The 71136-nt window shown below is 50.4% G+C and overlaps 3 protein-coding genes across 3 annotated transcripts; all 3 read right to left on the bottom strand.

Annotated features, from left to right (window-relative positions):
* Nucleotides 1-18598: 18598 nt before the first annotated feature.
* Nucleotides 18599-19522, bottom strand: LOC311202436 (olfactory receptor 14C36-like; the record flags this gene model as incomplete). Its single annotated transcript, XM_084277022.1, has 1 exon — nucleotides 18599-19522. One exon carries the CDS (start codon nucleotides 19520-19522, stop codon nucleotides 18599-18601), a length of 924 nt encoding a protein of 307 aa, XP_084133148.1.
* Nucleotides 19523-35329: 15807 nt separating this feature from the next.
* Nucleotides 35330-36256, bottom strand: LOC311202437 (olfactory receptor 14J1-like; the record flags this gene model as incomplete). Its single annotated transcript, XM_084277023.1, has 1 exon — nucleotides 35330-36256. The coding sequence occupies one exon, from the start codon at nucleotides 36254-36256 to the stop codon at nucleotides 35330-35332; it is 927 nt and encodes a 308-aa protein (XP_084133149.1).
* Nucleotides 36257-48912: 12656 nt separating this feature from the next.
* Nucleotides 48913-49836, bottom strand: LOC311202438 (olfactory receptor 14A16-like; the record flags this gene model as incomplete). The annotated part of the gene is made up of 1 exon (XM_084277024.1): nucleotides 48913-49836. The coding sequence occupies one exon, from the start codon at nucleotides 49834-49836 to the stop codon at nucleotides 48913-48915; it is 924 nt and encodes a 307-aa protein (XP_084133150.1).
* Between the last annotated feature and the right edge of the window lie 21300 nt (nucleotides 49837-71136).

Here is a 71136-nt window from a genome sequence, read left to right on the forward strand (position 1 = left end):
AGAGAGAAGGCAAGGAAAGGGAAAGGGCCAAGGGCAGTAAAGGGGAGTAAGAAACAGGCAGAGCGAGGGAGCAGCACCGGGGGCAGTGGGAGGAGAAGGGGTAAGAGAGGTGAGATGGACATGGGCCAGGGAGCAGGCCAGAGTGACAGAGGGGAAGGGGTGAGGGAGGGAGAAGGAAAGGAACAGGGAGCAGGACACGGAGCAGCGCAAGAGCCAGAGGAGGTTACTATGCAGCTCTTTTTATTAAATAACTCTAAGGTTGTATAAAATCCCTTAATTTATTTTTTGTTGGTTTCCTTATCTCAAGTCTCCCTTTTTCTTTTTCAAAAGACCCTTGGTGTTCAGAAGTCCATTGCTCTCCTGGGGGTCTTTTCACTCCATAACAATGAATCCCAGTAGGTCGCTTTTGTACCTCACTGGCTGTGGAAGTTGTTAGCAACACCTGGTATGGTCCATCCCACCTTTCCCTCAAAAATTTTAATAACCCCCCAATTTCCAGGATCAAAAGCATGTAATGGGGCAGTCTGAACCTTCAGCTCTGGTCCCTCATACACGTTTATTAATTGGTTTCCACTGTTTTCCCAGCGATACTATGTAATTCTGCAAGGCAGAATCTCCTAATCAATGTAGGGCCTCTCCTTTATCTTTGGAGTCCTGAAGGTCTCTGGAGATCTGAAAGGCCCTAAAACAGACATGGAAGGTCCCAAAGTGCATGTGGACGTGCCTGAGGTGGACTTGGAATGTCCAGAAGGGAAAATAAAAGGCTCCAAATTTCAGCTGCCGAAGTTGAATCTCAAGGGGCCAAAGTTGTCCATGCCAGACGTCGATTGGAACCTGAAGGGACACAAAGCGAAGGGAGAGGTGGACGTTGCCCTGACGAAGGTAGAAGGTGACTTGAAAGAACCTGATGTTAACATCAAGGGGCTGAAAATAGACATTGAGGTCCCAGACGTCAACCTGGAGTGTCCAGAAGTCAAACTGAAAAACCCCAAAGTGAAGATGCCTCATTTCAATGCGTCCGGCCTGAAGCTTCCTGTGGTCTTCCAGACAGTATCCCAAAAGGGCTTAAATTTCCCTTAGCCCCAGGTTTCACTCGTACCCTGAGTAGTGCAATAGGCCATGCCTGATTCCAATACAGGTTTGCTTATTGATCTCTTTCTGCTTCTGTGAGAAATGCCAAAGGTCCTAAAGAACGGACTTGTGGAAGACGTAGTAGTGAAGCAGTAATTTATTAAACCTTCTTGCCAGAGCAAAGACCTAGCAAAGTGGGCACACCTGTGGGCAGAGTCTGCAGCATTTTTATACCCTATTCCCATCCAAAATCCCTCCCTTGTTTACTAAGGGTTAGGTATTTCCAAGGTTTACAGATGCCTTATTCACAGTATTACATAATATAATACGCATTGCATGTCTGTCAGGTTCCTGCTTCCCATTAATATTTATGGGGATCACTAAGTTCTCTTACATACACCTTAACTGTTGCATATTTGTTTTGTCTGGACCCATTGAAGCCAAATGCTCAAATGCTGCCTTTCATAGAATCATAGAATCATAGAAAGGCGTGGGTTGGAAGGGACCCCAAGGATCATAGAGCTCCAACCTCCCTGCCACAGGCAGGGACACCAACCTCCAGCCTGCATCTACACAAGGTTGCCCAGGGCCCCATCCAAACTGGCCTTGAACACCTCCAAGGATGGGGCATCCATCAATTCTCTGGGCAGCTCGTTCCAGCACCTCACAACTCTCTCTGTAAAAATATTCTCCTTAATATCAAATCTAAACCTTCCTTCCTTTAGTTTTAATCCATTCCCCCTTGTCCTGCCATTATCTACCCTTTTAACAAGCTGATTCCCCTCCTGTTCCTCTGCTCTCTTCAGGTACTGGAAGGCTGCAATGAGGTCCCGCCACAGCCTTCTCTTCTCCAGGCTGAACAAGCCCAGCTCCCTCAGCCTCTCTTCATAGGGGAGGTGCTCCAGCCCTCTAATCACCTTTGAGGCTCCTCTGAACCCTCTCCAACAGTTCTATATCTTTCTTATATTGTCGGCCCCAGACCTGGACACAGGACTCCAGATGGGGCCTCACGAGGGCAGAGTAGAGAGGGACAATCACCTCCCTGTCCCTGCTGCCACCCCTTTGCTGATGGAGCCCAGGATACCATTGGCCTTGCGAGCTACAAGAGCCACTGTTGGCTCGTGTTAAGTTTCTCATCCACCACAATCCCCAAGTCCTTCTCAGCAGGGCTGCTCTCCAGGAGCTCTTCTCCCAGTCTGTATCCATGTCTGGGATTCTCCTGGCCCAAGTGCAAGACCTGACACTTGGCAGTGTTGAAACTCATTAGGTTCCCCCACACCCACCTTTCCAGCCTGTCAAGATCCCTCTGGATGGCTCCTTTCCTTCTGGTGTGTCACCCACACCACTCAGCTTGGTGTCATCCGCAATCTTGCTGAGAGTGCACTCAATTCCATCATCGATGTCATTGATAAAGATGCTAAAGAGCACCGGTCCCAAGACAGACCCCTGGGGGACCCCACTTGTCACCGGCCTCCACCTGGACACAGACCCATTGACCACCACCCTTTGGCTACGGTCTGTTAACCAGTTTCTTATCCACTGGATGCTCCACCCATCAAATCCACATCTCCCCAATTTAGAGATAAGGATGTGGTGGGGGACTGTGTCACAGGCCTTGCACAAGTCCAGATGGATGACATCAGTTGCCTTCGCTTTATCCCCCGATGCTGTCACTCCATCAGAGAAGGTCACCAGATTGGTGAGGCACAACCTTCCCTTGGTGAAGCCGTGCTGGCTGTCTTGGATCAAGTGTTCATCCCTCATGTGCTCCAACATGTCATCCAGGAGGATCTGTTCCATGATTTTCCTTATAGTTTTACTTTCTTTTCTATTACTGTTTTGGTCTTTCATGGGTTGTGTTGTTTATTTTACTTTTTCAAAGAGGAAATTGTTTTCCAGCTCTAGGGTGTCCTGGTTTCAGCAGGGATAGAGTCAATTTGCTTTGTAGTAGTTATGTGGTGCTGTGTTTGTAACTTAGGGTGAGAGCAATGTTGATAACATTGTTGTTGCCAAGCCCTCAAGGGCTTTTCAGCTTTACATGCTCTAGTGAGAAGGCAAGTGGCACCCAGGAAGCTGTAGGGGACACAGTTTGGACAGGTGACCCAAACTAACCAAAGGAGCCTGGAACAGGCTGCCCAGGGAGGGGGCTGGGTCACCTTCCCTGCGTGTGTTTAAAAAAAGGGTTGATGAGGTACTTAGGGATGTGGTTCAGCTTAGGATGGGAATGGTTGGACTTGATGATCTTAAAGGTCTTTTCCAACCTTGTGATTCTGTGATTCTCTGATTCTTTTTAATGTTTTCATAAATGACCAGACAACTGGACTAGAGGGTGTCTTAAGTAAATTTGCATGTGACACCAAATTGTGAGGAGCTGTTGACTCTGTTGAGGGTGGAGAAGCCTTGCAGAGACCCAGACAGGTCAGAGAGCTGGGCAATCACCAACACTATGAAGTTTAACAAGGGCAAGCACCAGCTCCTGCACCTGGGAAGGGGCAGCCCTTTCATACATACTGGGGGGTCAGACGCTGGAGGGATTTGGGGGTCTTGGTAGACAGGAAATTAAACACGAGCCAGCAGTGTGCCCAGGCAGCCAGGAGAGCCAAGCGTATCCTGGGGTGCATCAAGCATGGCATTGCCAGCTGGTCCTGGGAGGGGATTGTCCCCCTCTACACTGTGCTGGTGCAGCCTCACCTTAAGTGCTGGGTGATGTTTTGGGTGCCACAGTACAAGTGGGACATAAAAATATTGGAAAGTGTCCAGAGGAGGACAATGAAGATGGTGAAGAGTCTGGAGGGGAAGTCTTACGAGGAGAGGCTGAAGTCCCTTGGTTTGTTCAGCCTGGACAAAAGGAGACTTTGGGGAGACCTCATTGCAGTCTGTGGCATCCTGAGGAGGGGGAGCAAAGGAGCAGGTGCTGATCTCTCTTTGGTGGCCAGTGATAGAACCCGAGGCAACAGCATGAAGCTGTGACAGGGGAGGTTTAGGCTAGATATTAGGGAAAGGTTCTTTGCTGAAAGGGTGGTCAGGCCCTGGAACAGGCTCCCCAAGGAAGTGGTCACAGCACTGAGCTTGACCAAGATCAAGAAGCATCTGGATGATGCGCTCAGTCCCGTGCTCTGACTTGGCTGGCCCTGTGTGGAGCCAGGAGTTGGACTTGATGATCGTTATGGATCCCAAGGAGATTCTACGACCGTGTCTGAAATCACCACTTAGCAGTGGATCTGCACACCAGCACTTGTGGTTGCTCTCTAGATTTCCCTTCCCCTTGGACCATTCAGACACCTCCCAACCATCCAGCTGCTGCTCTGAGTTTCAGGGAGTTAAACCCTTGCCTTTCTGGCAGTTGTCTGACTCATTCTGTCTTTAGCCAACTCTTCAGTTGCAGTGATTTCACAGTCTCCTTCCTCACTAAAACATCTCTCACATGGTTAAGCTTTGTGGAAGGTGAACCTCACTGGTGGCAGATTGGACTTGGCATAGAGTGAGGAGTGTTTAATTTAATGTTGAATCTTGTCAGGTTTCTTTTGCTGGTTGGACAATAACTGCCTCTCTGCTGCCTGTGTGCAGCCAGTTCTCTAAGGAAAGCAGGGGAGCTGGTACAGAGGGGCTGTAATGCCCCACTGTGGAGTGCAGAGAGAGACCTGATGTAAGGACAAGGGATGCAAGTCCCAGTTGGCTGGTGAGAGTCATGGTGGGCTTGTGGAGATGTGCAGCAAGGTTGTCCCCACTGCCTCAAGGGACCCTTTTTTGGACCAGTCCAGACCTCCTTAGGAGGCACCCTGGATCAATCTCAGTCAGAGGTTGTCACCTCTCCTCTACAGTAAAAATAATAACCTACACCCTGAAAAAGAAATCAATTTTACTCTGAGCTCCCTTTGAAACTGCTTCAATGATCTGTACATCTCTTGAAGACCTGGAGATAATTTCATCAAGAGACATAGCTCGTTAGGGCTTGCCTTTTATATTTATGAGCCCTTGGGTGCATTTGGTGCTGAGTCCTTGAAGCTCAGGTACTGAGATGAAATTACACAATAAACTCAATGTCAAAAGCCAAAGTACCCTGAAGTATTAATGAGTCCCGCTGAGAGCCATTGCTGGCTGAGCCTCCCCAGGGACTCGTTAGAACAGGTAATTGGAGGCCATGTTGGCTGGTAGGCAAAGGCAATGTACAAGCAGCTCAGATGCTGAGCAAGCCCTGGGTTGGTTTGATGAAGCAGAAAGGCCAAGCCCTGACCCCCAGCCCAGGGAAGACAGGTCCTGTCCCTCAGGCATTGCTCAGAGCTCTTCCTGGGCCAGCACAACGTGGGATGTGTAATGATGATGGAAAGGACAACGGGATGAGAGTACCCAGACTTACCAGGGGTATGTCAGGTGACACTGCGCCCCACCCCAGTTCATTAGGACAACATTTCTCATTGTAGGTTCCAAAGCCAAGCTCCATGGTAAAGAAAGAAAGACCAGGGAGACCCTCCATCCCCTATCAGATTCAGGAGGAGACATATCATCGAAAAATGAGGACAAGGCTGAGGTGCTTAATGAAATCTTTGTCTCTGTCTTGAGTTGTACAGAGGAGCAGTTGTACTGGGAGAATCCAATTCCCTGAGCCAGGAGACAGGGACAGGGAGCAGAATGACCCCACACCAATCCAGGAGATGATCCTCCTGCTGCACAACAGAGATGTGCACAGATCTGTGGGGCTGAATGGGATGCACCCAAGGGTGCTGAAAGACCTAGCGAGGGGTGTTCACCAAGCCACTTTCCATCAGTCCTGGCTGCCTGGAGAGGTACCAGAAGACTGGAAATCAGTCAACATAACCCCCTATATAAGAAGGGACAGAAGGATGATCAGAGAAATTACAGGCCTGATAGTTTGACTTCAGTCCCAGAGAAGCTGATGGAGCAGATCATCCTGAGTAGCATTAACCAGTTCATGAAGAACCCTCAGGTGATCAGGCCCAGTCAGCTTGGGTTCATAAGGGCAGGTCCTGTTTGACCAATTGGATCTCCCTGCATGACAGGGTGACCTGCTTCTTGGACAAGGGAAGGGCTCTGGATGTTGTCTACCTTGACTTTAGCAAAGCCTTGGACACAGTTTACCACCACCTTCTCCTTGAGTAGCTCACTGCTTGTGGCTGGGAAACTGTGGTGGTTCAGCCCCAAAAAATGGCTCAGCACCACATGCTGCTCACTCACTCCTGGAGGAGAAGCAGACAGAGCCTCTGTGGGTTGGGATAAGGACAGTTTACTGTCAAAAGCACCATAAAAGGGGAACAAGATCAGTCCCAATTGCACTCACACCCAGTGACAGCACAGAGGGTACCTTACAAACCCAACAATAGCAGAGTGCTGCACCATGCCGTGACCACCCCTCCCCAACCAGCACCTTTGAAAAGGAGATTATGTCAGTGTGCTGGTTTTGGCTGTGATGGAGTTAATTTCTTTTCTAATAGCAGATGGAATGCCATGTTTTGGAGTTGGGATGAGAGCAGTGCTGATAACACCCTGATATTTCTGGTTGTTGCCAAGCAATCAAGTAATTTTCAGTTGTTCCTATTTCTCTACTAAGGAGAAGGAAGGGGACACAGCCAGGACAGGTGACCCGGGCTGGCCAAAGGCGGTATTCCATGTCAATTACATCATGCTCAGCATAAAAGGGGTGCTGGTTGGAGGAGGAGGAGGCAGCTCCAGGACGTGCAGTTTTGGGGACGATCCTGTTTTCAGGACAGCTCTGGGCTGCACGGCCTGAGTTGTGTGGTTCAGTGAGAAACTCCATTGTGTATCACCAGTTTCATATATTTTGCTACAAAGTCCTGTTATCATTGTTGTATCTCTCTTTCTGCTAATCTAGTAAACTATCCTTATCCCAACCTGCAGGGTTTTGTTTCCTTGTCTTTTTTTTTTTTGCCTTTTCTTTCCCACTCCACCCCACCTTATTTTCCCGCTCACACACTCCCTTTTAAAGAACAAGCGACTGTGTGGTGCTCAGCTCTCAGCTGGGGCAAAACCACATCTACTAAAATTCAAAACAAATCTATTCTTAAGAACATGAAAATTCTGATATAAAAGTTATATTAATTGTCTCTTAAGCTGCATCTCCATCAATCTATTCAGCATGATTACATTTCATTGAATCGACAGGGCCAGCAATACAATGAAGAAAATGATCAGTTTGTTGCTGCTTAGAAACATCCAGTCCTCAGTTTCCACACGGCATCCTTGAGCTCCTGTTTCCTCATGCTGTAGGTGAGGGGGTTCACTGCCGGTGGAACCACCACGTAAAGAAATACCTCTACCAGGTTAAGTGGTCTCTGGAGACTGGACAGGGGCCAATGGCTCCAAGTTGGAACAAAGGAAATGTGACAGAGCCCTGGGACAGTCTTCTGAGTGGGTAGTAGAGTCTCCTTCTCTGGAGATATTCAAGACCCATCTGGATGCCATCCTGTCCGACCCGTCCGAGGACTCTGCTTTTGAAGGGGGGGCTTGGACTTGATGATCTCTGGAGGTCCCTTCCAACTCCAATTCTGTGAATCTTAATCTGTAAATAGGGAGGATATTTAGAGGGGTTCTTCAGGTAGGCCAACATGTCAGTGATGACAAACAAGGAGTCCACTCCCATGTAAAGAAGGAATGTGAAAAAGCCTCTGTGTCATCCCTGGTCCGCGTGGATCCTCAGCACAGCCCTGAAGATCTGCACATAGGACACCACAATGAACACAAAACACCCAAAAGCCAAACAAGCTCTGGCCACAATTTCCCTGAGCGAGGCCTGTGAGCAAGAGAGCTTGAGGATCTGGGGGATTTCACAGAAGAACTGGTCAGCAGCATTGCCATGGCAGAGGGGCAGTGAAAATATATTTGCTGTGACAATATATTTAATAAGGAATTAAAAATTATCTGTTGCTTTTTGCTGTCAGTGAAAGGAGAGAGAAAGTGTAAGGAACTTTGCAGACAACAAGGTTGATGATGTAGGGGGAGAAGGTCCTCAAAGCCCCGCAGTAGGGATACCCTTGTAGCCCATGCAGAAGACCATGGTGAATGAGGCTGTTCCCCCTCAGCCCATGCTGGATGATGTGGAACAGTGATTCTACATGCAGCCTTGAGACATCACAGTGCTCAGACAGGTGCAGACACCTGAAGGAGGCTGTGAGCTCATAGGAAGCCTGTGCTGGAGCAGGTTTGCTGGCAGGGCTGTGGAGGACCCAGGCTGGAGCAGTCTGGTGCTGAAGGAGGGCAGCCCATTAAAGTGACCCACCCTGGAGCAGTTGGTGATGATTTGAAGCCATGTGGGAAGGACTTACGTTGGAGGGGTTCATGCAGGACTGTCTCCTGTGGGTGGGACCCAATGCTGGAGCACGGGGAGACTGTGAGGAGTCCTCCCATGAGGGGGAAGGAGCGGCCGAGACAATGTGTGATGAACTGACCCCAATCCCCATTCCCCATCCTCCTGTGCTGCTCAGTTAGAGGAAGGAGAGAATTAGAGAGTGAAGGGGACCCTGGGAAAAACAGGGAGGGATGGTTGTGGGTGTCTTAATTATTTTTTTCTTTCTCATTCCTCTGCTCTCATTGGTTGGGTAATGAATTAGATGGGTTTATGGAGAGTAACTCAGGAGAGTGACCTCTGCATGATCTCTCCCTGTCCTTATCTTGACCTTTTGTTACATCTTCTTTCCCTTATGCAGCAGAGGAAGGGGAGCGATAGAGCAGCTTTGGTGAGCACCTGGGTCAACTCCCTTCTACAAGAGGTTGAAATGTAGATGTACATGGGCATGTGGAGTCAATGGTCATAGGCTACAGTAATGATCATTAAATTCTTGCCCAGGAGAGCAGCCAGAAAGATGCCCAGGAAGAGCCAGAAGTGCAGGAGCTGCGGCTCCCGTGTGTCTGCAAAGGGCAGGAGGAGGAACTGGCTGATGGAGCTGCTGTTGGACATCTGCTGACTCTGGGTATGGAAAAGCCTAGTAGAAGTAAAAGACAGGAGTGAGGAGAGATTTATAACATGGAAAACTACAATCTTGATTTATCTCACAAACTCCCAGGTGTGCATGAGGAGCAGAAGCCTCTGGCATGGGCTCCCAAAGAGTCATTCCTGGTCTTCAGTTTTGGGTACAGGTGAATGGAGGTGACACACTGTTTCCATCAGATCAAGTCCACTCTCATGGAGAAGGGGATCGTGGAAACTTGTCTCTACCCCAGTAATTCCCATGGGAGCTGGGAAAAGCAGCTCCATGGCAGAAGGAGCCTATTTGTGCCACCAGAACTGTGACAAGAGGAATCCCAGCACATGTGGGTTTGTGGCAGCCATAGGTCAGAGCTGCATCCCCTTCCAGCCCCAGGGCTGCAAAGCAAGGATGAGGGGTCTAGAGTGACTCCAAGAGGGGGAAAGAGTTGCTACATGGGGTTCGTGTCTTACACGAGAACCAGGAAAGGTGATTGTACTGCCCAGCTCTGGTTTGATCAGGAGAAAGGACTCTGCTGGACACAAGGGTTTCTCCCCACCCAGGGGAGAGAAAGTCAGTAAAGACTTAGTGTCTTTCCAAGTAGTTTCCTTGGAGCTCCAGGGACACCTCACAGGACACTCTGGGGAATGGAGTATGTGACGTATTCGCCTGCTCCTCTGCTGTGAGCTGGGCTGGGCTCCTGGGATGGAGAGAGCTCACTGGAACCCAGCAGCCCTGACAAGAGACAGCTCTGTCCAGGAGCAGCTCCTCTGCCAAGCACACAGGGCTGGGGACACTGCCTGTAGGCACCGAGGGGAGACCTGTGAGGCTGAGAGAGCTGATGGATGCTGAGAGCTCACTGCAGGAGAAATCTCCACAGCACTCTGCCTGGTATGTCTGTGGGTGCAGGGCAATGCAGGTTCTGTTCCTGGAGGGATCTCCTAAAGCTGGGACATGGGGCAGTGTGTGAGGTCTGTCAGGGGGACAGGTTCTCCACAGGACAATAAAATGCTGCCTGGAAGGGATGTCCTTCTGCCCCATCAGAGGGACAGGGCAGGACAGCTGTCAGCACTCAGCCTGGCTCATGGGCTTTCCACAGGCAATTTCCTGCGGGTTGAAGGAGTGACCCAGAGAAGGGCAGAGTAAGGTCCTTCTGCTGTTCGAAAGTGCTGCCTGGGTCAGCTTTGCTCCCAGCTCCAGCTGATTCTTAAGAAATTACAAAGAGATTTTTTTTTTTTCCTGTAAAGCAGTCTTTGCTTTGACTTGTCCTCTCCTGTGGGCTGTGCTGACTGTGGATGATGAGAACTTATTCATCCCCTCAAAAATATGCAGTGAAAACGTGATTCTCATTAAGATGTTGGATCTTTTCCTGAGCCTTGCACAGAGGTTCCCTGGAGTAGTGCCCTGATGCCAGGAGGGGTCTGAAGAGCAGAGCTGAGCTCAGAGCAGGTTGGGTGAGGTCTGTGAGCACAGAGCAGGAGGTGGCATGGGCAGAGAGAATCAGCTCCAAGGACTGCTCCAGGCAGCAGAGACATTGTCAGGGAGGGACAAGGAGCTGCTCCCAGCAATGCCATGGTAGTGGGGATTTGGTACCCCCATGACATCCCCTGCAGTACAGACACTTTCCCACAGCAACACCCTGGTTTCTGCCACCCAGCACAGACTTAGCATCAGGAGTCTTCTTGACAGCCCAACCCCCAGTGAGGAGAAACACCTGAGTGCCTGTCTGTCCCTGTGCATCCAGCCTCTGCTGGAGCATTTCTTGCTCTTTCCCCTCCTGTCCTTGCTGCCTTTGCTTCACTATTACCTGAGGCTCTGGGCACATCAATTGGTGGGGCACCGAGCTCACCCTCACATCATGACCCCCATCTGTAGGACTGAGGAATTCCAGGGGCTCCTGCTTGGCTGCAGGCTGCCTCCTAAAATAGCACCACTCTCCTAGGGAGCCTTGTGCCCCAGAGAGGACCCCCATACAGAATGCCATGGCAATGCTGCTCATCACCACGCGTTTGGGAAGGTTCAATTAGCCCATCACACCACACTTATATTTACTTTCTGCTGCAAGGCAGGACTGAATTATCAAGAGCCCACAGCTGACCCTCCTCCCAGCAGTGGAACTCTCAAGGCAGAACAAAAGAGTCCTCCCAAAAAGAGACCTGCCAAAAGTCCTCCTTCATACAGACAATCAGTCTGGGGGCATTCCCTAAGTGTTAGGAGAGGTTTTCCTCAAAGAAGAGTTCCCTAACTAATCACTGTTTTTCCTTCTCTGACAGGTCTCCACACTTGATGGCAGCAGATGTCCAACAGCAGCTCCATCAGCCAGTTCCTCCTCCTGCCCTTTGCAGACACACGGGAGCTGCAGCTCCTGCACTTCTGGCTCTTCCTGGGCATCTACCTGGCTGCTCTCCTGGGCAATGGCCTCATCATCATCACCATAGCCTGTGACCACCACCTCCACACCCCCATGTACTTCTTCCTCCTCAACCTCTCTCTTACTGACCTTGGCTGCATCTCCACCACTGTTCCCAAATCCATGGCCAATTCCTTGTGGGACACCAGGGCCATTTCCTACACAGGATGTGTGGCTCAACTCTTTTTCTTTTCATTTTTGATCTCCACTGAGTACTTTCTTCTCACTGTCATGGCCTATGACCGCTACGTTGCCATCTGCCACCCCCTGCACTATGGGACCCTCCTGGGCAGCAGAGCTTGTGTCCACATGGCAGCAGCTGCCTGGGCCAGTGGGTTTCTCAATGCTGTGCTGCACACAGCCAGTACATTTTCACTGCCCCTCTGCCATGGCAATGCCCTTGACCAGTTCTTCTGTGAAATCCCCCAGATCCTCAAGCTCTCCTGCTCAGACACCTATGTCAGGGAAATTGGACTCATTGTGGTCAGTGTCTACTTATTTTTCGGGTGTTTTGTGTTCATTGTGGTGTCCTATGTGCAGATCTTCAGGGCTGTGCTAAGGATCCCCTCGCAGCAGGGACGGCACAAAGCCTTTTCCACCTGCCTCCCTCACCTGGCCGTGGTCTCCCTGTTTCTCAGCACTTCCTTCTTTGCCTACCTGAAGCCCCGCTCCATCTCCTCCTTATTTCTGGACCTGTTAGTGGCATTCCTTTACTGTGTGTTTCCACCAGCAGTGAACCCCCTCATCTACAGCATGAGGAACCAGGAGCTCAAGGATGCTGTGTGGAAACTGATAACTGGATGTTTCTAAGCCGCAATAAACAGCACATCATCTTCTGCATATTGCTGGTCATGGAACTCACATTAGGACCAGTCTGTATTTAGTAGGGATTTTTAGGTGCTGTGGGGCTTTTTGCTTCTACTTGGTCTCCGATGTAATAACACCTTCATCCCATTCCTCATGCAGTGTCTCTGGTCTTGTTTGACTCAGACATGGTAGCAGAAGAAACACTCCCCTTCCCCTGTACCTACATCACCACCAGGCTGCCTCTTTCATTTCCCTCGTCATTCAGGTGTTTCCACCTCTCCTGATGACACAGCCATGCCTAAGGACATCTTTTCATCAGACTGGCTGAATGTGTGCACTTCACTTTGATCACAGGATTCCACCTCCGCTTGCTCTTGGACATTCAGATGCTGCTCAGCTCTCCGGTTCTTCCTTTGAGTTTCAGAGAGTTGGAAACGTCCCATCTTTCACAAGTCTAATGACCTGTTCTGTCAGAGGTCAGTGTGTTGATAAGTGACCTTTCTATGTACCTGATTAAAACTGTTCTGGGAGAGAATCTCCTCTGGAAGCTGACCCCCTTCACACGCTGCTTGGCCGTAGCAGCAGCTGAGGAGAGAGATTTCATGGTTATTAAACTGGATCATGTTTAACTGCTGTTTCTTGTCAGAGAAATCTGTCTGTGCCTGTGAGCACAGATGATGCCAGGAAACGTGTTGGGAGTCCCAGGAGGCCAGTGAGGGACCTGCTGGGCTTGGGGAAGAGCAAGGTTCTCCATGCAGGGTTGTATCTGAAGAGGCTGCTTTTCCTGCCTGTATAGATCTGGACCTCTGCCCCAGCCCCCATTGCAGCATGCTGCTGAACTTTCTTCCATGATCTGAGATATGACAGAAACATTTTTTCCTACGGAAAAATCCTGCATTGTGACACTCCTTTGAAATTTTCATCACTCAAATAAAACCTCTCCAATTAGTCATACAAGGCTTACTTTTTTTAAAGGAAATGACTTGAAGAGCCATGCTTGTAAGGGTTTACTGTCTTATTAATAAGCCCCATGGTGTGTTTTCTTTTGAGTTTAGAGACCTCAGATACCAAGAGGACAGTGAAGAAACCTCTCCAGAAGTCTAAGTCAGGAGTAATGCCCAAAGTACCTTGAAGCACTAACAGGCCCATCCCACACTGGCCATCAGCTCTGCCTGTTTCCCTGTAGGCTGCAGGCACCCAACACCCGTCCCCATCTTAACCTCACCCCATGATGTCCCTGCCTGTTCTGCTGTCTCTCCCTCCCCGCCAGCTGTTCCCACAAACACAAAGCCACCCGCTCACCCACACTTCACTCTGAGTGTCTTTTCACACCGCAGCACTATCTATCCTCAGTGACATTTCTTTATCCTCACATCCACTCTGACTTCCTTTCCTATGTTCTTTCCATGCAGTACAAAGCGGGCTTCCCTCAGCCTCACCTTCCCCAAGCTAAAGAAGACTGGGTCTCTCAGCCTCTCCGCTCAACCTATCTACTATCACAGAACTTCTAACCCCATCTTGAAAGAGTTTCTCTGACCACATGAGAGTTCCTCTCCATTCCAGCAGACCACAGAGCCCCTCCCTGGGACTGACTGCTCCAGGGGTGGCCTCAGTAGTGCAGATAGACCGTAAGTATTATTGTCTGTGTAGCCACACTCCTCCCAGTGCAGCCCAATGTGCTCATGGCCAGATTGCTGTTCAGCACCTCTGACTGCTACAGCATCCCCTGGAATGCCCAAATTCTTCTCCACTTGCCATGCCTGAGCTGCCTTGATGTGCAGGTGTTGTGGTGGAATGTTGTGTTATGGTTTCACCCGAGCCAAGAGCCGAGCACCACACAGCCGCTCTCTCTCTCTCTCTCTAAGAGGGTGTTTGTGGTGAGGGCAGGTTGGGCTAATCTAACCACAAAATATAGGGGAATTACTTCCACCCCAGCCAAAATATGATCAGGAGGAGAAATCTTGATGTTCCAGTTCATCGAATCCCAGAGTTTCTCAGGGTGTGTTTGAAGTGAAGCTGTATTTTCCTATTGGTTCACATGTGCTTGCAGATGGCTCTTCAAACTCGTGGTGCCTTTAACAAAATTACAGCAAGAGGTGTAGGTGAGGGTAGAGCCTGAAAATTACTTCAGGCATTGTTAGGACCGTTCTTGTGGCTGAGAATACCCTGAGCTCCAAGCTCAATGGTCCTCTTAGTGAGGTACCTGTGGAGGTTTCTGGCCAGGAACATCTTAGATCCCTCACACCTTCTGGGTGTGTGCCATTACTCTACGTTTTTCATGCTCAAAGGTGGACACTGGTAGAATCTGAAAATGACGTCAGGTGCTTTTAGGACTGACCCTTGGCAAGGAAAGCCCTGAGGCCCAAAGTCACTGGGGTGCCAGCGTGCTACCTGGAGAGGTTTCAGGCCAGGAACATCTTTCATCCCTCACACCTTTTGCTTGGGACGTACTGCTGGGTGTTTAACAGGTTGAAAGGTGGGCGCTGGTGTAGCTGGAAAGTACAGCACCTTGTTACTGCCCTAAACCTCCCCTTTTCCCCCCCCCATATTCCCCCATATCCACCCCTAGCACCCTCCATCACCAATTAAACACTACCCCAGCCCACCCTTAACCCCTCCCAGCACCCCTTGTGGCCCCTCAGCACCCCCATTGCCTCCTGACCGGCCCTTTTCACCACCAAATTCCCCAAATTCCCCCAGCACACCCCAGCACCCACCTAAGAACACCACCCTCACACTCCATTCCAGCACCCATGAGTGCCTCCCCCTCCTCAAACCCCCCCTTAACCCTCCCATCCTACCTTTTATACCTCCCCAGCACCATAATACTGTCATTAAAATCCCCCTTTTCCCCCCCATATACCTCCAAGAACTACCCCTACAACATCCCCACGCCTCCTCCAGCATCCATGGAAGCCCTGGTACACACTTTAAAACCCCTCTAACCTCCTCTTAACTCCACCTAACACATCTGGCGGACCTCCAACACCCCCATACTCTCCAACCCCTCATTTTATCTTTTGAAATACCCCCATATCTTTCCTCAGCACCACCATATGCCCCCCTCACACCCTCCCAACCACCTATGGGTTCCTCCCCCAAACCATTAAACCGGTCACCCAGCCCACCCTGACCCCCCCAAGTACTCCTGGCTTCCCCCCAGCACCCTCCCCCCATAACGCCCAGAATCCCACCCCCCAAAACTCCTCCCATATACCCCCCCAGCACCAATAGATTCCCTCACCACCACATAAACCCTCCCAAGCAAGCCTTAATCCCCCAGAAACCTCTATACAACCAGCCCGATACTACTCCCCCAAACCCCTGCCTTTTAGCCTCCAAATCCCAGCATATCTTCCCCCAGCACCCCACTAAACCCCCTATGCCCACCCTAGCAACCGTAAGAGCTCCCCTCTCTCCCCAGCACCTTCTTAACCCCTCCTCCCCATAATGTTTTATACTCCAGCACTGTATTACCTACACAACCCTCTATCCCACTCTATCAACACTTGTCAGGCCATGCCTGGAATACTGGGTGCAGTTATGGCCAGTTCAGGGAAGGTGCAGAGAAGGGCCACAAAGATGACAAGGGGCCTGGGAAGCCTGACATATGAGGAAAGGCTGAAGGAGCTGGGTTTGTTCAGCCTTCAGAACAAAAAGGCTGAGGGGAGACCTCATCAATGGGTCCCAGTACTAAAAGGCTGTCTACAAAGAAGGGGGAGACTCCTGTGTTTGAAGGAGTCATATGAAATAGCTGAGGAATAATGGGTGCAAGTTCCTCCTGGAGAGATTCCCACAGGACACACTGCTGTCCCAATAAACTGTCCTTATCCCAACACACATGGTTTGGGGTGTTTTGGTTTCCTTTTTTCTCCCTTCCACTCGCCCACAAACACCACCCCTCCCCCAACCAAATACCCAAGACAGGGAGCAGTGGCCTATTGCTCACTCTCAGCTGGGGCAAAACCAGGAGAAAAGGTTCCAGCACAACCCTGCACATTAGTGCAGGCTCAGACATGATGGGTGGAGAAACTGCCACAGGGAGAAGAATTTGGACATTCCAGAGGATGAAATAGAAGTCAGAGGTGCTGAACAGGAATCTGGCCATGAGCACATTGGGCTGCACTGAGAGGAGTGTGGCTACGCAGACAAGGGCCCTTACAGGCCACCTGAATGCAGCAGTGTTGGGACCACTTCTGGAGCAGTCAGTCCCAGTGTGAGGCACCCCAGTCTGGAGAAATGGGGAGGAACACTCGTGTGGGCAGTAAAAGTCTGCCTAGTTACAATTAGGGGTCTTGTGTGCAGGGGCTGAGTGACCATTGCTTCTTTAGGTCAGGGAAGGGGACGCTAAAGGAAACCCTGTCTGTGGTATGTGGGAAGAACATAGGATATCAAATACACAGAAACTGCAGCTTTGAAGGTCAGAGTGGGCGTGAGGATAAAGAAATGTCGTTCTGAGGGTAGTTCTGTGGTGCAAGAAGTCACTCAGAGAAAGTGTGGATGAGCTGGTGGCTTTGTGCTTAGAGAAACCGCTGATGAAGAGGGAGAAACAGCTTCACAGGAAGGGACATCACAGGGTGAGAATGAGGATGGGAAGGACAATGCTTGCCTGCAGCATGCAGGGAAACAGGTATAGCCTAAGGTCAGTGTGGAATGGGCTGTTCTGCAGATGGCCAAGGGTGCCAGCCAGGCTAAAAAGGGCCTGATAGAAATGAGGTCTCTGCCCCCTTGTCTATGGCTGATGGCCCTGCCACAGAAGCCTCAGGAAAGACACATTGTCCTCACGGCCAAGGAGCATCGTTACATCCTTGAACCTACCCCATGGGAGGCATCCATGTGTCATACCCCTGTCCTTCCCTTGGCCTCACACTACCCACATCCCAAGGAAGAGCCCTGAGACACAGGAGAGGGTCAGGATCTCCCTGCCCAGGGGCTGGGGGTCAGCACTTGGCATTGCTGCTTCATCAGACCAAGCCAGGGTGTCCACAGCATCAGAGCTGCCTGCGCTTTGCCTGGGTTTGTCCTCATGGCCTCCAGTTGTCTGCTCTAATGAGCCCCTGGGGAGGCTTTGTCAGGAATGGCTCCCAGTGGGGCCTGTTAGTGCTTCAAGGTGCTTTGGGCATTACACCTGACTTGAACTTCTTCACTGTCCTCTTGGTATCTGAGGTCTCTGGACTCACCAGAGACACCATGAGGCTCATGGAAATCCAGAAAGCCCTTACAACCATGGCTCTTCACGTAATTTTCTTAAAAAAATTCCAACTTGTATAAGGAATTGGAGAGGTTTTAGTTGGGTGATGAAAAAAAATCAAAGTAATTTCACAATAGACGATTTTTTCAAAGGAAAAAATGGTTCTGTCTTTTTTCAGTTCATGGAAGATGTTTTAGCAGCATTCTACAAAGGATGTTTGTCCAGGAGTCTCCTAAAGAGTTCTGGACATCCAACCCTCGATGGAGACCCTTGCTTTTCCCCAAGCCCAGCAGTTCCTTCACTGGCCTCCTGGGACTCCCAACACTTTTCCTGGCATCATCTGTGCTCACAGGCACAGACAGATTTCTCTGACAACAAACAGCAGTTCAACATGACACAGTTTAATACCCATGAAATCTCTCTCCTCAGCTGCCTGCTACGGCCAAGCAGCGTGTGAAGGGGGTCAGCTTTCAGAGGAGATTCTCTCCCAGAACAGTTTGAATCAGATACATAGAAAGGTCACTGATCAACACACCGACCTTCTGACAGAACAGTTCATTAGACTTCTGAGAGATGGGATGTTTCCAGCTCTCTGAAGCTCAAAGCAGATACCAGAGAGCTGAACGGCATCTGAACGACTCAAGAGCAAGAGGAGGTGAAAACCTGTGAGCAAAGTGAAGTGCAGACATCCAGCCAATCTGCTGAAAAGATGCCCTTCATCATGGCCATATCATCAGGATAGCTGGAAACACATGAATGATGAGAGATGAAAGAGACAGACTACTGGTAATGCAGGTACAGGGTAAGGTGAGTGTATCTTCTGCTGCCAGCGGTACCAATCCTGTGTATTTCTGTTCTGACATGGAGGGAAACCATTGTCATTTCCAAATAAGTAGTTGAGAGATTCAGCTGATGAAAAAGTGCTTGCAAATATATTTATAAATATATGGGGAAAAAAATAAGAAGGAACAGCATGTCATTACACAGTGTCTGTGTCCCACAAGACCAGGTGATACTTCATTATGAATGGGATGAATTTGGCCCAATAATATCATATCTTACATGAACCAGGAAGAAAAAAAACCCCACAAAATTAAAAACCCTAATAAATATAGACTAAGTATAACAGGAGATACATGGCCAGAATTATGAAGAAGAAGATGAGTAGTATGTTATTGCTGCTTAGAATGATCCAGTCATCAGTTTCCACATGGCATCCTTGAGCTCCTGGTTCCTCATGCTGTAGATCAGGGGGTTCACTGCTGGTGGAAACACCGAGTAAAGAAATGCCACTACCAGGTCCAGAAATAGGGAGGAGATGGAGGGGGACTTCAGGTCGGAAAACATGCCAGTGCTGAGGAACAAGGAGACCACAGCCAGGTGAGGGAGGCAGGTGGAAAAGGCTTTGTGCCGTCCCTGCTCTGAGGGGATCCTCAGCACAGCCCTGAAGATCTGCACATAGGACACCACAATGAACACAAAACACCCAAAAGCCAAACAGACATTGAACACAATGACTCTAGTTTCCCTGAGGTAGGCATCTGAGCAGGAGAGCTTGAGGATCTGGGGGATTTCACAGAAGAACTGGTCAACAGCATTGCCCTTGCAGAGGGGCAGTGAAAATGTGTTGGCTGTGTGCAGCACAGCATTGAGAAACCCACTGCCATAGGCAGCTGCTGCCATGTGGACACAAGCTCTGCTGCCCAGGAGGGTCCCGTAGTGCAGGGGGTGGCAGATGGCAACGTAGCGGTCATAGGCCATGACAGTGAGAAGACAGAACTCTGTGAAGATCAAAAATAGGAAGAAAAAGAGTTGAGCCACACATCCTGTGTAGGAAATGGCCCTGGTGTCCCACAAGGAATTGACCATGGATTTGGGAAGAGTGGTAGAGATGTAGGCAAGGTCAATAACAGAGAGGTTTAGGAGGAAGAAGTACATGGGGGTGTGGAGGTGGTGGTCACAGGCTATGGTGATGATGATGAGGCCATTGCCCAGGAGAGCAGCCAGGTAGATGCCCAGGAAGAGGCAGAAGTGCAGGAGCTGCAGCTCCCGTGTGTCTGCAAAGGGCAGGAGGAGGAACTGGCTGATGGAGCTGCTGTTGGACATCTGGTGCTGTCAACTGTGAAGAACTGTCAGAGGAGGAAAAGGCACAGTGAGAAGTTAGGGAACTCTTCTTTGAGGAAAGCCTCTTTCAATTCACATTGACTCTGTATTCAGGAAGAACATTGACTCTCTGGATTCAGGAAGATATTGGGCAGGTCCCTTTTGGGAGGTCTGTTTTGTGCTGGCTTGAGCGTGCCACTGCTGGGAGGAGGGTTGGCTGTGGCTCTCAAGAACTCAGTCCTGCCTGGCAGCAGTCAGTAAACAGTAGGATGGTGTGATCTCAGACTAAATCCCCTGTGGATAGGAAGGAGCTTTTCAGAACTGTCACTCCAGTTTCACCCAAGGACAAAGGAGAGCTTTGGAGATTTGGTTTTCTTCTGACTGTAACTAAGAAGTGTTTCTTGTGTCAGAACTGCAGTGCCAGTGAAACCTTCCCCTGAGTGCAGAGTGGGGAGAGCTGCTCTGTCCATCAGCCCTGGTCTCAGCTGCCCTGTCTGTGCTGGATGCTCTGTGATCACACCCTGGTGTTCCTGTAGAATATCGGTGTCTGCACTGTGGGGGATATCAGGGAGGTACCAAATCCCCACTGCCAGGGCATCTCTTGGAGCATCTCCTTCTTTCTCCCTCCCTGACATCCTCTCCGCTGCCTGGAGCTGTCCCTACAGCTGCTTCTCTTGGCCCATGTCACCTCCTGCTCTGTACCCACAGACCTCATCCAACCTGTCCTACAGCTCAGCATCAGGGCACTGCCCCAGGCAACCTCTGTGTGTTCTGGGATCTGGAAATCCTCTGATGTGGACTTTCTAGAGAGGAGAAATAAGTTCTAATATACCACATCCAGCACAGCCCACTGGAGAGGTAAAGTCAACGCAAAGACTGTCCCAGGCAGGAAAATTCTTCCTTGATGTTATTTTTGGAATTCCCTTTGGAATTTCTCAAGGATCAGCTGGAGCTGGGAGCAAAGTTGACCTATGCAGCACTTTATTGCAGTAGAAGGACGTTAGGGTGCTCTTCCCTTGGTCACTCCTTCAACCCAGAGGTCCTTGTCTGTCCCTGTGGAAAGCTCACCAGTCAGCAGCAGAGTCCCTGCCCCAGCACACAACCCCCGGGGTGAAGGGACCCTGCTCATAAGGACAGCCCTGGGCACCCCTGGGTGCACACGCTGCTTCACACCTCTGCAGCCATGCCCAGGAGAAGACAGCTGTCCTGCCCTGTCCCTCTGATGGGGCAGAAGGGCATCCCTTCCAGGCAGCACTTTCTGGTCCAACAGAGAACCTGTCCTCCTGACAGACCCCACACACTGCCCCATGTCCCAGCTTTAGGAGATCCCTCCAGGAGCAGAACCTGCATTGCCCTGCACCCACAGACATACCAGGGAGAGGCTGTGGAGATTTCTCCTCCAGTGAGCTCTCAGCATCCATCAGCAATCTCAGCCTCACAGGTCTCCCCTCGGTGCCTACAGGCAGTGTCCCCAGCCCTGTGTGCTTGGCAGAGGAGCTGCTCCTGGACAGAGCTGTCTCTTGTCAGGGCTGCTGGGTTGCAGTGAGCTCCCTCCATCCCAGGAGCCCAGCCCAGCTCACAGCAGAGGAGCAGGCGAATACGTCACATACTCCATTCCCCAGAGTGTCCTGTGAGGTGTCCCTGGAGCTCCAAGGAAACTAATTGGAAAGACACTAAGTCTTTACTGACTTTCTCTCCCCTGGGTGGGGAGAAACCCTTGTGTCCAGCAGAGTCCTTTCTCCTGATCAAACCAGAGCTGGGCAGTACAATCACCTTTCCTGGTTCTCGTGTAAGACACGAACCCCATGTAGCAACTCTTTCCCCCTCTTGGAGTCACTCTAGACCCCTCATCCTTGCTTTGCAGCCCTGGGGCTGGAAGGGGATGCAGCTCTGACCTATGGCTGCCACAAACCCACATGTGCTGGGATTCCTCTTGTCACAGTTCTGGTGGCACAAATAGGCTCCTTCTGCCATGGAGCTGCTTTTCCCAGCTCCCATGGGAATTACTGGGGTAGAGACAAGTTTCCACGATCCCCTTCTCCATGAGAGTGGACTTGATCTGATGGAAACTGTGTGTCACCTCCATTCACCTGTACCCAAAACTGAAGACCAGGAATGACTCTTTGGGAGCCCATGCCAGAGGCTTCTGCTCCTCATGCACACCTGGGAGTTTGTGAGATAAATCAAGATTGTAGTTTTCCATGTTATAAATCTCTCCTCACTCCTGTCTTTTACTTCTACAAGGCTTTTCCATACCCAGAGTCAGCATATGTCCAACAGCAGCTCCATCAGCCAGTTCCTCCTCCTGCCCTTTGCAGACACACGGGAGCTGCAGCTCCTTCACTTCTGGCTCTTCCTGGGCATCTACCTGGCTGCTCTCCTGGGCAAGAATTTAATGATCATTACTGTAGCCTATGACCATTGACTCCACATGCCCATGTACTTCTTCCTTTCAACCTCTTGTAGAGGGGAGTTGACCCAGGTGCTCACCAAAGCTGCTCTATCACTCCCCTTCCTCTGCTGCATAAGGGAAAGAAGATGTAACAAAAGGTCAAGATAAGGACAGGGAGAGATCATGCAGAGGTCACTCTCCTGAGTTACTCTCCATAAACCCATCTAATTCGTTAGCCAATCAAAGAGAGCAGAGGAATGAAAAAGAAAATAATAAATAAGATACCCACAACCATCCCTCCCTGTTTTTCCCAGGGTCCCCTTCACTCTCCAATTCTCTCCTTCCTCTAACTGAGCAGCACAAGAGGATGGGGAATGGGCATTGGGGTCAGTTCATCACACATTGTCTCAGCCGCTCCTTCCCCCTCATGGGAGGACTCCTCACAGTCTCCCCGTGCTCCAGCTTTGGGTTCCACCCACAGGAGACAGTCCTGCATGAACCCCTCCAAGTTCTTCCCACATAGATTCAGATCATCACCAGCTGCTCCAGGGTGGGTCACTTTAATGGGGTGCCATCCTTCAGCACCAGACTGCTCCAGCCTTGGTCCTCCACAGCCCTGCCAGCAAACCTGCTCCAGCACAGGCTTCCTATGAGGTCACAGCCTCCTTCAGGTGTCTGCACCTGCCTGAGCACTGTGATGTCTACAGGCTGCATGTAGAATCACTGTTCCACATCATCCAGCATGGGCTGAGGGGGAACAGCGTCATTCACCATGGTCTTCTGCATGGGCTGCAGTGGAATCTCTGCTATGGGGCTTGGAGGACCTTCTCCCCCTACATCACTGACCTTGTTGTCAGCAAAGTTCCTTACACTTTCTCTCTCCTTTCTCTGACAGCAAAAAGCAGCAGATAATTTTTAATTTCTTAGTAAATATATTGTCACAGCCAATACATTTTCACTCCCCCTCTGCAAGGGCAATGCTGCTGACCAGTTCTTCTGTGAAATCCCCCAGATCCTCAAACTCTCTTGCTCACGGGCCACGCTCAGGGAAATTGTGGCCAGAGCTTGTTTGGGTGATTTGTGTTCATTGTGGTGTCCTATGTGCAGATCTTCAGGGCTGTGCTGAGGATCCCCTTGGAGCAGGGAAAACACAAAGACTTTTCTACATCCCTTCCTTACATGGGAGTGGACTTCTTCTTTGTCAGCACTGACATGTTGGTCTACCTGAAACCCACCTCAATCTCCTCCCTATAGATTCAGGGATTCACAAAATTCTTGGAGTTGGAAGGGACCTCCAGAGATCATCCAGTCCAAGCCCCCTCCTTCAAAAGCAGAGTCCTCGGATGGGTCGGACAGGTCGGCATCCAGATGGGTCTTGAATATCTCCAGAGAAGGAGACTCTACTACCCACTCAGCAGACTGTCCCAGGGCTCTGTCACCTTTCCTTTGTTCCAACTTGGAGCCATTGGCCCCTGTCCAGTCTCCAAAGACCATTTAACCTGGTAGTGACATTTCTTTACTCGGTGTTTCCACCAGCAGTGAACCCCCTCATCTACAGCATGAGGAACCAGGAGCTCAAGGATGCCATGTGGAAACTGAGGACTGGATGTTTCTAAGCAGCAACCAGGTCATCATCTTCTTCATTGTATTGCTGGCCCTGTTGACTCAATGAAATGTAATCATGCTGAATAGATTGATGGAGATGTCACTTAAGAGACAATTAATAGAACTTTAATGTAAGAATTTTCATGTTCTTAAGAATAGGTTTGTTTTGGATTTTAGTAGATGTGGTTTTGCCCCAGCTGAGAGCTGAGCACCACACAGTTCCTTGTTCTTTAAAAGGGAGTGTGTGTGTGTGGGAAGTTATGGGGGGGAGGGAGACGGAAGGGAAAGGGGAAAAAACCCAAATCCAAGGAAACAAAACCCCGCAGGTTGGGATAAGGATAGTTTACTAGAATAGCAGAAATAGATATAACAATGATAACAGGACTTTGTAGGCAAAATATATGAAACTGGTGATACACAATGCAGTTTCTCACTGAACCACACAACTCAGGCCATGCAGCCCAGAACTGTCCTGAAAACGGGACCGTCCCCAAAACTGCACGTCCTGGAACTGCCTCCTCCTCCTCCCACCAGCCTCCTCTTTTATGCTGAGCATGATATAATCGGCATGGAATACCCCCTTTGGCCAGCCTGGGTCACCTGTCCTGGCTGTGTCCCCTTCCTTCTCCTTAGTAGGGAAATAGGAACAACTGAAAAGTCCTTGATTGCTTGGCAACAACCAGAAACATCAGGGTGTTATCAGCACTGCTCTCCTCCCAACTCCCAAACATGGCATTCCATCCGCAATTAGAATAGAAATTAACTCCAACCCAGCTGAAATCAGGACACTGTCAAAGGGGCTGGCTGGAGAGGGGTGGTCATGGCATGGTGCAGCACTCTGTTATTGTTGGGTTTGTAAGGTACCCTCTGTGCTATACCTGGGTGTGAGTGCATTTGGGGCTGTTATTGTTCCCCTTTTATGGTGCTTTTGTCAGCAAACTGTCCCTATCCCAACCCACAAAATCTCTGTCTGTTTCTCCTCCTGGAGTGAATGAGCAGCATGTGGTGCTCAGCCATTGTTTGGGGCTGAACCACCACAGTTTCCAAGCCACAAGCAGCAAGCTTCTCTAGGAGAAGGTGGTGGGAAACTGTGTCCAAGGCCTTGCTAAAGTCAAGGTAGACAACATCCAGAGCCCTTCCCTTGTCCAAGAAGCAGGTCACCCTGTGAGGGAGATGCGGTTGATCAAACAGGATTTACCCTTATGAACCCAAGCTGACTGGGCCTGATCACTTGTGGGTTCTCCATGAACTGCTTAATGCTGCTCAGGATGATCTGATCCATCAGCTTCCCTGGGACTGAAGTCAAACTATCAGGCCTGTAATTTCCCTGATCATTCTTCTCTCCCTGCTTATATAGGGGGTTATGTTGACTGATTTCCAGTCTGCTGGTATCTCTCCAGTCAGCCAGGACTGATGGAAAGTGGCTTGGTGAACCCCCCTTGCCAGCTCTTTCAGCACCCTTGGCTGCATCCCATTCAGCCCCACAGATCTCTGCACATCTCTGTGGTGCAGCAGGACCATCTCCTCCTGGATTGAGGTGGGGTCATTCTGCTCCCTGTCCCTGTCTCCTAGCTCAGGGAATTGGATTCTCTCTGTACAACTGCTCCTATTACTAAAGACAGTGGCAAAGATTTCATTAAGCACCTCAGCCTTGGCCTCATCTTTCCACAATGTTTCCTCCTGAATCTGATAGGGGATGGAGGGTCTCCCTGGTCTTTCATTTATTTAAATGGAGGACAGATGAATTTCTAGCTGGGCTTTGGACCAACAATGAGGAGAAACTCTCATCCTGTTCTCCCCTCAGCGTTACACACCCCACGATGCCCCAGGAAGAGCCTGAGCAATGCCTGAGGGACAAGGACCTGTCTTCCCTGGGGCTGGGGGTCAGGGCTTGGACTTTATGCTTCATCAAACCAACCCAGGGCTTTCTTCAGCATCTCAGCTTCTTGTACATTGCCTTTGCCTACCAGCCAACATGGCCTCCAATTACCTGTTCTAACGAGTCCCTGGGGAGGCTCAGCCAGCAATTGCTCTCAGCGGGACTCATTAATACTTCAGGTACTTTGGCTTCTACTTTTGACATGGAGTTTGTTGTGTAATTTCCTCTCAGTACCTGAGCTTCAAGGACTCAGCAGCAAATGCACCCCAGGGCTCATTAAACTAACAAGCAAGCCCTAACGAGCTATGTCTCTTCATGTAATTATATTCAGGTCTTCAAGAGATGGACAGACCGTTGAAGCTGTTTCAAAGGGAGCTCAGAGTAAAATTGATTTCTTTTTAAGGGTGTAGGTTATTATTTTCACTGTAGAGGAGAGGTGACAACATCTGACTGAGATTGATTCAGGGTGCCTCCTAAGGAGGTCTGGACTGTTGTGGAAAATGGCCCTCTGTGGTCTGACACAGTGAGGACAACCTTGCTGCACATCTCCACAAGCCCACCATGACTCTCACCAGCCAACTGGGACTTGCATCCCTTGTCCTTACTTCAGGTCTCTCTCTGCACTCCGCAGTGGGGCATTACAGCCCCTCTGTACCAGCTCCCCTGCTTTCCTTAGAGAACTGGCTGCACACAGGCAGCACACAGGGAGTTATTTTCCCACCAACAGAAGAGACCTGACAAGATTCACCGTTAGATTAAACACTCCTCACTCTGTGCCAAGGGCAATCTGACACCAGTGAGGTTCACCTGCCATAAAGCTTAACCATGTGAGAAATGATTTTTTTTGTGAGAGGAAGGAGACTGTGAAATCACCACAACTCAAGAGCTGGCTAAAGACAGAATGAGTCAGACAACTGCCAGAAAGGCAAGGGTTTAACTCCCTGAAACTCAGAGCAGCAGCTGGATTGTTGAGAGGTGTCTGAATGGTCAAAGGGAAAGAGGAAGGGAAATCTAGAGAGCAACCAGAAGCACTGGAGTGCAGATCCACTGTTGGAACAATGGTCAATTGACTTTGGACAGGTAGAACTGTGTGACAGACAGGGGAGATTAAATGCACAGCTGTCCTGTTTCTGGCCAGGCAATAGTTAGCCTCCCCAAGCAGCCAGCAGAGGTGAGCTAAGTTAGCAGAGGTGACCTGAGTTAGCACAGCTGAGCTGAGTTAGTCCAGGCTGTTTTCCACACCACCTGACATCTCTCCCCCATCAAGGTGGCTGGTTGGGGAGAGGCACTCATGGTTTCCTTAAGGACAGTCTGAGTGTGGCTGGGGCCTTTGGTTTGCCCTTGTGTTGTGCAGTACCTTGTGATCCTTTGGTCAGTAGAGTCCTCTGTGTTATCTCTGGATGTGAGTGTAGTTTGTGATTTGCTGTTATCATTTTTTCACATTTTGTCAGTAAACTGTCTTCCTCCAAACCCACAGAGCGTCTGTCTGTTTCTCCTCCGGGAATGAGCATTATAACCTGATCCTTGTACATCAGTGAGCTGGGAGAAATGAGAAAAGATTTCAGCTGCCTTCCAGGGGAGCACATCATCACCTGGCTACTCCGATGCTGTGACAATGGGGCACACAGCCTGGAATTTGAAGGCAGGGAGGCCGAGCAGCTGGGATCCCTGTTCAGAAAAGGAGTCATTGACAAGGAGATTGGAAAGAAGTCTCAAGCCCTCAGCCTCTGGAGGCCACTTCTGTCCAGTGTGGGGAAAAGGTACCTGTTTGGTGTAGATGTCATGTGTTGGCCAGTCAAGTGCATGACCACAGAGCAGAGTGTGCAGTATTTGAGGGGTTTAGCCATGTGAGCGATGAATTACTATGATCCTGATGATCTGCAGCTACCCACCAATCCTGATGAAGTCCAATGTTCCTCACCCATGTGGTGTAAGTCTGTGTGGAGTGCACCAGCATCATATGCCAACTCACTGGCAGTAATAGATTGGGGAAAGCAATTGGGAAGCACCGTGTCGGTAGATAGGGTCTTGCGGTTGGAAGATTTCGGGCTGTATGGAAAGGTAGGACTCCCCACTCTCCTTAGACAACCAATAGCAGGTAGCCGGTGAGTTAAGCGGACGGAAGTGACACCCGATCCCTGGGGTATAAAGCCCTGTGCCCCTCTCTAAAAAATGCCATTTGCTGTCCACCACATTGGTGTCTGTGAGCTGATGAACCGTGCTGCCAGAGTGTGGTGCCGTTGCTGTTCCTGAACCAGGTCGCCGCGCCTAAAGAAAAGGCAACATTTGGTGCCAGAACCCGGGAAACTCGCCTGCCTGAGGTGAACGGTGGCCGGAGCGGTGGGACCAGCCCGGCGGAGGAGACGCCCTCGGACCCACAAGGAGGATGGAAGCCCTTGTGAAGGTCGTATTGGGATTGGTTACGTAGTGGGGTATTGAGTGTGAGGCTAAAGATTTTACTCTCGCTGTTGTGAGAGTTTTAAAAATCGGGGTCATCGACCAGCCAGTTGATATTCTCCATCCTGAGGTGTGGGATAAATGTACTAAAGTTTTAGCAGAGGAAACTATGTCCTCCGGCAGTGGGAAAAATCTGAAATCGTGGGAGAGAGTCGTGCAGACCCTCCGGAAAGTGATACAAGAGCAGGACACTTGGAGGGCGGTGAAAGAATGTTTGTTGGTCACCCCAAAATTGGGCATCGGGGCGGCCAGACAAACTTTGCAGCCCCCAGATGGTGATAAGCCTGCCGAGCCCAAAGATTGAGAGGGCAATACGCTGTCTCCATACCCGAACCCTGATCTGCTCACGGAGAGTCAGGACCGAGCTAAAACTTTTGCGGGGGGGCAGGAACGAGCGAAATCTCTTACGAAGGGACAGGAGCGAGCGAAATCTCTCTGGGGTGGGCTAGCCGAGGAGGTTAGGGCTGCTGCTAAAAGATCAGAATCTCAGGAAAAATGACTGCCGCCACGTGCTCCCCAAGAAGGCGCCGGCAGAGAAGGGCGGGACAAAAATACTTTTGGCGCAAAAAGGGAGGAAATTCCAGAGCTGGCTAGCTCACGTGAAAGGGAAGGGGAAGAGAAGGGCGGTAGAAATAGAGAAGGAAGGGACAAGAGTGTGAGTGACAGTCGGAAAGCCAATCAGAACCTGCTGAGGAGGAGGGGTGGGTCGAGGGGCCGGGAACAAAGACCCACCCACAAAGCTGGTGGGCGGGGTCGGAGCCCGACAAAAAGGAGGGGAAAACAGGAAGTGGCCGGTCAGTCGAGTTCTGGCTCAGAGTCAGATACTAGTCAGGGCGAGCGGCTCGTAACCAATTCCAGCTCAGAAGAGGAGGAGGAAATCAGAATAGGCAAAATCAAAAGCAAAAATATTCGCATCCAAATTAAAAAAGAATCATTAGGGGAAAACATGCCTCTTACGGATTGGAAAAGATACAAATTGCGTGTGCCAATTGGGCACCATCTGCCGCGTCAGCGTTCCCGGTCCGGGTGATGCCCGGGAGACAGAGGGCTCACTCGCCACTAAACACTAAGGATACACAAGCGATCGTTACAGCAATTGCGGATAAGGGGCTTAATTCGGCCATGGTCTCCACCCTCATAGATGGGGGTTTTGGAGGAGACAACCTACTTCCCTTTGATATAAAACAAACTTGTAGACTGATTTTTGACGGGGCAGGAATGATCGTTTTTAAACAAGAATGGAAGGAGAACTGTACGAGGCTACTGGCCCAAGCAGTTGGGGACGATCATGTTCTGCGTAACTCTAGCCTGCAGCGGCTACTGGGTACAGATCCAGCAATGCTTACCCCTCAGGCACAAGCACAGGGCTTACGGGCCCCTGAGGTCGCGGCAACTACTCGTGCAGCCAGAGAAGCTATTCGTGCAGTGTCTAGAGCCATCACTAGGCCATCACCATGGGCCACAATAAAGCAGAGCGAAAGCGAAAGCTTCACACAATTTGTGGATCACCTCCAAGCACCAGTACACTCGTCAGCGCTGCCTCCGGAAGCAAAAGGCCCGGTCGTAGCAGAATGCTGACGTCAGCAGTGTAATTCGGCAACCAAAGAAATTCTCCGATCACTACCAGCAGGGTCAAATATTGGGGACATGATTAAGCATGTTGTGAGGGAAGAACATTTAGTGCCAATCCAGGCAGCTGTTCACGCCCTAGTAGCCAATGCAGTGGTGTGTTTTAAATGCGGTCAGGCAGGTCACATTGGGAGAAATTGCCCTCAGTCTGGAAATCCACCAATAGCGCTCTCCCCACGCCAAACTCGGCCCAGGGGACCATGTTGGGCTTGTGGGAGAAGGGGACATTTTGCCAAGGTTTGTGGGTGTAACAATCAGGGAAACTTCAAAGGGAGGGGACTTTCGGGCCGCACCCAGTTCTCTCCCGAGTGGGACATGTGGTGGCCCAATTATATCAGCCACAAATGGGGGAAGGCGATTCTGAACTCGTTGCCCCCTCAAGAAGCGAACAATTATATAGTCCAACCAACATTGCAGGCAGACCTACCTTTGCCTCAGGGACAGCAGGGACTACCCTCTGGGGTCGGGACCCCAGGGTGGCCCTAACCGTAAAATGTGACAACTCGTCAGTGGTGTGGGGAGTCTGCTCCCTTTACAATACTTTAGATGACACCACCATCAGTGTTCCCTTTTTAATTGATACCGGAGCAGACGTCACAGTCATCCCCGAAATGTACTGGCCCCCACACTGGAAATTGGAAAATGCCCCCATGGTGGGAGGAGTTGGGGGACTAACCCTAGCCAGAAAGAGCACTCAATTGATAGCAATCACACTCCATACTGAACAGGAACGAGAAAAAAAACATCCTCTTTCCATATGTCATGTCAAGAGTCCCACCCTTGTTGGGAAGGGACGCTTTAGCCCTATTGAAAGCCAGGGTAACAAATTTATAGTAAGGGCCACTGCAGTATACCCACTCCCACCAATTAAACTGACATGGAAATCATCCGACCCGGTGTGGGTCGAGCAGTGGCCCCTGCCAAAGCCTCGAATGGATGCGCTTCTCGAGCTAGTCGACCGCGAGCTACAACGAGGTCACATCAATTAGCCCATGGAACACCCCAGTTTTTGTAATACACAAACGAACCGGTGAGGGGTTTCGCCTCCTACATGACTTGCGGGAAGTAAGTAAGAGAATTCAACCTATGGGTCCTGTCCAAACACTGCTGCCCATGAACTCTATGGTACTGAATGGGCAACCTTGTGCCGTCCTTGACATTAAAGACTGTTTTTTCTCTATCCCTTTGCATGAGGAGGACAGGGAGCGGTTTGCTTTTTCTGTCGTGTTCCCAAAAAGCCAACGTCCTAACCTGCACTTCCAGTGGAAGGTGCTGCCTCAGGGAATGATCAACTCGCACACTATCTGCCAGATCACAGTGGATCGAGCACTGGCACTGGTCCGACGCAGCAACCTGACTGCGACCATCATTCAGTACATGGACGACATCTTGATCACTGCACCAACAGGAAATCAGGTAGACCAGTTAGTCACAACGGTCTCAGAGACTCTGAAATCAAACGGGTTCGAAATCACGAGCGTGAAAATCAAAAGGGGACCATGTGTAAGTTTCCTGGGAGTGGGGATAACAAGTTCCTACGTAACCCCACCTCTAATAAAAATCTGCCGAAACATTAAAATGCTCCATGATATGCAGCAGTTAGTGGGATCCTTGAAATGGCTCCGTAATATTGTCCTGATCCATCCAGAAATCATGAACCCCATGTACGATCTTTTAAAGGGAAAAAACCCATGGGAGCAAAAATCCTTGAGAGCAGAGGCAATGAACTCTCTCAATTTTATTGAGCAACAGATATCATCAAGCACGCTCACCAGATGGAACCCAGACATCCAACTTGATCTGTATGTATACTTCTCAGACGGAGGGGGAGTAGGAGCACTAGCCCAAGGCCCCCCTGAAAAAGCTCAACCGATACAGTGGGTAGTCCTGGGGAAGTCGTCGCGTGCATTCTCACCAGGAGTCGAATGCCTTGGTAACCTCATCATGAAAGGCAGAAAACTTGCCCTAAGACACCTGGGCATCGAACCAGCCAAGATATACCTACCCTTTCGCAAACAGCTTCCAGCACAGTCAGTGGCAATGTCAGAGTACCTGGCCATAGCCTTGGCCGGATATGGAGGAGAAATTGGGTATGCTACAAAGCCCCCGTGGACTCAGATGCTGACGGTTATTGACATCAACCTTACACAAAAGGTCCTGGACCGACCCCAACAGGGACCAACGGTCTTTACAGATGCATCCTCAGCAACCTCAACAGCGGCTGCGGTATGGCAAGCAGAAGAATGGCACTGCGTTAAAATGACTGACTATACACTTTCAGTACAGCAGCTAGAAGCAATGGCCATTGTGCTGGTGTGCGTACTGTTTCCAACGGAGCACCTCAACATAGTGACTGACTCAATGTTCGCAGCTAAGCTTTGCTTAGCCATGTCAGGGCCTGGTGTGTCAACATCTGCAGTAACTGTAGACACACATAGTGGGGTGATCGTAGTAATGCAACACCTAAAAGCAGACTCGAAAGCGACCATTCAGCACTGGCTAACAGCCATGGCATGGCTTGGCATCCCTAATCAGATTAAAACAGACAATGGCTCAAACTTTGTCTCCAAATCAGTCAAGGCATTTGCTCAGAAATGGGGCTCTACCTTAACGTACAGCATCCCGTACAATAGCACAGGGGAAGCCATAGTCGAGCGAGGAAACCAAACAGTAAAATCTAAATTAGAAGTGTTAGCAAAGGCAGAGGGTTTCACCAATGCCATTCCTACAGGAGACCAAGCACGCCTGTTGGCAACTGCTCTGTTAGCACTGAATCAGTTCCCCAGAGGAGAGGAGGTAAACAGTCCTACCCAAAAACATTGGGCCACTCGGGCACTTGAAGAAGGCCCACCGGTTGTAGTCAGGAATGAGCTGGGAGAATGGGAACAGTGGTGGAGGTTGGTCCTTACGGGACGAGGGTATGCTGCTGTTAAAAAAGACGGCAGAATTAAATGGTGTCCACTTAAGTCCATTAAGCCAGAACTCCGGAATAAAACTAATGGAAACTGTGAGTTTTTATTCACAGGATCAGATCATTGGAGGCCCCCGTGATCGACACACCCCGGTGGACGAGGAGCACCACAAGTCAGCAAGCATCCTGTCTGCATCCGAGACTCCCAAACCAGCAGAATCCAAACAACGGCAAAACAGCCCCCATGGCAAAGGGCCACAATGTCTCTGTGTGATTTTCCTTTTAGGGTTTGTCATGCCATCTATGGGTTTGTGTGTGTACAGGAATGGGTGTTCGGGAGATGGCAGGATCGGAAAATACTCCAAAGAATCGTCGTAAATATTTTTGTTAAATGGTACTGTCTGATTACTAGATCAATCCAACCAAAACCTTACTGGCACTGTAAGGAGTTTTAGTAGGCATAGGGAGGGGGGAAATGTCGGTAGATAGGGCTTTGTGGTCGGAAGATGTTACTTTGTACGGAAAGGTAGGACCCCTCCCCTCCACAGGTAACCAAAAGCAAGTAGCCGGTGAGGTGAGAGGATGGGAGTGGCATCACAGCCCTGGGGTATAAAGCCCCGTGCCTCTGGCTAATAAACGCCATTTGCCGTCCACCACATTGGTGTCTGTGAGCTGATGGACCGTGCTGCCAGAGTGTGGCGCCGTTGCCGTTCCTGAACCAGGTCACCGTGCCTTGTGAAAGGCAACACAGTGTGCCCTCCTGGCTAAGAAGGCCAATGACACCCTGGGGTGTATTAGAGGGGGTGTGGTTTGTAGGTCAAGAGAGGCCTTTCTCCCCCTTGCCCAGGTGAGAACGCACCTGGAATGTTGTGTCCAGTTCTGGGGCCCTCAGTTCAAGAAGGATAGAGAACTCCTTGAGTTCAGGGCAGGGCCACCAAGATGATTCCATATGAGGAAAGGCTGAGGGAGCTGGGCCTCTTGAGCTTGGAGAAGAGGAGACTGAGGGGTGACATTATTCACCTTTATACATATGTAAATGGTGAGAGTTGGGAGGATGGAGCCAGGCTCTTCTCAGTGATGGCCAGTGATAAGACAAGGGGCAATGGGTGAAACGTGGAGCAGAGGAAGTTCCATATGAATGTAAGGAGGAACTTTTTCCCTGTGAGGGTGATGGAGCACTGGGACAGACTGCTCAGTGAGGTAGTGGAGTTTCCTTCTCCATAGACATTCAAAACCTGCCTGGATGTGTTCCTGTGTGATTTAGTCCAGGTGATCCTGCTCTGGCAGGGGAGGTTGGACTAGATGATCTTTTGAGGTCTCAGCCAACTCCTAACGTTCTGTGATTCTCTGATTCTGTGATTCCTACCCAAGGGAATGATCCTAAAAGCTCCTCATGTCCTTTTCAGGCTCTACCAGTGTCCACCTTAGAAACTGCTAAATGCCCAGGTACAGCACCAAAACAACAGGTTTGAGTGCTGAAAGACGTTCCTGGCCTGAAACCTCCCCAGGAGGCCACTAGCAGCCCCAGGAACCTTCGAGCTCAGGGCTTTCATAGACAACAGAACAGCCCAAAAATTACCTGATGTCTCTTTGCAACTCTAACAGTGTCCACTTTTGGAAACATTAGAAGTCCAGCTGTAGCTCCCAAAGAAAATGTTTGAGGTGTGAAAGATGTTCTTGGCCTTAAACCTGCCTAGATAGCTCACTAGAAGCCCTAGTAACCTTTGGGCTGAGGAATTTCCTGAGACAGCAAATGGTCCTAACATTGCTTGATGACACTTCTGGGCTCTACCAGTATATTCCTTCCAATGTTGCTAAATGAAGAGCAACGGATCCTTAACAAAAGCTGCAGGGATGAATGAAGTTACTGGCCTGAAACCTCCCCAGGTAGCCCACTAGAAGCCCCAGCAACCCTGGGGCTAAAGGCTTTCATAGACAAGGGAATGGTCCTAACAGTGTCTGACTTCATTTTTGGGCTCTTCCAGTGTCCAGCGGGAAAGGGAGGGAGAAGAAAAAACAAGGAAGCCAAAACCTTTAGAGTTGGGATAGGAACAGTTTACTGGGACAGCAGAGAGAGAGAAATGACAACAATAGCAAAATAGGCAAAACTGGTGATACACAATGTGGTTTCTCACTGCACCACAGAGCTCATCCTGAAACCAGACTGTCACCAAAATCCTGAATCCTGGAGCTGCCTTCTCCTCCCACCACCAATCCCACCCTTATGCCGAGCATCTGGTAATTAGAATGGAATCCCCTCTTTGGGCAGTTCAGATCACCTGTCCTGGCTGTGTCCACTACCTTCTCCTTAGCAGGGGAATATGAAAATTGAAGAGTCTTTGATTGCCTGGCAGCAACTAGAAACATCAAGGTAGATCAGCACGGTCCTCATCCCAGCTCCCAAACTTTGCATTCCACCTGCTACTAGAAAGAAAATTAACTCTATCCTGGCCGAAACCAGGATATGACAGAGCAGTTCAATAGAATTCTGAAAGATGGGACATTTTCCAGCTCTCTGAAGGTCAAAGCAGAAACCAGGGAGTTGAGCAGCATCTGAAGGGCAAAGAGCAAGTGGAGGTGGAAACCTGGGAGCAAAGTAAAGTGCATACGTCCAGCCAGTCTGCTGAGAAGTTGTCCTTAGGCATGGCCTTATCATCAGGAGAGGTAGAAACACCTGAATGACGAGGGAGATGGAAGAGACCGACTAGCAGTAATCCCGGTACTGGGGAAGGTGAGTGTTTCTTCCGCTGCCATGTCTGAGTGAACCAAGAGCTGAGAATACTGCATTAGGAATGGGATGAATGTGAAACATGTAATTAAAGCTTAGTCAAAAAAGAAGGAAAAAAGACAATTAAAAAACCTGCTAAATGCAGACTGGTCCTAATACGAGTTCCATGGCCTGTGATATGCAGAACAAGATGAGTAGTTCCCTGCTGTTTAGAAACATCCAGTCATTACCTTCCACACAGCATCCTTGAGCTCCTGGTTCCTCATGCTGTAGATGAGGGGGTTCACTGCTGGTGGAAACACCGAGTAAAGAAATGACACAACCAGGTCCAGAAATATGGAAGAGATGGAGGGGGGCTTCAGATAGGCAAACCCAGCAGTGCTGACAAACAAGGTGACCACAGCCAGGTGAGGGAGGCAGGTGGAAAAGGCTTTGTGCCGTCCCTGCTGCGAGGGGATCCTCAGCACAGCCCTGAAGATCTGCACATAGGACACCACGATGAACACAAAACACCCAAAAGTTAAACAGGCACTGACCACAATGACTGCAATCTCCCTTAGGTAGGCATCTGAGCAGGAGAGCTTGAGGATCTGGGGGATTTCACAGAAGAACTGGTCAAGGACATTGCCACAGCAGAGGGGCAGTGAAAATGTACTGGATGTGTGCAGAATGGAATAGAGAATCCCACTGCCCCAGGCAGCTGCTGCCATGTGGACACAAGCTCTGCTGCCCAGGAGGGTCCCGTAGTGCAGGGGGTGGCAGATGGCAACGTAGCGGTCGTAGGCCATGACTGTGAGAAGACAGAACTCTGTTGAGATCAAAAATACAAAGAAAAATGTTTGAGCCAGACATCCTGTGTAGGAAATGGCCCTGGTGTCCCACAGGGAATTGGCCATGGATTTGGGAACAGTGGTGGAGATGAAGCCAAGGTCAGCAACAGAGAGGTTGAGGAGGAAGAAGTACATGGGGGTGTGGAGGTGGTGGTCACAGGCTATGGTGAGGATGATGAGGCCATTGCCCAGGAGAGCAGCCAGGTAGATGCCCAGGAAGAGGCAGAAGTGCAGGAGCTGCAGCTCCCGTGTGTCTGCAAAGGGCAGGAGGAGGAACTGGCTGATGGAGCTGCTGCTGTTGGACATCTGCTGCCATCAAGTGTGGAGACCTGTCCAAGGAGGAAAAGGAAGCAAGAAGTTAAGGAGCTCCTCTGACAAAAACCTCTAGCAAGTCTTAGGAAACACCCTCAGATTGACTCTGTATTTAGGAAGATTTTTGTCAGGTCCCTTTTGGAAGCTCTGCTTTGTGCTGGCTTCAGTGTGCCACTGGTGGGAGGAGGGTTGGCTGTGGGGTCTTGAGAACTCAGTCCTGCCTTGCAGCAGTAAGTGAATAGTTTCAGTCCTACAGATGGGGGTCCTGAAGTGAGGGTCAGCTCAGTGCCAGCCCCACCAAAGGACATGCCCAGAGCCCCAGGTAAGGGTGGGACAGAGACAGCAACTACAGGAGAGGAAACAGTGAAAAACGCTCCAGCCAAAACTGGAAGGACAGGGACAGAAAGACAGACAGGCACTCATGGGTTTCTACTCACTAGGGAGTTGGGTTGCCAACAACAAGACTCAGCCTGAAACCCTGGAACTCTGGGTGCAGAGTCTGTGCTGGGTGGCAGAAACCAGGGTATTTCTGTGGGAAAGTATCAGCACGGTGGGTGATGTCAGGGAGGTACCAAATCCCCACTGCCAGGGCATTGCTGGGAGCAGCTCACTCTTCCTCCTTGCCAATGTCTCTGCTGCCTGGAGCTGTCCCTGCAGATGCTTCTCTTTGCCCATGTCACCTCCTGCTCTGTGCTCACAGACCTCATCCAACCTGCCCTGCACTCAGCTCTGCTCTGCAGACCCCTCCTGGCATCAGGGCACTGCCCAGGGAACCTCTGTGTGTGCAGGGCTCAGGAGAAGCTCCAAAGTCTTAATAAGTTTTGAGTTTTCATTGCATATTCTTTGGGGAGAAATAAGTTCTCATCTACCACAGCACAGCCCACAGGAGAGGAACAGTCAAAGCAGACACTGCCTTGCAGGAAAATGCTTCCTTGATTTTTTTTTTCAAAGTCCCTTTGGAATGTCTCAAGAATCAGCTGGAACTGGAAGTAAAGCTGACCCAGGCAGCATTTTCTTACAGAAGAGGGAACCTGTGCTGCTCTTCCCTGGGTCACACCTTCAACCCACAGCTGCGGTCTCTATTGCTGTGGAAAGCCCACAAGCCAGGTTGAGTTCTGACCCTGGCAGCAGCAGAGTCCCTGCCCCAGCACACAGACCCCAGGTTGCAGGGACCCTGCTCACAAGGACAGCCCTGGACACCTCTCAACCATGCCCAGGAGAAGACAGCTGTCCTGCCCTGTCCCTCTGATGGGGCAGAAGGGCATCCCTTCCAGGCAGCACTTTCTGGTCCTAGAGAGAACCTGTCCTCCTGACAGACCCCACACACTGCCCCATGTCCCAGCTTTAGGAGATCCCTCCAGGAACAGAACCTGCATTGCCCTGCACCCACAGACATACCAGGCAGAGTGCTGTGGAGATTTCTCCTCCAGTGAGCTCTCAGCATCCATCAGCTCTCTCAGCCTCACAGGTCTCCCCTCGGTGCCTCCAGGCAGTGTCCCCAGCCCTGTGTGCTTGGCAGAGGAGCTGCTCCTGGCCAGAGCTGTCTCTCTGCAGCGCTGCAATATTTATGAGCTCACACTGTCCCTCCCAGGAGCCCAGCCCAGCTCACAGCAGAGGAGCAGGTTAAGACATCATACACTCTGTCCCCTCTGGTCTCCTCCCTAGAGCTCCAGGGAACCTACTTGGAAAGAAACTGAAGTTCTCACTGACTTTCCCTCCCTTGTGAGAGGAGAAATCCTTGTGTCCAGCAGAGACCTTTCTCCTGATCAAACCAGAGCTGGGCAGGACAATCACCTTTCCTTTTCTCCCCATGAGACAGGACCCCCAGGCAGGGACAGGCAGGGGTCTCTGTCCCCCTGCAAAGGATAAGGAGCATGGCTGCCTGGGACCTGATGGTCCCAGTGCCCAAGGGAATTACTGAGGGTGGAGGCCAGGAAAGAGTTGCTCAGACACCAACCCCTGTTGTCACCTGAAGGGCCAGAGGTGGTCCAAGAGACATGAGTGGGTTCAAGGTCCAATAGAGCAATGCTGCCTGGGATGAGGAGCATTTTTGAGCCTGGTGGGGAATTCCTTTGGCCAAATGAAAAGACACCAGATGGTCACAGTTAGGACCATCCATACCCAGAGGCACCACATGTCCAGCAGAAGCTCCAGCAGCCAGTTCCTCCTCCTGCCCTTTACAGAACCCATGGGAGCTGCAGCTCCTGCACTTCTGCCTCTTCCTGGGCATCTTCCTGTCTGCTCCTCTGGGCAACAGTTTAATGATCATTGTTACAGTCTCTCCAAAATTTCCTCCTCCCTCAGCAGCCAGTCCCTGGCTGGCAGAGTTTGTGGAAGGATTTGAGCAGGTCATAGGGCAGTTATCACCTCCTACAGCCTGTGACTTTACAGCTGCACAGGCAAACAACCCTGGCAAACTGACACGCCACCTGATCGACGGGTGCCCTGACTACATCATCCCAACCCCATCTCCATCCCAATCCCACCCCAATCCCAATCCTATCCCATCTATCCTGGATCTTGCCAGGGAAGAGTTAACCTCCCCAGGCAGGCAGCACAGGTGAGCTGAGTTAGCCCAGGCTGTTTGCCACACCACTTGACATCACTCCCACAGAAAAGGGGCTTGTTGGGGAGGGGCACTCCTGGTGCCTCCAGGGCAAGGAGTGCAGCCGAGTCATCGGATTGGTCATCATGTTGTGCAGCTACTGGGTCATAACTGGGTAGAAGTCAAATTCACTGTGGGCTGTTCTCCTTTCATGGTGATTTGGTCAGTAAACTGTCCTTAGGCCAGCCCACAGAGGCTCTGTCTGTTTCTCCTGTGGGAGTGAGTGAGTGGAATGTGCTGCTCAGCCACTGGTTGGAGCTGAACCACCACAGACCTTTTTGGAGCCCAAGGTGGAGCCTGAAGTAGAGGATGAGGTGAGGGGTGCTTTCTCCTCCTCTTTTCCCTTTAGGCTTTTTACAGCATCTGTTGAGAACGTTGACTATCCCTGGGATGTTCAGAGCAGCATATGTGTCTTGCTCTCTCTCCTGAATGTCTGTCTGGACCTATGTGTTACCAACAACTGCTCCAAGAATATTGCCAAGAGGTCTTCCCTGGGCTGAAGGGTCAGGGGGGGCATGGGGTGTGGGAGGGCATGAAAAATACCTAGACAAGAAAAACAGATCCAGAGGCACTGTGGCTGCCCAGGCCTCAGAAACCAACACCACAGCTGAGCCAGAAAGAACCCTTACAACAGGCACTGGAGCTACCCGTGCCTCAGAGAGTGCAGCTCCTCCAGTCTCCCCAACAAGCACCATGGGTACTCAAATCTCAGAGGCCAACCCCAGAGCTGATCCAGACAGCCAACCAGTACACCTGTCAGTCACCTCTATCCAGAAGAAGAAATACATGGAGAAATCAGTCCTTGTTGTGAAAGATGATGATGAACTGGGACCATTGCAAGGCCCTGAAGAGGCAATACCAGAGGTTATAACCTGATCCCTGTCCTTGAGCTGAGAGACATGAGAAAAGACTTCAGCCGCCTTCCAGGGGAGCACATCATCACCTGGCTACTCCCATGCTGGGACAATGGGGCACACAGCAGGGAGAAGGCACGGAAGCCAAGCAGCTGGGATCCCTGTCCAGAGAAGGAGGCAGTAACAAGGCAATTGGAAGGGAGTCTCAAGCCCTCACCCTCTGGAGGAGATTTCTATCAAGGGTAAGGGCACGGTACCAGTTCATTGAAGATGTTGTGTATTGGCCAGACCAGTGGATGCCCATGGAGAGAGATATCCATTATCTGAGGGGATTAGCCATGTGAGAGATGATTTAGTGTGATCCTGATGATCTGCAGCTCCATTGATACTGGGCATAGACTTCCTGCAGAGAGGGCACTTCAAGAACCCAAAGGGGTACCAGTGGGCTTTTGCAATAGCTGCCTCAGAGACAGAAGACATTGAACAAGTGTCTCTTCTGCCTGGACTGTCAGAAGACCCTGCTGTTGTGGGGCTGCTAAAGGTTGAAGAACAGCGAGTACCAGTTGCTACCATGATGGTGGACAGGCAACAATGCCACACCCAACAGAGAATCCCTGATTCCCATTCAGAAACTGATCATCAACTGGAGAGTCAGGGAGTGATTGGTAGAACCAGCTCACCCTTCAGCAGTGCAATCTGGCCAGTGCAGAAGTCCAGTGCAGAGTGGAGGCTGGCACTGGATTATTGTGCCCTGAATGAGGTCACGCTGCCTATGAGTGCTGCTGTGCCAGACATGCTAGAACACCAGTATGAACTGGAGTCAAAAGCAGCCAAGTGCTACACCACAATTGACATTGCACATGTTGTTTTCTTGTCACTTTGGCAGCAGAATACAGGCCACAGTTTGCTTTCAGTTGGAAGAGGATCCAGGACACTTGGGATCGACTGCCCCAAGGCTGGAAACACAGCCCCACCATCTGCCATGGACTGATCCAGTCTGCATTAGAGCTGGATGAAGCCCCAGAGCACCTACAGTATACTGATGATGTTATGGCATGGGACAACACAGCAGAGAAATTGTTTGAGAAAGGGAAGAAAATGATCTGAATTCTGCTAAAGCTGGTTTTGCCATTAGACCAAGTAAGGGCAAAGGGCCTGCTTAAGAAATCCACTTTTTAGGAATAAAATAGCAGGATGGGTGTCATCAGATCCCAGTGGATGTTATCAGCATAATAGCAGCTATGTGTCCACCCAGCCACAAAAAGGAGACACAAGCTTTCCTAGGCACTGTGGTTTTCTGGAGAATGCATATCCCAAACCACAGTCTCATTGTCAGCCCTCTCTGCTGTGTAACCTGGTTAAGAGACCGATTTCCAATGAGCAGTGAGAAGCCTTTGAAGAGATCAAACAGGAGATGGTCTGTGTAGTAGCCCTTGGGCCTGTCCAGACTGGGCCAGATGTAAAAAATGTGTTCTACAGGTCAGCCTGGGAGAATGGCCCTATCTGGAGACTCTGGCAGAAAGCACCAGGGGAGGCTAAAGGTCAGTCTCTGGGGTTTTGAAGTCGGGGCTACAGAGGATCCAGACACTCTAACAGAAAAGGAAATACTGGCAGCACAGGAAGGGGTTTGAGCCACTTAAGAAGTGATTGGGACTGAAGCCCAGCTCCTGCTGGCACCCCGACTGCCGGTGCTGGGCTGGATGTTCAAAGGGAAGGCCGCTTATATTCTCCATGTCACTCATGCTACGTGGAGCAAGTGGGTCACACTTATCACACAGCAGGATTGAATAGGAAACCTCAATCACCCAGGAACCCTGGAAGTGATCACAGACTGGCCAGAAGGCAAAGACTGTGGAATATCACCGGAGGAACAGGTGACGTGCTGAAGAGGCCTCACTGTACAGTGAACTGCCAGAAAATGAGAGAAAATATGCCCTGTTCAGCGATGTGTCCTGTGGCATTGCTGGTAAACATCAGAGGTGGAAGGCTGCTGTATAGAGTCCTACACGCCAAGTTGCAGAAGCTGCCTATGGAGAAGGCAGTTCCAGCCAGTTTGCAGAGGTGAAAGCCATCCAGCTGGCTTTAGACATTGCCAAAGCAGAAAAAAGGCCACATATTACATATTTCTCTATACTATTTCCTGGATGGTGGTCCAGGGTAGATGGTCTAAATAATAAATGATGTTATGAACCTCCCCAGGACTCTGAAAATGTAAGATCTGGGCATGGTGTAGATGGTGTGGAAACAGAGGTGGATAATGTCCTGGTTCTGGCCAGGCCAGGCTCACCTCCCCAAGCAGCAAACACAGTTGAGCTGAGTTCACCTGGGTTGTTTTCCACACCACCTGACATCACTTCCCCATCAAAGGAGCTGGTTGGGGAGGGGTGGTCATGGCAAGGTGCAGAACTCTCTTGTTATTGGGGTTGTAAGGTACTCTCTGTGCTATACCTGGGTGTGAGTGCAATTGGGGCTGTTATTGGTCCCCTTTTATGGTGCTTTTGTCTATAAACTGTCCTTATCCCAACCCACAGAGGCTCCATCTCTTTCTCCTCCGGGATTGAGCGAGCAGCATGTGGTGCTCAGCCATTGTTTGGGGCTGAACCACCACAGTTTCCAAGCCACAAGCAGTGAGCTTCTCTAAGAGAAGCTGGTGGGAAACTGTGTCCAAGGCCATGCTAAAGTCAAGGTAGACAACATCCAGAGCCCTTCCCTTGTCCAAGAAGCAGGTCACCCTGTCATACAGAGAGATGCGGTTGCTCAAACAGGACCTGCCCTTATGACCCCAAGCTGACTGGGCTTGATCACCTGGGGGTTCTTCATGAACTGGATAATGCTGCTCAGGATGATCTGCTACATCAGCTTCTCTGGGACTGAAGTCCAACTCTCAGGCCTGTAATTTCCCTGATCATCCTTCTCTCCCTTCTTATATAGGGGGTTATGTTGACTGATTTCCAATCTGCTGGTTTCTCTCCAGGCAGAGAGGAATGATGGAAAGTGGCTTGGTGAACCCCCCTTGCCAGCTCTTTCAGCACCCTTGGCTACATCCCATTCAGTCAGTGCACACCTCTGCGGTGCAGCAGGACCATCTCCTCCTGGATTGAGGTGGGCTCATTCTGCTCCCTGTCCCTGTCTCCTAGCTCAGGGAACTGGATTCTCGCTGTACAACTGCTCCTATTACTAAAGACAGTGGCAAAGATTTCATTAAGCACCTCAGCCTTGTCCTCATCTTTCCACAATGTTTCCTCCTGAATCTGATAGGGGATGGAGGGTCTCCCTGCTCTTTCTTTTATTTAAATGGAGGACAGATGAATTTCTAGATGGGCTTTGGATGAACAATGAGGAGAAACTCTAAATCCTGTTGTTCTTCCCTCAGCATTACACAACACATGCTGACCCAGGAAGAGCCTGAGCAATGCCTGAGGGACAGGACCTGTCCTCCATGGGATTAGGGTCAGGGCTTGGCCTTTCTGCTTCATCAAACCAACCCAGGGCTTGCTCAGCATCTCAGCTGCTTGTACATTGCCTTTGCCTACCAGCCAACATGGCCTCCAATTACCTGTTCTAACGAGTCCCTGGGGAGGCTCAGCCAGCAATGGCTCTCAGAGGGACTCATTAATACTTCAGGTACTTTGGCTTCTGCTTTTGACATGGAGTTTTTTGTGTAATTTCCTCTCAGTACCTGAGCTTCAAGGACTCAGCACCAAATGCACCCCAGGGCTCATTAAATGTAAAAAGCAAGCCCTAACGAGTTATATCTCTTGATGTAATTATCTTCAAGTCTTCAAGAGATGCACAGATCATTGAAGCAGTTTCAAAGGGAGCTCAGAGTAAAATTGATTTCTTTTTAAGGGTGTAGGTTATTATTTTCACTTCAGAGCAGAGGTGATAACCTCTGACTGAGATTGATCCAGGGTGCCTCCTAAGGAGGTCTGGACTGTTGTGGAAAATGGCCCCCTGAGGTCTGACACAGTGGGGACAACCTTGCTGCACATCTCCACAAGCCCACCATGACTCTCACCAGCCAACTGGGACTTGCATCCCTTGTCCTTACATCAGGTCTCTCTGCTGCACTCCACAGTGGGGCATGACAGCCCCTCTGTACCAGCTCCCCTGCTTTCCTTAGAGAACTGGCTGCACACAGACAGCATACAGGGAGTTATTTTCCCACCAACAGAAGAGACCTGACAAGATTCACCATTAGATTCAACACTCCTCACTCTATGCCAAGTGCAATCTGCCACCAATGAGGTTCACCTTCCACAGATCTTAACCAGGTGAGAAATGTTTTTTGAGAGGAAGGAGACTGTGAAATCACCACAACTCAAGAGCTGCCTAAAGACAGAATGAGTCAGACAACTGCCAGAAAGGCAAGGGTTTAATTCCCTGAAACTCAGAGCAGCAGCTGGATGGTTGAGAGGTGTCTGAATGGTCGAAGGGGAAGGGGAAGGGAAATCTAGATAGCAACCAGAAGCACTGGAGTGCAGATCCATTGATGGAATGATGATTTCAGACATGGTGAGTTGACTTTGGACAGGTAGAAATATGTGACAGACTGGGGAGATTAAATGCACAGCTGTCCTGTTTCTGGCCAGGCAATAGTTAGCCTCCCCAAGCAGCCAGCAGAGGTGAGCTAAGTTAGCGGAGGTGACCTGAGTTAGCACAGCTGAGCTGAGTTAGTCCAGGCTGTTTTCCACACCACCTGCCATATCTCCCCCATAAAAGGGGCTGGTTGGGGAGAGGCACTCATGGTTTCCTTAAGGACAGTCTGAGTGTGGCTGGGGCCTTTGGTTTGCCCTTGTGTTGTGCAGTACCTTGTGATCCTTTGGTCAGTAGAGTCCTCTGTGTTATCTCTGGATGTGAGTGTAGTTTGTGATTTGCTGTTATCATTTTTTCACATTTTGTCAGTAAACTGTCTTCCTCCAAACCCACAGAGCATCTGTCTGTTTCTCCTCCAGGAGTGAGCATTATAACCTGATCCTTGTACATGAGTGAGCTGGGAGAAATGAGAAAAGATTTCAGCTGCCTTCCAGGGGAGCACATCATCACCTGGCTACTCCGATGCTGTGACAATGGGGCATGCAGCCTGGAATTAGAAGGCAGGGAGGCCAAGCAGCTGGGATCCCTGTTCAGAAAAGGAGTTATTGACAAGGTTATTGGAAAGTTTCAAGCCCTCAGCCGCTGGAGGCCACTTCTGTCCAGTGTGGGGGAAAGGTACCAGTTCAGTGAAGACGTCATGTGTTGGCCAGTCAAGTGCATGACCACAGAGCAGAGTGTGCAGTATTTGAGGGGTTTAGCCATGTGAGCGATGAATTACTATGATCCTGATGATCTGCAGCTACCCACCAATCCTGATGAAGTCCAATGTTCCTCACCCATGTGGTGTAAGTCTGTGTGGAGTGCACCAGCATCATATGTTAACTCACTGGCAGTAATAGATTGGGGAAAGGAAGAAGCACCGACAGCAGCTGAGGTGTCTGGCCAACTCCATCTACTTGAAGAAAGTCTTTGTTCCTCCCTTGTCTCAGCTGTGGATAAGTTGTCTTGAGAGGTCTGACAACTCAAAGAGGATATGTCCTACTACCCACCTGGGCAGACAACAATTTCAGCTCTCTGAAGCAGGCCTTCCCCTGTTCCAGAAAAAAGTACACACCAAGAGGCATCCTGTGGTTCTCTCTGCATGACCATGGTGAAGACATGAGGAGGTGAGATGGGAAACCCACCTCCAATCCTGACAAGCTGCAATGAAAAAGAGTTACAAAAAGAGATTTCTTCAGGAAGAATGCTGCACCAGTTTCCAGTAGGCAGCTCACCAGACTGTCATTGTGCTTGTGATCCTCTTGAAGGGACTGCTCAGACTTTTTTTGAAAGAAGTAAACAGCAAATATGATGAACAAGATTAGAGGGCAAGTTTTCAGAGGTACAAGCCAGCCAGCTGGCTTTAAACATTGCCAGATGAGAAAAGTGGCCAAAATTCTACCGCTATACTCACTCCTGCATGGTGGCCAATGCCCTGTGGGGGTGGTTGCAGCAATGGAAACAAAGTGACTGGGAGTGCAGAGGCAAACCCTTCTGGGCATGATGTAGATGGTGTGCAAAAAGGGGTGGATATTGTCCTGGTTCTGGTCAGGCCGCAGTTATCTCACCTGTGCTGGCTGATTGGGGAGGTTGAGTTAGCCCTGGCTGTTTTGCACACCACCTGACATCACTTCTCCATAAAGGAGCTGGTTTGGGCACCACTCCTGGGTGCCTCCAGGGCAGTCTGAGTACAGCTGGGGTGTTGGGTTGGTCCTCCTGTCCTGCAGCACTCTGTAATCCTCAGGTGGGTAAGGTACTCTGTGTTCTCACCGGGTATGAGTGTTCATGAGTTTCATGGGCTGTTTATTGTTCTAGTTTCATGGTGCTTTTTTCAGTGAACTCTCCTTATCCCAACCGACAGAGGCTCTGTCTCTTTCTCCTCTGGGAGTGAGCCAGTGGTATATGGTGCTCAGCCACTGTTTGGGGCTGAACCACCACAAGCATTTACAGCACTCTCTCCTCTATTTATTTTCTATCATGTCCTTTAATGCCTCTTGCTGAGGCACCACAAGTCAGCTGAGGCTTCTACACTCACACATTAACCACTGACACATCGGAGCTTCACTTCCAGCAGACCCTGGCAAAACCCTCCGTGGTTTTACAAAGAGAAACCTCAAGAAATTTTCCAACCAAAGCTGATCTGCTCCTTCTGATCTTGTGATGTTCTGCATCAGGGGATAACCAGAACAGGGGGTGGAACCAACACGTCGTCCTGTTTTGTGACCAATCCAGCATTGGTGACACATGATAATCTATTCATTGCTGCCCAGTGCTTGCACAGCATCAAGGCCCTTCCTGATTTGCGTGCTGCTCCACTAGAAAATAAGCTCAGGGAGCACTGGTTGTTGTGAGGGAGGACTGCCAGGGCAGCTGGTGCCAACTGCCCAAAAGAATCTCCCATGCATGATGACATCATCAGTGAGCAGGGTTAAACCTCAACACCCGCACATCAAGGGAATTCAGACATGACTGGTGGAGCAGCAGTGTCAAGGAGGAGGCTTTGGGCGTTCTGACGGATGCCATAGCAGCCAGAGCTGCTACACAGGAACCTGGCCATGGGCACATTGGGCAGCACTGGGAGCAGTACGGCCACCCAGGCAAAGGCACTCACTGTTCAGTTTGACTCAGCACTGGTGTGGACACCAGCAGAGAGTCCAGGAGTGGGGGTGGGGGGTCGGTCAGGACGACTGTGGAGGAACTGTCACAAGGTTGAGAGAAATTCTGCCAAGATAGGGTTAGGAGTCTTGTGTGGAGAGGCTGTGAGACCCGGGCTTCTTTAGCCTGGGGAAGGGGAGTCTGAGGAGAGTGTAGGGGTAGCTCAGAGAGCTTGAAAGTTCCTCTTCAAATTAATGGCAATTAAAACTAGAGGTGCAGATGGGTTATGAGCATGGAGAAATGTCATTCTGAGGGTAGTGCTGTGGTGCTTGGAGTTACTTGGAGGAAGTGTGGATGAGCTGGTTGCTTGGTTTATCTGGGAACAGCTGGCAAGGAGGGAGAGACAGCAGTACAGGCAGGGACATGGTGGGGTGAGAACAAAGTGGGGAAAGGGGTTGGGTGCCTGCAGGGAAACAGGCACAGGTGTGGAGCAGTGTCACATGGGCTGTGGTGCAGAAGGTCAAGGGTGTTATCCAGGCTGAAAGGGCCTGATAGAAATGAGATCACAGCACTTGGCTGTGGCTAATGTCCCTGCAGAGGCCTCAGAAGAGACACATTGTTCTCGTGGCCATGGAACATCATTGTCTCCTTGAACTCAAAGTAGGGAGGCATCCATGTGTCATACCCCTGTCCTACCCTTGGCATCACACTCCCCACATCCAATGTAAGAGCCCTGAGACACAGGTGAGGGTCAGGATCTCCCTGCCCAGAGGCTAGGGATAAGCACTTGGCATTTCTGCTTCATCAGACCAAGCCAAGGTGTTCTCAGCATCAGAGCTGCCTGTGCTTTGCCTGGGTTTGTCCTCATGGCCTCTAGTTGTGAGGTGTAAGATGTTCATGGGGAGGCTTTGTCTGTAATGGCTCACAGTAGGGCTCATGAACGCTTCGAGGTTTTTTGGGCATTAGGCCTGACTGACATTTTAAGAGGTTTCTTCACTCTTCTCTTAGTATCTGGGACTATGGACTCAGAAGCAGATATACAATAGGGCTCATGGAAATACAGAAAGCCTTAAAAAGCATATCTGTTCAAGTCCTTTTCATTAAAAAAATCCAGAGTTCTACAAATAATTGGATTACAGTTAGGTATTTAATGATGAACAGTTCAAAGGAATATTACAATGGAGGATATTTTCTCTTCACGACTATTTCCTGTCATGGCTCAGTTGATAGAAGCAGTGACAGCCACATGATGCAATGGGTGTCAGTCTCCGAAGGAGATCTGGACAGGCAGGAAAAGCAGTCTCTTCAGATCCAAGCCTGCATGGAGAACCTTGCTCTTCCCCAAGCCCAGCAGTTCCCTCACTGGCCTCCTGGGACTCCCAACCCTTTTCCTGGCATCATCTGTGCTCACAGGCACAGACAGATTTCTCTGACCACAAACAGCAGTTAAACAGGACACAGTTTAATACCCATGAAATCTCTCTCCTCAGCTCCCTGTTATAGCCAAGCAGCGTGTGAAGGGGGTCAGCTTCCAGAGGAGATTCTCTCCCAGAAGAGTTTTAATAAAATACATAGAAAGGTCACTTGTCAACACTTTGGAACTCAAAGCAGAAACCAGAGAGATGATTGGGATTTCAATGAACAAAGAGAAAGTGGAGGTGGAATCCTGTGATCAAAGTAAAGTGCATACATCCATCCAGTCTACTGAAAAGATGTCCCTAGGCATGGCTGTGCCGTCAGGAGAAGTGGAAACACCTGAATGATGAGGGAGATGAAAGAGGCAGACCGGTGGTGAGCCAGGTACAGGGGAAGGGGAGTGTTTCTTCTGCTGCCATGTCTGAGTCAAACAAGACCAGAGATACTGCATGAGGAATGGGATGAAGGTGTTATTACATCAGAGACAAAATAGAGGGAAAAAGCCCCACAGCACCCAAAAATCCTAAAATACTAAATACAGACTGGTCCTAATGTGTGTTACATGACCAGTGATATGGGGAAGAAGATGAGCAGTTTATTGCTGCTTATAAACATCCAGTCATCAGTTTCCACACGGCATCCTTGAGCTCCTGGTTCCTCATGCTGTAGATGAGGGGGTTCACTGCTGGTGGAACCACTGTGTAAAGAAATGCCAATACCAGGTCCAAAAAAAGGGAGGAGATGGAGGAGGGCTTCAGGTAGGTAAAAAGGGCAGTGCTGAGAAACAGGGAGACGACGGCCAGGTGAGGGAGGCAGGTGGAAAAGGCTTTGTGCCGTCCCTGCTGCGAGGGGATCCTCAGCACAGCCCTGAAGATCTGCACATAGGACACCACGATGAACACAAAACAGCCAAAAACTAAACACACATTGAAGAGAATGACTCCAATTTCCCTGAGGTAGGCATCTGAGCAGGAGAGCTTCAGTATATGAGGGATTTCACAGAAGAACTGGTCAACAGCATTGCCATGGCAGAGGGGCACTGAAAATGTATTGGCTGTGTGCAGCACAGAATTGAGAAACCCACTGGCCCAGGCAGCTGCTGCCATGTGGACACAAGCTCTGCTGCCCAGGAGGGTCCCGTAGTGCAGGGGGTGGCAGATGGCAATGTAGCGGTCATAGGCCATGACAGTGAGAAGATAGTACTCTGTGGCAATCAAACACAAAAAGAAAAAGTTTTGAGCCACACATCCTGTGTAGGAAATGGCCCTGGTGTCCCACAAGGAATTGGCCATGGATTTGGGAACAGTGGTGGAGATGCAGCCAAGGTCAGTAACAGCGAGGTTGAGGAGGAAGAAGTACATGGGGGTGTGGAGGTGGTGGTCACAGGCTATGGTGAGGATGATGAGACCATTGCCCAGGAGAGCAGCCAGGTAGATGCCCAGGAAGAGCCAGAAGTGAAGGAGCTGCAGCTCCCGTGTGTCTGCAAAGGGCAGGAGGAGGAACTGGCTGATGGAGCTGCTGTTGGACATCTGCTGCTATCAAGTGTGGAGACCTGTCCAAGGAGGAAAAGGCAAAGAGAAATTAGGGAATCTTTCCTTGAGGAAAATCCCTTCCACTGCTTATGGAATGCCCTCAGGTTGACTCTCTGTATTCAGGGAGAATTTTGTCAGGTCCCTTTTGGGAGGTCTGCAGTGTGCTGGCTCGAGCGTGCCACTGCTGGGAGGAGGGTCAGCTGTGGCCTCTGGAGAACTCAGTCCTGCCTTGCAGCAGTCAGTAAATTGAAGGATGGTGTGATCTCAGACTAAATCCCCTGTGGATAGGAAGGAGCTTTTCAGCACTTTCACTCCAGTTTCACCCAAGGGCAGAGCAGAGCTTTGGAGCTTTTTTTCACCTGCCTGTACCTGAGAGTGTTTCTGCTGTCAGAACTGCCTGACATTGCTGCTGCAGTGCCAGTGAAACCTTCCCCTGAGTGCAGAGTGGGGAGAGCTGGTCTGTCCATCAGCCCTGGTCTCAACTGCCCTGTGCTGGGTGCTCTCTGATCACACCCTGGTGTTCCCTGTTCAACATCAGTGTCTGCACAGTGGGGTATATCAGGGACGTCCCAAATCCGCACTGCCAGAGCATTTTGGTGAGCAGCTCCTTTATTCTCCCTCCCTGACAATGTCTCTGCTGCCTGGAGCTGTCCCTGCAGATCCTTCTCTTTGCCCATGTCACATCCTGCTCTGTGCTCACAGAACTGATCCAGTCTGCCTTGTGCTCACCTCTGCTCTGCAACCCCCTCCTGGCATCATTGCACTGCCCTGGGAACCTCTGTGTGTGCAGAGATCAGGAAATCCTCTGATGTGGACATTCTTGAGAGGAGAAATAAGTTCTAATACACCACACTCAGCACAGCCCACAGGAGAGGAAAAGTCAAAGCAAAGACTCTGCCTGGCAAGAAAATGCTTCCTTGATGTTGTTCTTGAAGTTCCCTTTGGAATTTCTCAAGGATCAGCTGCAGCTGGGAGCAAAGCTGACCCAGGCAGCCTTTTCTTGTAGCAGATGGACCTTATGATGACCTTCCCTGGGTCACTCCTATAACCCATAGTTGCTGTCTCTATGCTTGTGTAAAGCCCACCAGGCAGGCTGAGTGCTGACCCTGGCAGCAGCAGAGTCCCTCCCATGATCACAGCCACCTGCATTGCCCTGCACCCACAGACATACCAGGCAGAGTGCTGTGGAGATTTCTCCTGCAGTGAGCTCTCAGCATCCATCAGCTCTCTCAGCCTCACAGGTCTCCCCTCGGTGCCTCCAGGCAGTGTCCCCAGCCCTGTGTGCTTGGCAGAGGAGCTGCTCCTGGCCAGAGCTGTCTCTCTTCAGCACTGCAATATTTCTGAGCTCCTACTCTCCATCCCAGGAGCCCAGCCCAGCTCCCACCAGAGGAGCAGGTGTAGCTGTCATGTACTCCATCCCCTCTGTCCTCCTTCGTTGTGTCTCTGGAGGTCCAAGTAACTAACTTGGAAATATACTGAAGTCCTTTGTAATGTTCCCTCCCTTGTCTGGGGAGCAATCCTTCTGTCTGTCAGAGTCCTTTCTCCTGGTCAAACCAGAGTTGGGCAGAAGAATCACCTTGCCTTGTCTCTCTATGAGACACGACCCACAGGAAGGGACAAGGAGGGGTCTCTTTCCCCCTGTGAATGGAAGGGAGTCAGTCGAGTAACTCCAGACCCTTCATCCTTGCTTTGCAGCCCTGGGGCTGGAAGGACTTACTGCTCTGACCTATGGCTGCCACAAACCCATTGGAGTTTCCATTCCACTTGCCCCAGTTCTGGTGGCACATATAGGCACCTTCTGTATGGGAGCTGCTGATCCCAGCTCCCTTAGGAATTACTGGTGGTGGAGGCAAGTTGTCATTAACTCTTCTCCATTAGAGTGAGCCTCATCAGATGGAAAGTGCATGTCACCCACATTTGCTGTACTCAAAACTGAAGACCAGGAATGACTCTTTAGGACCCCATGGGTGAGGCTTCTGCTCTCCCTGGGTATTTGAGAGGCAAATCAAGTATTTTCATTTTCCTTGTCATAAATCTCTCCTCACTCCTGTCTTTTACTTCGGAAAACACTTTTCCATACCCAGAGTCAGCAGATGTCCAACAGCAGCTCCATCAGCCAGTTCCTCCTCCTGCCCTTTGCAGACACACGGGAGCTGCAGCTCCTGCACTTCTGGCTCTTCCTGGGCAAGAGTTTCATGATCATTATTGTAGCCTATGACCATTGACTCCACATGCCCATGTACTTCTTCCTCTTCAACCTCTTGTTGAAGTGGGTGGACCCAGGTGCTCACCAAAGCTGCTCTATCACTCCCCTTCTTCAGCTGCATAGGGGAGAGGAGATGTAACAAAAGGTCAACATAAGGACAGGGAGAGATCATGCAGCGGTCACTCTCCTGAGTTACTCTCAATAAACCCATCTAATTCATTACCCAATCAAAGAGAGCAGAGGAATGGGAAAGAAAAATAAATTAAAACACCCCCCACCAATGGGCATTGGGGTCAGTTCATCACACATTGTCTCAGCCACTCCTTCCCCCTCATGGGAGGACTCCTCACAGTCTCCCCTTGCTACAGCTTTGGGTCCCTCCCACAGGACACAGTCCTCCATGAACCCCTCCAATGTGAGTCCTTCCCACATGGCTTCAGACCATCACCAACTGCTCCAGGGTGGGTCACTTTAATGGGCTGCCCTCCTTCAGCAACAGACTGCTCCAGCCTGGGTCCTCTCAGCCCTGCCAGCAAACCTGCTCCAGCACAGGCTTCCTATGAGGTCACAGCCTCCTTCAGGTGTCTCCACATGCTCTAGTGTGGGGATGTCTACAGGCTGCAGGTAGAATCAGTGTTCCACATCATCCAGAATGGGCGGTGGAGGAACAACCTCACTGACCATGGCCTTCACCAGGGGCTTCAAGGGAATCTCTTCTATACTAACATGGTTCACATTTATTCCATTCCTAACCCAGGATCTCATGGTCTTGTGTGATGCAGACATTCTGTAACAAAAAGCTGTGCTCTCTTTGCATTATGTCTCCCTGGTAAGGTGCTCAGATTTCTCCAGGAGGATGCTGTGGAGACAGTGATGAAGGCTTTACTATGTAGACATCAGCCTTTTTTCTTCATCCTCCACGACAACGGTTCCTCCCCCATTCAATAAAGGTGGGAGATCCGCCCTGGCCCTCCTTCTGTTATTAATGTTCTCGTGGTTTAGTCCTGGCTGGAGGGCAGACATCCACCAAAGTCAGTCTATTACTCCCCTTCTTAGTTGGACAGGGCAGAAAATATACATTAAGAGGCTCAGGAGTTTGAATAAGGACAGGGAAGAGCCCAAAAGCAGCATTTGTCAAATTTAGGACTGTTCCCTTTCTAAGGAAAACCTTGAGCCTCAGGGATACTGGGGCTGCTACTGGGCTGCATAGAAACACTCCCCTTCCCCTGTACCTGCATCACCACCAGTCTGGCTCTTTCATGTCCCTGGTCAGGCAGGTGTTTCACCCTCTCCTGATGACACAGCCATGCCTAAGGACATCTTTTCAGCAGACTGGCTGAATGTGTGCACTTCACTTTGATCACAGGATTCCACCTCCGCTTGCTCTTGGACATTCAGATGCTGCTCAGCTCTCTGGTTCTTCCTTTGAGTTTCAGAGAGTTGGAAATGTCCCATCTCTCAGAAGTCTAATGAACTGTTCTGTCAGAGGTCAGTGTGTTGATAAGTGACCTTTCTATGTATCTGATTCAAACTGTTCTGGGAGAGAATCTCCTCTGAAAGATGACCCCCTTCACATGTTGCTTGGCCGTAGCAGGCAGCTGAGGAGAGAGATTTCATGGTTATTAAACTGGATCATGTTGAACTGCTGTTTGTTGTCAGAGAAATCTGTCTGTGCCTGTGAGCACAGATGATGCCAGGAAAAGTGTTGGGAGTCCCAGGAGGACAGGGAGGGAACTGGTGGGCTTGGGGAAGGGCAAGGTTCTCCATGCAGGGTTGGGTCTAAGGAGACTGCTTTTCCTGCCTGTCCAGATCTCCTTAAGACACCTCTGGACCAGCTCCCATTGCAGCATGCTGCTGAACTTTCTTCCATGATCTGAGATGTGACAGAAACATTTTTCCTAAGAAAAAATCCTGCATTGTGAAACTCCTTTGAAGTTTTCATCACTCAAATAAAACCTCTCCAATTAGTTGTACAAGGCTTATTTTTTTTAAAGAAAATGACTTGAAGAGCCATGGTTGTAAGGCCTTTCTGGATGTTAATGAGCCCCATGGTGTGTTTTCTTCTGAGTCCACAGACCTCAAGGTAGCAAGAGAAGAATGATGAAACCTCTCCAGATGTTTAGTCAGGAGTAATGCCCAAAGTACCTTGAAGCATTTACAGGCCCCACCGACAGTCACTACAGACAAAGACTCCCCATGGGCTCGTTAGAGCAGACAACTGGAGGCCATGAGGACAAACCCAGGCAAAGCACAGGCAGCTCTGATGCTGAGGACACCCTGGCTGGGTCTGATGAAGCTGAAATGCCAAGCGCTGACCCCCAACACCTGGGCAGGGAGATCCTGACCCTCACCTGTGTCTCAGGGGTCTTCCTTGGGATGTGGGGAGTGTGACACCAAGGGAAGGACAGGGATGTGACTCATGGAGGCCTACCCTGGGGTGGGTGCAAGGGGAAAACAATGCTCTGTGGCCATGAGGACAATGTGTCTCCTCTGAAGCCTCTGTGGCAGGGACATCAGCCACAGCTAAGGGGGCAAAGACCTCATTACTATCAGACCCTTTCATCCTGGCTGGCACCCTTGGCCATCTGCACCACAGCCCATCCCACACTGCCCCACACCTGTGCCTGTTTCCCTGTAGGCTGCAAGCACCCAGCACCTTTCCCAACCTTGATCTCACCCCATGATGTCCCTGCCTGTTCCGATGTCTCTCCCTCCTCACCAGCTGTTCACACAAGCACAAACCCACCAGCTCATCCACACTTCCTCTGAGTGACTATTTGCATCACAGCACTGCCCTCACAGTGACATTTCTTTATCCTCAAACCCACTTCAAAGCTGCAGTTTCAGTGGATTTGATACCCTATGTGCTTTCCACATACCACAGACAGGGCTTCCCTTAGCCTCCCCTTCCCCGACCTAAAGAAGCAATGGTCACTCAACCTCTCCACACAAGACCCCTCATTGTAACTTGGCATACTTTTACTGCCCACATGAGTGTTCCTCCCCATTTCTCCAGACTGGGGAGCCCCACACCGGGACTAACTGCTCCAGAAGTTGCCTCACCAGTGCTGCATCCAGATGGACAAGAAGGGCCCTTGTCTGTGTGGCCACGCTCCTCCCAGTGCAGCCCAATGTGCTCATGGCCAGATCCCTGTTCAGCACCTCTGACTGCTATGGCATCCCCTGGAATGACCAAATTCTTCTTGTGCCCGGTTCTCCACCCATCATGTCTGAGCTGCCTTGATGTGTGGGTGTTGTGCTGGAGCCTTTGGTCATGGTTTCATCCCAGCTGAGGGCCGGGTACCACACAGCTACTCTCTCTCTTCAACACGGTGTGGGGGGTGGATTATGGCTGGGATGAAGGGAGAAAAAAGGAAACCAAAACACCCAAAACATCGTGGGTTGGGATGAGAACAGTCTACTGGGCCAGCAGAGAGAGACTGACAACAACAACAGGACTTTGTAGCACAATATACAAACTGGGGCTGCACAATGCAGTTTCTCACTGAACCTCACAGCTCAGGGGGAACAGCTCAGAGCTGTCCTGAACCTGGACAGTCCCCAAAACTCCATATCCTGGATCTGCACGATCCTCTCCCCTCCAGCCATCATCTGAGCATGACACAATTGAATGGAATACGCTCTTTGGCCAGTTTGGGTCACCTGGCTGTGTCCTGGCTGTGTCCCCGCCCAGCTCCCTGGGTGCAACTCGTGTTCTCGGAACCAGGGCAGCATAAAAACCTGAAAAGTCCCTGACTGCTTGGACACAACTCGACCATCCCTGTGTTATCAGCACTGCTCTCATCTGAACTCCCAAACACGGCATTACACCCATTGCCAGAAAGAAAATCAACTCTATCCTGGCTGAAACCAGCCCACCTTTGCAGACAACAAGTGCAACACAACAGTGGGCTCACTCTTGTAATTATACAGTATGGATAATTCCTTTGGTCAGTTATGATCAGCTGGGCCTGTTCTGCCCCCTTCCTGGCACTTGGGCACTCCCAGTTGACTCATTTCTGGAGCAAAATTAGTCCAAAGCCCTTGATGCTGTGCAAGCCCTGCTCAGCAAGGAACAAATCCATTTAGTTAGACTTTTTTTGCTTACAAATCCAACCCACAGAACTCTGGGGGCTGCAAACATGAGAATTAATTCCAGCCCAGACAAAATATGGTCAGGAGGAGAAGATCTCTTCTGGTTGGAAACATTCTTGATCTTTCTGGTCTGGAAATCCCAGCGTTTGTCAAGGTCAGTTTGAAGTGCAGCTCCATTTTGTTAACAGTGCACATGTGTGCATGCAGGTATCTCTCCAAATTGTGTTCCCTCGAACAAAATGACAGCAACTGGTGTTAAAGAACCTGGGACTCTATGGCTGGACATTCTGCATGTTTGAAGGTCGATGAAGGTAGATGCCGAAAATGAAATCAGGGTTTTTTAGGACCATTCTCGTGGCTAGGAATGGCCTGAGCTCCAAGCTTACCAGTGCTCCTAGTGCAGTGCCTGGGGAGGATTCAGTCCCCACACCTTTTGCTTTGGTGCTATTGTGTTACATGAAGAAGTTTTGAATGTGGATGCAGGTAGATCTGTAAATTGACATCAGGCCCTGTTAGTACTGTTCCCTGTCTGGGAATGCCTTGAGCCTCAAGGTTAATGGGGTTCCTCATGGGCTACCTGGGGGAGTTTCAGGCCAGGAACCTCTTTAATTCCTCACACCTTTGGTTGGGGAACTATTGCTCTACATTTAGAATATTTTAAGGGTGACGCTGGTAGAGCTTGAAAATGACATCAGACTCTGTTAGGATCGTTCCCATGGCAAGGAATGCCCTGATCTCAAGGGTTACTGGGGCTACTCGCCTCTCACAGTGGAGGTTTCAGCCTGCGAACATCTTTCATCCCTCAAATTTTATTTAGGAAGGAGTTATTGCTGGAGCTTTAGCTGTTTCGAAGCTGGATGGTAGCAGAGCCTGGACATGACATCAAGAACTCTTAGGACTCTTCTCCTAGCAAGCAAATCTCTGAGCCCCAAGGTTACTAGGGCTGTTAGTTGGCTACCTGGGCATGTTCCATTCCAAGCAACTTTTTTCAACCCTCTCACTTTTTCTTTGGGAGATATTGGTGGACATTTAGCAGTTTAGAATTTGGACACTGGTAGAGCCAGAAAATGACATCAGGCACTGTCACCACCATTCCCTTCGTAAGGACTGACCTGAGTCCAAGTGTAGCTGGAGCTGATAGTGGGCTACCTAGTGGGGTTTCAAGGCAGGACAATCTCTCAGCCCTTGATTTTCTTTTGGGGGATTTGTTGCTGGACATTTTGCAGTTTCAAATCTGGACATTGTTAGAGCCCGAAAAATGATGTCAAGCACTGCCAGGAAGATTCTGTTGTCTATGAAAGCCGTGAGCCCTAAGGGTACTGGGGCTGCTTGTGGATTATCTCAGGAGCTTTCAACCCAGGAACATCTTTCATCCCTCAAAGCTTTTTTTAAGGATCTATTGCTGTTCGTTTAGCAGTTGGAAAGTGTATACTGGTAGAGCCCAAAAGTGACATCAGGCATTGTCAGGATTGTTCCCTTTCTAAGGAAAGCCCTGAGCCCCAAGGTTCCTGGTGCTGCTAGTGTGCTACCTGGGGAGGCTGTAGTCCAGACCCATCTTTCATCCCTCGCACGTTTTGTTTGGGAAATATTTCTGGATGTTCAGTGTGTTTGAAGGTGGACACTGGTAGAGTCCTAAAATGGCATCAGGTAATTTTAGGACCGTTCCCTTGGTACTCATGTACAAGGGTCAGGTTATAATGCTCACTCCCGGAGGAGAAACAGACAGACACTCTGTGGGCTGGGATGAGGACAGTTTACTGACAAAATCACGGTGAAGAAATGATAAAAGCACATCACAAACTACACTCACATCCAGTGATAACAGAGAGTACTTTACTGACCAAAGGATCACAAGGTACTGCACAGTGCAAGGACCAACCAAATGCCCCAGCCACATTCAGACTGTCCTTAAGGAACCCAGGATTGTCCCTCCCCAACCAGCCCCTTTTATGGGGGAGAGATGTCAGGTGGTGTGGAAAACAGCCTGGACTAACTCAGCTGAGCTGCGTTAACTCAGGTCACCTCTGGTAATTTAGCTCACCTCTGCTGGCTGCTTGGGGAGGTGAACTATTGTCTAGCCTGAAACAGGACTGCTGTGCATTTAATCTCCCCTATCTGTCACATATTTCTACCTGTCTAAAGTCAATTGACCATTGTTCCAACAGTGGATCTGCACACCAGCGCTTCTGGTTGCTCTCTAGATTTCCCTCCCCCTTCCCCTTCCCCTTGGACCATTCAGACACCTCTCAACCATCCAGCTGCTGCTCTGAGTTTCTGGGAGTTAAACCCTTGCCTTTCTGGCAGTTGTCTGACTCATTCTGTCTTTAGCCAGCTCTTGAGTTGTGGTGATTTCACAGTCTCCTTCCTCATTAGAACATCTCTCACCTGGTTAAGCTTTGTGGCAGGTGAACCTCACTGGTGGCAGATTGCACTTGGCATAGAGTGAGGAGTGTTTAATCTAATGGTGAATCTTGTCAGGTTTCTTTTGTTGGTGGGAAAATAACTCCCTCTGTGCTGCCTGTGTGCAGCCAGTTCTCTAAGGAAAGCAGGGGAGCTGGTACAGAGGGGCTGTAATGCCCCACTGTGGAGTGCAGCAGAGAGACCTGATGTGAGGACAAGGGATGCAAGTCCCAGTTGGCTGGTGAGAGTCATGGTGGGCTTGTGGAGATGTGCAGCAAGGTTGTCCCCACTGCCTCAAGGGACCCTTTTTCAGAGCAGTCCAGACCACCTTAGGAGGCACCCTGGATCAATCTCAGTCAGAGGTTGTCACCTCTCCTCTACAGTGAAAATAATAACCTACACCCTTAAAAAGAAATCAATTTTACTCTGAGCTCCCTTTGAAACAGCTTCAAAGGTCTGTCCATCTCTTGAAGACTTGAAGATAATTACATCAAGAGACATAGCTCATTAGGGCTTGCTTTGTATTTTTAATGAGCCCTGGGGTGCATTTGTTGCTGAGTCCTTGATGCTCAGGTACTGAGAGGAAATTACACAACAAACTCCATGTCAAAAGCAGAAGCCAAAGTACCTGAAGTATTAATGAGTCCCGCTGAGAGCCATTGCTGGCTGAGCCTCCCCAGGGACTCGTTAGAACAGGTAATTGGAGGCCATGTTGGCTGGTAGGCAAAGGCAATGTACTAGCAGCTGAGATGCTGAGCAAGCCCTGGGTTGGTTTGATGAAGCAGAAAGGCCAAGCCCTGACCCCCCAGCCCAGGGAAGACAGGTCCTGTCCCTCAAGCATTGCTCAGGCTCTTCCTGGGGCAGCATGCGGTGTTGGTCCAAAGTCCAGCTAGAAATTCATCTGGCCTTCATTTAAATAAAAGAAAGAGCAGGGAGACCCTCCATCCCCTATCAGATTCAGGAGGAAACATTGTGGAATGATGAGGCCAAGGCTGAGGTGCTTAATGAAATCTTTGCCACTGTCTTTAGTAATAGGAGCAGTTGTACAGAGAGAATCCAATTCCCTGAGCAAGGAGACAGGGACAGGGAGCAGAATGAGCCCACCTCAATCCAGGAGGAGATGGTCCTGCTGCACCACAGAGATGTGCAGAGATCTGAGGGGCTGAATGGGATGCAGCCAAGGGTGCTGAAAGAGCTGGCAAGGGGGGTTCACCAAGCCACTTTCCATCAGTCCTGGCTGACTGGAGAGGTACCAGCAGACTGGAAATCAGTCAATGTAATTCCCAATATATGAAGGCACAGAAGAATGATCAGGGAAATTACACGTCTGATAGTTTAACTTCAGTCCCAGAGAAGCTGGTGGAGCAGATCATCCTGAGCAGCATTAACCAGTTCATGAAGAACCCCCAGGTGATCAGGCCCAGTCAGCTTGGGTTCATAAGGGCAGGTCCTGTTTGACCCACTGAATCTCCCTGTATGACAGGATGACCTGCTTCTTGGACAAGGGAAGGGCTCTGCATGTTGTCTACCTTGACTTTAGCAAGAACTTAGACACAGTTTTCCACCACCTTCTCCTAGAGAAGCTCACTGCTTGTGGCTTGGAAACTGTGGTGCTTCAGCCCCAAACAATGGCTCAGCACCACATGCTGCTCGCTCACTCCCGGAGGAGAAACAGACAGAGCCTCTGAGGGCTGGGATAAGGACAGTTTACTGACAAAAGCACCATAAAATGTAAACAATATCAGCCCCAATTGCAGTCACACCCAGTGATAGCACAGAGAGTGCCTTACAAACCCAACAATAACAGAGTGCTGCACCATGCCATGACCACCCCTCCCCAACCAGCCCCTTGGATGGGGATGTGATGTCAGGTGGTGTGGAAAACAGCCCAGGTAAACTCAGCTCAGCTGTGCTGGCTTCTTGGGGAGGAGAACTATGGCCTGTTCAGTACCAGGAAATTATCCACCCCTGTTTCAACACCAGGGGTGCTACATTTTCAGAGTATTTGGGAGGTTCATAACATCATTTTCTATTTAGAGCATCTGCCATGGACCACCATCCAGGCATCAGTATAGAGCTACATATGTGGCCTTTTTTCTCCTTTGGCAATGTCTAAAGCCAGCTGGATGGCTTTCACCTCTGCAAACTGTGTGGATTTGCCTTCTCCATAGGCAGCTTCTGCAACTAGTCATGTGGGACTCCATACAGCAGCCTTCCACCTCTGATGTTTACCAGCAATGCCACAGGACCCATCAGTGAACAGGGCATATTTTCTCTCATTTTCTGGCAGATCACTGTACAGTGAGGCCTCTTTAGCACGTGTCACCTGTTCCTCTGGTGATTTTCCACAGTCTTTGCCTTCTGGCCAGTCTGTGATCACTTCCAGGGTTCCTGCGTGATTGGGGTTTCCTATTCCAGCCCACTGTGTGATAAGTGTGACCCACTTGCTCCACGTAGCATCAGTGGCATGGTGTGTAGAAGGGGCCTTCCCTTTGAACATCCAGCCCAGCACGGGCAGTCGGGGTGCCAGGAGGAGCTGGGCTTCATTCCAAATCACTTCTGAAGTGGCTCGAACCCCTTCACAGGTAGCCAGTATTTCCTTTTCTGTTAGAGTGTCTAGATCGTCTGTAGCCCCGACTCCAAAACCCCAGAGACTGACCTTGAGCCTCCCCTGGTGCTTTCTGCCAGAGTCTCCAGGTAGGGTCATTCTCCCAGGCTGACCCGTAGAACACATTTTTTACATCTGGCCCAGTCTGGACAGGCCCAAGGGCCACTGCATGGACTATCTCCTGTTTGATCTCTTCAAAGGCTTCTCACTGCTCATTAGAAATCGTTCTCTTACCAGGTTACACAGCAGAGAGGGCTGACAGTGAGACTGTGGTTTGGGATATGCAATCTCCAGAACCCCACAGTGCCTAGGAAAGCTTGTGTATCCTTTGTGTTGGTTGATGGAGACATAGCTGAAATTGTATTGATAACATCCACTGGGATCTGATGACACCCATCCTGCTATTTTATTCCTAAAAAGTGGATTCCTTAAGCAGGTCCTTTGCCCTTACTTTGTTTGATGGCAAAACCAGCTTTAGCAGAATTCAGATCATTTTCTTCTCTTTCTCAAAAAATTCCTCTGCTGTGTTGTCCCATGCCATGACATCATCAGTATACTGTAGGTGCTCTGCGGCTTCATCCAGCTCTAATGCAGACTGGATCAGTCCATGGCAGATGGTGGGGCTGTGTTTCCAACCCTGGGGCAGTCGATCTCAGGTGTACTGGATTCTCTTCCAACTGAAAGCAAACTGTGGCCTGTATTCTGCTGCCAAAGGAGCAGAGAAAACAACATTTGCAATGTCGATTGTGGTGTAGCACTTGGCTGCTTTTGACTCCAGTTCATACTGGAGTTCCAGCAGGTCTGGCACTGCAGCACTCAGAGGCAGCGTGACCTCATTCAGGGCACGATAGTTCAGCCTCAGCCTCCACTCTGCACTGGGCTTCTGCACTGGCCAGATTGCACTGTTGAAGGGTGAGTGGCTTCTACCAATCACTCCCTGACTCTCCAGTTGATGATCAGTTTCTGAATGGGAATCAGGGAGTCTTTGTTGGGTGTGGTATTGTTGCCTGTCCACCATCATGGCAGCAACTGGTAGTCATTGTTCTTCAACCTTTAGCAGCCCCACAACAGCAGGGTCTTCTGACAGTCCAGGCAGAAGAGACACTTGTTCAATGTCTTCTGTCTCTGAGGCAGCTATTGCAAAAGCCCACTGGTACCCTTTTGGGTCTTTGAAGTGCCCTCTCCAGAGGAAGTCTATGCCCAGTATGCAGAGAGCGGCAAATCATCAGGATCACACTAAATCATCTCTCATATGGCTAATCCCCTCAGATATCTCTCTCCATGGGCATCCACTGGTCTGGCCAATACACAGCATCTTCAATGAACTGGTACTGTGCCCTTACACTTGATCGAAGTCACTTTCAGAGGCTGAGAGCTTGAGACTTCCTTCCAATTGCCTTGTTACTGCCTCCTTCTCTGGACAGGGATCCCAGCTGCTTGGCCTCCCTGCCTTCTCCCTGCTGTGTGCCCCATTGTCCCAGCATGGGAGTAGCCAGGTGATGATGTGCTCCCCTGGAAGGTGGCTGAAGTCTTTTCTCATGTTTCTCAGCTCAAGGACAAGGATCAGGTTATAACCTCTGGTATTGCCTCTTCAGGGCCTTGCAATGGTCCCAGTTCATCATCATCTTTCACGATGAGGACTGATTTCTCCATGTATTTCTTCTTCTGGATAGAGGTGACTGACAGGTGTACTGGTTGGCTGTCTGGATCAGCTCTGGGCTTGGCCTCTGAGGTTTGAGTACCCATGGTGCTTGTTGGAGAGACTGCAGGAGCTGCACTCTCTGAGGCACGGGTAGCTCCAGTGCCTGTTGTAAGGGTTCTTTCTGGCTCAGCTGTGGTGTTGGTTTCTGAGGCCTGGGCAGCCACAGTGCCTCTGGATCTGTTTTTCTTGTCTAGGTATTTTTTCATGCCCTCCCACACCCCATGCCACCCCTGACCCTTCAGCCCAGGGAAGACCTCTTGGCAATATTCTTGGAACAGTTGTTGGTAACACATAGGTCCAGACAGACATTCAGGAGAGAGAGCAAGACACATATGCTGGTCTGAACATCCCAGGGATAGTCAACGTTCTCAACAGATGCTGTAAAAAGCCTAAAGGGAAAAGGGGAGGAGAAAGCACCCCTCACCTCATCCTCTACTGTTATCACAACCCTTCAGGCCCCACCTTGGACTCCAAAAAGGGCTGTTGTGGTTCAGCTCCAACCAGTGGCTGAGCAGCACATGCCGCTCACTCACTCCCACAGGAGAAACAGACAGAGCCTCCATGGGCTGGCCTAATGACAGTTTACTGACCAAATCACCATGAAAGGCGAGTAGCCCACAGTGTGTTTCACTTATACCCAGTTATGACCCAGTAACTGCACAACATGATGACCAACCCGATGACTCGGCTGCACTTTGACTGCCCTGGAGGCACCAGGAGTGCCCCTCCCCAACAAGCCCCTTTTCTGCAGGAGTGATGTCAAGTGGTGTGGCAAACAGCCTGGGCTAACTCAGCTCACCTGTGCTGCCTGCCTGGGGAGGTTAATTCTGCCCTAACAATATCCAGGACAGATGGAATGGGATTGGGATGGGGATGGGATTGGGATGGGGATGGGATTGGGATGATGTAGCCAAGGCACCCATTGCACAGATGGTGTGTCAGTTTGCCAGGGTTGTTTGCCTGTGCAGCTGTAAAGTCACAGGCTGTAGGAGGTGATAACTGCCCTATGACCTGCTCAAATCTTTCCACAAACCCTACCAGCCGGGGACTGGCTGCTGAGGGAGGAGGAAATGTTAGAGAGACTATAACAATGATCATTAAACTGCTGCCCAGAGGAGCAGACAGGAAGATGCCAAGGAAGAGGCAGAACGGCAGGAGCTGCAGCTCCCATGGGTTCTGCAAAGGCCAGGAGGAGGAACTGGCTATTGGAGCTGCTGTTGGACATGTGGTGCTTCTGGGTATGGATGTTTCTAACTGTTACCATCTGGTGTCTTTTCATTTGGCCAAAGGAATTCCCCACCAGGCTCAAAAATGCTCCTCATCCCAGGCAGCATTGCTCTATTGGACCTTGAACACACTCATGTCTCTTGGACCACCTCTGGCCCTTCAGCTGACAACAGGGGTTGGTGTCCGAGCAACTCTCTCCTGGCCTTCATACTCAGTAATTGCCATGGGCACTGGGACCAGCAGGTCCCAGGCAGCCATGCTCCTTAACCTTTGCAGGGGGTCAGAGACCCCTGCCTGTCCTTGCCTGGGGGTCCTGTCTCATGCAAAGACAATGAAAGGTGATTGTCCTGCCCAGCTCTGGTTTGATCAGGAGAAAGGACTCTGCTGGACACAAGGATTTCTCCCCAGCCAGGGGAGGGAAAGTCAATGAGAACTTCAGTTTCTTTCCAAGAAGGTTCCCTGGAGCTCTAGGGAGGAGTCCAGAGGGGATGGAGAATATGATGTCTTCACCTGCTCCTCTTCTGTGAGCTGGGCTCCTGGGATGAATAGAGGGAGCTCAGAAATATTGCAGTGCTGCAGAGAGACAGCTCTGCCCAGGAGAAAGACTGATTGCTTGGACACAACTAGCAACTAACACTGCTCCCTATTATCAGCAGTGTTCTCATCTTAACACCCACACATGACACCACACTGGCTGCTAGAAAGAAAGTCAAATGTATTGCTCCCAAAATTAGGCCGCCTTTGTAGACAACATGTGCAACACAATTCTGGGGTCACTCCTGTGCCCTTTCAGGCACTAGTGCACTCCTAGTTGACTCATTTCTGGAGCAGAACTAGAAAAAAGGCCTTCATGCTGTGCAAGCATTGCTCAGCAAGGAACAAACATGTTTATGCAGACTTTATGACTTACAAATCCAAACACCAGAACTATGGGGGCCACCAACATGAGAATTAATTCCAGCCGCAGAGAAAATACGGGCAGGAGGAGAAGATCTCTTCTGCTTGGAAATCTTCCTGATGTTCCTGGTCATCAAATCCCAGAATTTCTCAAGATCTCTCTGAAGGGAATCTCCATTTTACTAATGGTTCACATGTGCTTGCAGATGGGTCTCTAACTTACGGTGCTTTTAACAAAATGCCAGCAATAGGTGCTAAAGAACCTGGGACTCTACTGCTGGACATCCAGCATGTTCGAGAGTGGATGATGGTAGAGCCTGAAAATGACATTTTTAGGACTGTTCCTGTGGCTAGGAATGCCCTGAGCCCCAAGGTTAATGGGGCTGTTAGTGGGATACCTGGGGAGGTTTCAGGCCAGAAACCTTTTTCCACCCTTGCACCTTTTGCCATGGAGCTGGTGCTGGACATTGAGCAGTTTCAAAGGTGGACACTGTTAAAGCTGGAAAATTACATTGGGCAGAGTTACATCCACTCCCATGGCTAAAAAAGCCCTGACCCCCATGTTCCTGGAGCTGCTAGTGGGATACCAGGGGATATGTAAGGCCATGAACATCTTTCATGTATTGCTGTGCATTTAGCAGGTTCAAAGGTGGACTCTGGTATAGCCAGAAATTACATCAAGCAAAGTTATGACCCTTCTTTTGTCTCTGAACACTCTGAGCCCTAAGGTACTGGGGCTGCCAGTGATCTACCTAGGCAGGTTTCATGCCAGGAGAATCTTTCATCCCTCACACTTTTGTTAGGGATCTCTTGCTGTTCGTTTAGCAGTTTGAAGGTGTATGCTGGTAGAGCCCCAAAATGACATCAGACTGTTCCCTTTCTAAAGAAAACCTTGAGTCCCGGGGCTACGGGGGCTGCTAGTGGGATACCCAGGCAGGTTGAAGGTCAGAAACATCTTTCACACCTCAAACTTTGTCTTTGGGAATTATAGCTGGACTTTTTATGTTTTCAACGGTGGACACTGTTAGAGCTGGAAAAAGACAACAGGCAAATTTCATACCATTGCATTGTCTATGAAAACCCTGTGCCCCATGGTTACTGGGGCTGCTAGTGGGCTACAAGGAGAGTTTTCAGATTTTTATGCCCTTGCATGTTATGTTTGAGGCTACTGCCTTACATTTAGTGTGTCATGTTGGATGCTGGGAGAGCCTGTAAATGTCCACAGGCACAGTTAGGAAAGGTAAGCCCTGAGCCCTAAACCTGCTTGGGCTGCTAGTGAGCTACCTAGATAGGTTTCAGGCCAGGAACATCTTCCAGCACTCAAATCTGCTTTGCAGCCCTACTATACATTTAGCACTTCCTAAGGTGGACACTGGTTGAGCCTGAAAATGATAACAGGAGCTTTTAGGATCATTCCACTGTGTAGGAACCACAGAATCACAGAGCCACAGCATGATCAACGCTGGACTCTTTCAAGGAGTTTCCTGTCATTCGTGAACTGAGAAGCCCAGAACTAGACACAACATTCCAGGTGCGTTCTCACCTGGGCAAGGAGGAGAAAGGCTTCTCTTGACCTACTGAACACACCCCTTCTAATACACCCCAGGGTGCCATTGGCCTTCATAGCCAGGAGGGCACATTGCTGGCTCATGCTCATCCTGCAGCATATGAAGGGGGTCAGCTTTCAGAGGAGATTCTCTCCAAACCAACTTTTGTTCAGATAGATAGAAAGGTCACTTATCAACACACTGAACTTCCAAGAGAACTGTTTAGTAGACATCTGAAAGATGGGAAGTTTTCCAAGTCTCAGAAAACACTGGAGAGCTGAGCAGCATCGAAATGACCAAAGCGCAAGCAGAGGTGGAAATCTGCTGAGAAAGGTGAAGTGCCTACATGTATCTAGGCTACTGAGAAGACTAAACAACCAGCAAAATTCGTATTTTGGATTTTCGTATTACAGATTAGTCCTAATGTGAGTTCCATGGCCAGTGATATGCCAAAGATGAGCTGCTTAGAAACATCCAGTCATCAGTTTCCACATGGCATCCTTCAGCTCCTGGTTCCTCATGCTGTAGATGAGGGGGTTCACTGCTGGTGGAAACACTGAGTAAAGAAATGATGCTAACAGGTCCAGAAATAGGGAGGAGATGGAGGGGGGCTTCAGGTAGGCAAAGGCGGCAGTGCTAAGGAACAAGGAGACCACAGTGAGGTGAGGGAGGCAGGTGGAAAAGGCTTTGTGCTGTCCCTGCTCCGAGGGGATCCTCAGCACAGCCCTGAAGATCTGCACATAGGACACCACGATGAACACAAAACACCCAAAACCAAAACAGGCACCAACCACAATGAGTCCAGTTTCCCTGAGGTAGGCATCTGAGCAGGCGAGCTTGAGGATCTGGGGGATTTCACAGAAGAACTGGTCAAGGGCATTGCCCTTGCAGAGGGGAAGTGAAAATGTATTGGCTGTGTGCAGCACAGAATAGAGAAACCCACTGGCCCAGGCAGCTGCTGCCATGTGGACACAAGCTCTGCTGCCCAGGAGGGTCCCGTAGTGCAGGGGGTGGCAGATGGCAACGTAGCGGTCATAGGCCATGACAGTGAGAAGAAAGAGCTCTGTTGAGATCAAACATACAAAGAAAGAGAGTTGAGCCACACATCCTGTGTAGGAAATGGCCCTGGTGTCCCAAAAGGAATTGGCCATGGCATTGGGAACAGTGGTGGAGATGTAGGCAAGGTCAACAATAGAGAGGTTGAGGAGGAAGAAGTACATGGGGGTGTGGAGGTGGTGGTCACAGGCTATGGTGATGATGATGAGACAATTTCCAAGAAAAGCAGCCAGGTAGATGCCCAGGAAGAGGCAGAAGTGCAGCACCTGCAGCTCTCGTGTGTCTGCAAAGGCCAGGAGGAGGAACTGGCTGATGGAGCTGCTGTTGGACATCTGCTGGGATCAAGTGTGGAGACCTGTCCAAGGAGGAAAAGCCGCAGTGTGAAAAATTAGGGAACACTTCTCGGATGAAAACATCTTCCAACTCTTAGGGAACACCCTCAGATTGACTCTCTGTATTCAGGAGGACTTTTGGCAGGGCCCTTTTGGGAGGTCTGCAATGTGCTGGCTTGAGCGTGCCACTGCTGAGAGGAGGGTTGGCTGTGGGCTCTGGAGAACTCAGTCCTGCCTCGCAGCAGTAAGGATACAGAAGTATGGCCTGAACTCAGACTAAATCCCCTGTGGATAGGAAGGAGCTGAGGAGGGTTTCTCCTGCCAGAACTCCCTGACATTGCTGCTGCAGTGCCAGTGAAACCTTCCCCTGAGTGCAGAGTGGGGAGAGCTGCTCTGTCCATCAGCCCTGCTCTCAGCTGCCCTGTGCTGGACGCTCTGTGATCACACCCTGGTGTTCCCTGCAGAAGAAACTGGACCCCACAGAGAGCTGAGGAATCCAGTCTCACAGGGCAGAGCTCCAAAACCCTCCTGCAGTCTCATCCCACCTAAGGAGAATCTCAGATCCCCTCTCCCAGCCAGGGACACACAGGGCTCAGTGCAGCTGCCCACACACAGGTGATGAGTGGCATTGCCACAGCCTCTGTGCTGAGATGTCTCCTGCATGGGGCTCCTCTCTGGGGCACAAAAGTCCCTGGGAGAGCGATGCCATTGTGGGAGGCAGCCTGCATCCCAGCAAGAGCTGCCTGGAAATCCTCAGTCCTAAAGATGGGGGTCCTGAAGTGAGGGTCAGCTCAGTGCCAGCCCCACCAATGGACGTGCTCAAAGCCCCAGGTAATGGTGGGACAAAGGCAGCAAGGACAGGAGGGGATACAGCAGGAAATGCTGCAGCAAAAGCTTTAGGGTCAGGAACAGACAGACAGGCACTCAGAGGTTTCTCCTCACTGCTGGTTTGGCTGCCAAGAAAAGACTCAGCTTGAAACCCAGTAACTCTGGCTGCAGAGTCTGTGCTGCGTGGCAGAAACCAGGGGGTGGGTGTCGGAAAGTGTCAGGGAGGTCCCAAATCCCCACTGCCAGGGCATTTCTGGGAGAAGCTCCTCCCTGCCTGACAGTGTCTCTGCTGCCTGGAGCTGTCCCTGCAGATCCTTCTCTTTGCCCATCTCACCTCCTGCTCTGTGCTCACAGACCTCATCCAACCTGCCCTGCGCTCAGCTCTGCTCTGGAGACCCCTCCTGGCATCAGGGCACTGCCCCAGGGAACCTCTGTGTGTGCAGGGCTCAGCCCAGGCTCCAACATCTTCATGAGAATCAAGTTTTCACTGTATATTCTCAAGGGGAGAAATAAGTTCTCATCTACCACACTCAGCACAGCCCACAGGAGAGGAAAAGTCAAAGCAAAGACTCTGCCTTTGGAGAAATATTCTCTTTGGCATTTCTCAAGGATCAGCTCTGGCTGGGAGCAAAGCTGACCCAGGCAGCACTTTCTTACAGCAGAAGGACCTTACGTTGCCCTTCCCTGGGTCACTGCTTCAACCCAGAGCTGCTGTCTATATCCCTGTGGAAAGCCCAGCAGGCAGGCTGAGTGCTGACCCTGGCAACAGCAGAGTCCCTGCCCCAGCACACAGACCCTGGGTCACAAGGACCCTGCTCACAAGGACAGCCCTGGGCACCCCTCTGCAACCATGCCCAGGAGAAGACAGCTGTCCTGCCCTGTCCCTCTGATGGGGCAGAAGGGCATCCCTTCCAGGCAGCGCCTTCTTGTCCTATAGAGAACCTGTCCTCCTGACAGACCCCACACACTGTCCCATGTCCCAGCTTTAGGAGATCCCTCCAGGAACAGAACCTGCATTGCCCTGCACCCACAGACATACCATGGACATACTCACAGGTAGAGTGCTGAGGATATTTCTCCTACAATGAGCTCTCAGCATCTGGCAGCACTCTCACTCTCTCAGGTCTCCCCTTGATGCCTACAGGCAGTGTCCCCAGCCCTGTGTGCTTGGCAGAGGAGCTACTCTGTGGCAGAGCTGTCCCTCATCATTGCTGTAATGTTTCATCAGCTCCCACTGTCCCAGGAGTCCAGCCCAGCTACAGCAGAGGAGCAAGTGAAGGTGTCATGTACCCCTCGGCTCCTCTGAGGTATTCCTGAAGCTCCAGGGAACCAACTTGGAAAGACACTGAAGTCCTCCCTGCCATCTGCTCTCCAGTCTGGGGAGAAATCCTTCTGTCCAGCAAAGTCCTTTCTCCTCATCGAACACGAGCTGGGCAGAAGAATCACTTTTTCTTGTCTCCACATGAGGCAGGAACTCCAGACAGAGACAGGAAGGGAACTCTTTCCACTTGGAGAGTGTAAAAAGTATGACAAGTGACTAGAGGCACCTCATCCTTGCTTTGCAGCCCTGGGGCTGAAAGGGGATGCAGCATTTTTGAGCACATGGCTGCCTCAAACCAATGGAACCTGGGATTCCTCTTGCCATAGTTCCAGTGGGCACAAAAGAGGCACCTGCTTCCTGGGAGCTGCTGGTCCCAGCTCTCATGGGAATTAATGGGGGGGAAGGCCAAGAAGGAGGTGTTCAAACACCAATACCCAGTGAAACCTGAGGGGCCAGAGGTGCTCCAAGAGATGTGCAGGGAGATCCAAGGTCAAGGAATCACAGAACGTTAGGAGTTGGAAGGGACCTCAAAAGGTCGTCTAGTCCAACCCCCCTGCCAGAGCAGGATCACCTGGACTAAACCACACAGGAACACATCCAGGTGGGTGTGAATGTCTCCAGAGGAGGAGACTCCACAACCTCTCTGGGCAGTCTGTCCCAGGGCTCTGGCACCCTCACAGTGAAAGAGTTTCTCCTGACATTCACATGGAACTTCCTCTGCTCCTGCTTTTACCCATTGACCTGAATAAGGCCACCCCTCAGTCTCCTCTTCTCCAAGCTAACGAGGCCCAGCTCCCTCAGCTCAGAGGAACTGGCCAGCATTGCCCCTCTGCAGCAAGAGGACCAGCTCAGAGGACATTGGGACAGGCTCCTGGAATGGCTGCATGTGAAACGTGGCCAGGCAGGATCCAAGGATTCCCACAGGGAGGCACATGCCAGGGGGTGGCCTGTCACTGGGAAGCTTGCCCCACCTGGCTCTGGGCCTGTGAACAATGCTGCCTGCGGTGAGAGCGGCACCCCATGGAAGAGACCCCCCTCCAGCTGAGAGAGAAAAAGACCCTTTGGGAGGCCTGGCAAA

Source organism: Gallinula chloropus (assembly GCF_964237585.1).
Source record: "Gallinula chloropus genome assembly, chromosome: 30".
Lineage (NCBI taxonomy): Eukaryota > Metazoa > Chordata > Aves > Gruiformes > Rallidae > Gallinula > Gallinula chloropus.